General features: G+C 31.2%; 1 protein-coding gene across 1 annotated transcript; it reads right to left on the bottom strand.

Moving 5' to 3' along the window:
* Window positions 1-39,170: 39,170 nt before the first annotated feature.
* On the bottom strand, window positions 39,171-55,298 carry LOC113560108 (pheromone-processing carboxypeptidase KEX1-like). Its single transcript, XM_026965901.1, has 3 exons — window positions 55,242-55,298; window positions 40,756-40,849; window positions 39,171-39,361 (listed from the first exon to the last, which is right to left on the bottom strand). Exons 1-3 carry the CDS (start codon window positions 55,296-55,298, stop codon window positions 39,171-39,173), a joined length of 342 nt encoding a protein of 113 aa, XP_026821702.1.
* Between the last annotated feature and the right edge of the window lie 16,791 nt (window positions 55,299-72,089).

The following is a 72,089-nucleotide window of genomic DNA, read 5'->3' as shown; positions in this document are numbered from 1 at the left end:
CGTGCTAATATTTACATGTAAGGTTTGTAAATATCCGCGAGTACAATTTCGAAGTATATCAATCATCTCTCCTTTAAAAAACTGAATTTATCTGCAGCTTTTTGAACTCTGAACGTTACAAAATACTCACTAACTCATTATAGTTATTCGCATACTCCAGGGACACCTAAATCTGTGCTTAAATGTCAAAGAGCTGATCTTAACTTTGTATGCACACGATCGCGCATACAATTCGGGCTAGACAGAGTTTTCGCAGATGCGTGTGCAATTCAAACGGATAATAATATAGATAAATGTCAAATCCGTCGTTTTACGGAAGCGTCGAAAAGACAAGGAAAAAAGACATGCTCGGCAATTTCACTGAAATAAACGATTTCCGAATATATTGATTACATTTTTGATCAACTCAAACTATCTATATAAATCTACCCTTTATTGCATCAGGTAGGTGGGCTATCATAATTTTGGCGATTACGAACCAGTCAGTGAATCATTCAGTCCGGACTCCTTATTTTATATACACACCCGAGTATAATATATTTTTTATACACAGACGGTGTGCTTATATATGCTTATAATTCACGAGCGGCGCGAATGTCAGCGGGTGGCGTCGCGTCATTATCGTTAATTATATACTATATAATATACGCGCGTATATGTATAGATAAAAAATAAAAAATGACTATGATAATATGCACGGCGGCTCGTATCATCGTATTAGCTATAATATTATAATATTATTATTATTAAAAAAATATATATATATAGGAAGGTCCTCGGCCAGCCGGTACGTATAATAATATTACCGGTCGAAAAGGGGCGCCCGCGCGTGATATATTGCAAACGATATCGTCTCGTCGACACGTCGTCGTCGAGTTATTATAATATAATGTATGTATAATTTTCGAGTGCGCGCATCGCGTTCAAGTTTATAAACGCGGATCGGTGAAGGTGTAGGTGCGCGCATATATCACGAATAATATATTATTATTATTATTAATACGATTTTTATTTTATATTTTATCATTAAAATGTACACCACATGTCCGAGTGTCGCTGTTATGATGTCATACACTTGTATACAATATGGTACAGGTATACTTTATACACGATTTGCACACGTCGCTAATGGACATACTAATTTTTTTTCTCTTTACTTTTCACTGCAACGTAAATGAAATCTAAACTCACAGAGTTGAAAAAAATTGTCTCAAATACGTCGCACGCGCGCCCGCGAGACCCGTCGAAACCGGTTCGCCGCCGCTATAATATTATATTATATTATTATTAAAATAATATACCACTGCACGTGCAATGCAATATAATAATACCATATTGTGTAGGTACCTATACCTAATGGGATAATACGTACGCGATCATTGCAAAGTAAAGTCATAACTTGGCTATTTCATTAAATTATATTTTATACTGAACCTTTTACTATTTTATAATATGAACAGCATTATTAAATCGTCGTCGGTGTGTGCAAGAACTGCAAGATGACCATCGACCGATCGATGATTATTGGTTTTGTTATGTATAAATGATATAAGCACGAAGAGCAAAACCGAATTTCGCGTATGAGTAAGGTTACTACGATATATACTGTTGCTGGGTGGTTCACCAGCTACACACTACTCTTCACCAACCTTTTTATCATTTATTCCAATTTTTTAAGTAAAAATTCAATTCTTTACTGAGGGTATAACAAAAATATTTAGTCACGTGACCGACTGAAACGCCTGTATGACGTGACGTCCAAAGACGCAAAACGTATGATAACTCTGGAGATAATAATCAGATTTGTATGATTTCTGTTGTACGTGTATAAATATATTTCTTCTATGAAACTGTTTCCACGGAAAAGCGACTTTGAAAAAAAATGGATTTATCCACGGACAAACAAGATTTGGCTATGGTAAATAGTTGAATAGTTTCTAGTTGGTGTAGTAAATGTTTTAATTGCATCAAACAATTTGTTTATTTAAAAGTTCTAAAATAAATTAGTTGAGTAATTATTATAGTCATTAGTCAAACCAACTTGATTCATACTTATTTCAACTATATAAAATTATAAACTAGTAATACTCAAACAAAACTATATTATGAAATAATTAAACAGTTATAGCAACCATAACCATGGCTTGACTGTCCCGGCTGATTCAAAAGTTAGTATTTTGTACTAAATAATGTGAATTGTGAAATATCAAATGATTTAAATTTGGTTTAAATATAATTAAATACGTATAGACACATCGGATAACTTTTGTCTATAGCTAGTTCAAAGAATAGGATTATTATATAATTAAAGTACTTAATGAACTTACACTTATAGCACCTACTTATAAAGTTCCAATTAAACGATATATATATATAGGTATATTGTATAAACCTATATACAATGTCATATGTACTTTGTAGTATACTTCATATTGTATAATACGTGCACACGGATGATCGCCATACTCGTCGTCTTGTTGTATCTATTCTTAATCTTAAGCGTGTATCGCTTTCCAATGCTTTTTTTTTAGTAAAATCATTATGCAACAGCTACAGTCTATCATATTATATTATACATGGTCACTGATCAACGAATTTGACGACAAAAAAAATCGAAGAAGATAAATATCACGAAAGGTTTTTACATTTTAGAATAATCACAATTTCCGAAAATTAATGTTCACTGTCCAGATGTCAAACTACGTTTAAAATGTTTAAATTAAAAACAGTTTGTCTGGGGCCATCAAAACGCATAAATTATTTTTATTTATTCTGCAAAGCGTAGTATCGCCACTCGTTGTCTGGCTGCAGCTGTAATCAAATGGGTTCGAATTGATGTGCCTATATACGACTATGCGTATATGCATGATACTATAATGGGCATATTTCATAAAAATTACGAAACGACATGTAAAAATCACAAATCTAACGGTAAAAACTACAGGAATACAATTTAAACCGTTGCTATACTCGTGACAGTTTTTCCATAAAATAAAACTACAAATAATATCTATCCGTTTAAAACGGTTTTAGTTATCCGTGTTATGTAATGATAGTGCTGTTCGTATCTATAAACGTGCCGAGAAACAAATAATATAGAACCATTTTATTATTTTCTCGTTGAATCAAATTATATCTATATCGAACATATGACCGTACGTTTTAGGTCGTTATTGTAGAGAAGGGTGTCAGGAAATATAATTGATAAATCGTTGATAGAAGCTATCTAAACAATCCATATAATTTATTTAAAAAATAACAACTGATCGAATTATTGCGTGCGATTTAATAGAGGAAAAAATGAAATGCATAACTTGGTATTATATTGAATATAATTATTAGTACCACCCATCACGTAAAAATGTATTTAGTGACCATGATATTTATCTTAGATGGTCGTCAGATACCAATTTTATAATTCATCTAGATGAGATAATGAGACGATGATTTTATCTAGATAAGGTACCTAAATAAACGTATCTATCTAATTTAGCTATATTGTACAATACTAAAAATGAACACTTGCGTTGATGTATGTACTATGTTTCTCACGAACTCTGAACCAATTTTTCCATTATTTACATATAAATTGGATAATCAATATTTAAATGTAATTTCATATGGTAAATATAACTATTTCATGTAACTTTAAATATGTAATAACTATTTTTACTCAATATTGAAAAATAAGTGTAAGTTCGTTTAAAAATATATAATCAAAACAAATAATAAATAAATAACTTAAAATAAGATGAGCCGCACTTGATATAATACACTACAGTTATATGGAAAATTATGAAAAATTAAATACTTTAGCAATTAATAAAAATATTTTACTAACTATTATACTCCAAAAAACAAACGTATACAATCACAAGTAATATGTAATTGTATCTTAATTTCGGAGGAGTTTAAAACGATAACTATAAAATGAGAGCAATAGTAATCCCAAAATGCGTTTTTTAACTGAAATAAATATTAGATTTTTGCTTTTTAGCTAAATAAAAATGGATGATGATGTACGATGTGCTGTAGTGACGTGATAATAGTCATCTAAAATAAATGTCTTTTAGTATATTTTAGTAATTTAGTATAGGTACTAACGATAAAAAAAAAAGAAAAAATGTAAATATTCAGTATTGTATGGTAATAGTACCTAAATACAGCGGTGATTTGTAGGTGCATTATGATATTCACAATATCAATTATAGGTATAGATTATTTCTATGTGTCGGTAAAAAAGGCATTAATCAACTAGTGAATGTAACGTTATTTTATACATTAATTTAAATAACGAAATCTAGATAGTACCTAAGACTATAATAAATGATTAATACAAATTCCAATTAAATATTTTTTAGTAAATTTTGTAGTAAAATAATATTTTCATAATATTATTATTATGCTATATTTTTCAAACAATTTAATACAACGACAAAGTACGTACAATATATATTTCTGAAATAAATTGTTTTTCTTTAAAAAAAAAAGCAACGTTTTGATCAGGTAAAACCTACACCTGTGTAAAACATGAATTAATATAGATCATACAAAACAAAAGTAACAATTTACTATAGTAAAATAGACGAATGAAGAAAATTAATTATGCAAATATGGAAACGTATTAGATGGAAAACACTTAATGTAATGTTCAATGGTAAAAGCTAGATGCAAAAGATTTTTCACCGAACTAAGAGAGACATGGTAATTAAAGTAATCTATTTTTGGACAAAATTTTGAATTTAAGTCGACTGTCGCACGATTCAAACGAAATTACTATACTTGTCATATATATTTAAACTATTATTTATCCGTCTTTATTCCCTACAATAATCAATTTTTATCAACTCTATAGGTATACAGTAACCATTTTTCTACTCCCTTGCTGTATTTGTAGAATACATAGATAGATTTTACATTAATTATAAGTGCCATCAGTATAATGTCAATAACCCTGATACCTTCGTATTCAGAAAATGTGAAATCCACGCGTGCCAAATCGTCTAGTTTATTAAACTCAGATTTCCAGGTTAATTAACAACGAACCTGAAACACAGAATTAAAAAGTGCTTACTTATTAATATTTCAGGAATTATGAAAGGCAGTATTATTAGTAAATTTAAAGCGCATTATAATAGTATAATAACATACGAACTGTACATTATGGGTAATTATACGAAAATCAAGACCTTAAATATTTTCGTCGGGTCACATAAAATGATTAACCTGTACGTCATCAGAATATATATTCGGATCATCCGTCGGATAACATTTATATACAGGTACGTATAATATTATGTATACGCGCATGTCATGAATCCGGACATCGGTTACACCACTAATTACTGATTACCGTGCAGTAAAGAGAGTTTTGCCGCGTGTCTCGAAAATGATAAAAAAAAAAAAAAAAAAAATCATGACGAAATAAATATATATATAGTATGATCACAATAAATTGGATTTCATTCGGTCACGCGCATACGAAGTCGAGAGACTTACGCGTACTTTGATCGCCTTATATTTTAATACCCGTTTATAGTGTAATGATATCAATGGCGTAATCGAGAGGGATCGGTGAATATGCTAATTCCAGGGCATGGATACCATAGGGAGTCTGAAAAATGTTTTTGCTTTGAGAGGGCGTCGCGCCCGCATGTGTTGTCTCCGTCTTACAAGTACGTAACATACCGAATTTGCTCTCAGTATATAACGTTTAGCTCCGTTAGTTTAAGAATTAGAGTGAATCGACCTATTATGAAACTTTATGGTAAGAACATGTGTTTTTTTATCTGTGTTTGTGTGTTAGTTTTTTACGATAGTTTAATTTTTTAGCGAGTTATGCATGTATAATATAGCGCAAATTAAAATCATAAAAAACACAGATAATATTCTTACCATCAAGTTTCATAATAGGTCAATTCACTCTAATTTTTAAAGTAACGGAGCTAAACGTGATCTGCTGAGCGTAAACTCGCTACGTTGCACACTTGTAAGACGGTCAGGGACGTACGCAGGGGGGTGTTTCGAGTGTTCAAACACCCCCCCCAAATATTTGGGTTTTTGCATGGTATTTACTCATCCAATTTTCATAATTTTTTTTTTGGAGATTTATTAAAAAAAGTTCAACTTTTCAATAACTGATTTTCAAAAACACCCCCCAAAATCTTTTTCTGTGTACGTTCCCGAAGACATAGACCACACAGGGGAGTGTTGTGTCGTCTTAATAGTATAATACTGTTTTAAACTTATTTTAATGATGATTCAAAACACATTTGAATGTAATTAAAAAAAAAAAACCTGTAAAGTAACGAGTTCGATTAATATGTTATACAGACTCAGTTTTTATGTTTAAGAGTCAACACTGTACTTATGATTAATTACTATAGGGAATTCAAAATAGTTGTTAACAATTTGAAAGCAACTATATGCATTAACTATCAGTCAAGATACACTACACATAGCAAAGGTACTTATATTTTTAAATTGCGAGTTCTGTGACGTTTTCACTATAAACTTAAACCATGTACTACTGTGTATATTATTTATTATTATGGTACCTGCTACAGTTATAGTCTTCGTCAAACGATGTGTTTGCACATATAATAAAAACATGAGACAATATTAAAAAGTGTATAAGACAATTTCAGAAAATGGACCGACGTATTATGTAGGATCGAACTTGCGTATCGAATTGCATTTATTGCGTGATATGAGATCGTAGCACAATGTCGACCACCGATGACGATCCACGGGAAAATCTCGGCGTTTTGCTCGACATTACGCGTGTCGCCGGGTCGATGTGAACACACACACACACACAGGTATTAACCCGTATTAATGTCGCCGTGGATAATATAATGTTATCGTCCCCCGTCGTCGGCGGCCGGCCGGCCGGCGGGTTGGGGCAAACAATGTTATGGCACTATATATATATACAGTTTAATTGTTATTAAAAATATTATGCGTTGGCGTAAAACAGCATAATAATAAATATTATTTATAATTTCCTTCACGAACGCCGTACTTGTGTGATGATAACACGGGCATTATATTATTTTTACCTACGTACGTCTGGCGCGACCCCTACACGGCAGAGGTCACGACGTCGTGCATTATTGTGTATAACAACGACATCATTATTGTCAAACAATATCGCCATAACATATTAATACCGTATAATGTGCCGCACATGCATAATATAAACCGTATCGTGTGACGATATCGTGATGACGTGCGCGAGGTCGACCGCCGGTTGTTATGATATGATATGATTTTTGTTTTTTACGAAACAACGCGCGACAGCCAGGCGATGATCCGTATCACTCGACCGTTTACAGGTTTCGGCGTACACGACTTATACACGCGTTATCAAACACACACGCGCGCGCGCGCACGAATGTAATGATATCCTACGAGTGTATTGTAGTACATCATGTGTATGCCTCCGCGCGCGTGTGTGTGTAATATTATAATATTAAACGCGTGTACGAGTTGCGGCGACGCGACGGCCGGACGACTCGCGGACAGTGCTGCGGCACCGCACCCCCGTACGGTCGCGGAGCATTCCCACGGCCCGTTCACGTGCACGGGTGTACGCCGTACACACATCGCTGACGAGCCGCGAGGCTGAAACAATATTATTATTATTATTATTATTGTTATTTCGTTTTTCTCCGTCTGTCCGTCTCTCTCGGTTTTAATTAATCCCGTGCCCGCACTTTGAACCTTATGCGCGCTGCCCGCGCGGCGGCGGCGACGACGACGACGACCGCAGTGTTATTATTATTAATATTACCGATATTAGGCGCGTTATCACTACAATATTACAATATCATTAAGTCATCATATCGATATCGTAATGTCCGATTGTCGAGGTATTTTTTTGTTTTTCAGCATGCCCCTCTGTGTGATGACCATCGCGTTAATCGACGAGTTTATGGTTTATTTTTTATGTCTTGTGGGCTGTATAGAATCGTCATTCAACATTATTTCACCGACAACGACTCGCGTTAAGGTTTTTTTATCGGAATTTCTATCTTTATGGTCAAACGGAATTTGCTGTCAAATTGGACATCAGAAAAATGTAGTATAAATGTAAAATTATTATATAACTAAACTAATATTGCGATAAAAGTGCGGGGGAGCCATAATATATTATACAGCACATATCCACTGTTTCCGGATTGTCTAAAAAAACTGTATTAATAAGGTACACAAAAATAAAAAACATGTATCTGAAAATCTTTAAAGAAAACGATAGATCTTAAATATTTACTTACAAATTTGTTCCATCTACAAAAACAATACAGGAAAGGGTTTTAAACTATGACTACATCTATCTCTTAGGTACAGTTCTGACAGGCTTTATGTCTAACCAGCCATACTCAGCAGAGTAATTAAGATTTGATGTTGCAACTTGGAAAGGAGTGAACTTACATAAAAAAATGTTTTCACTACTCAAAAATATATACTACAAATACAGTATTATACATAGTACATGGAAATGATATATTATAATAAATAAATATCTAACAAGGCCGTAACTAAAAAAAAAAAATTCGGGGGAGGGGTCCAACATTTTTTTTAAATGTAAGTGCTGAACATTTTCAGTCAATAAACTATATTCATTAATCGTAAATCTATAAGTAATTTCCAATTACAGTATTTATTTGTTTATTCAAACAATCAAACACAATGTTCAAAACAATAAAAAATAAAAGTTTAAGTAAAAATATTTCAATGATATAAATAAGATATAATATTAAATTATCAATCGATTCTTTATAATCTTACTACTTTACTATTTATACTCTTTTTTAAGTTTCCTCATTAGAATGGTTTTTTTTTTCATAACAAAAATTTTAAAGTTTTTAATCTTCTAATTTTATTTTTAGAATTAATAAGTTGATTACACAAATATTTTAAGACTTACACAAGGATAAAATAAGTAATTAATGTTATATCATCAATAATTATCAATACTTATGAAACAATGATCACAGCAATACAGCATAGACAGGTTGTAACGTACATTTATCTGAGCCCCTCTTCACAGTCAAAATGTTGCAATTTTTTTTATTTGTATGATATCGTAAATATACTTAAGATTTTGTTTAATCTCTACAATAGTACGTAATTGATCGAATCGGTTTTCGAGTATCGCCTACGTGCCACATACGCGTACAAGACTTAAGGGAGTTTTTATTAATTGATAAACAGCAAAACTCTGAATGGCTAGGCATACACCAAATTCCTAATTATATATGCACATTGTAAATCATGTCAATTTTTTTCGTAGAATGTTGTATTTATCATAACTTTTATTAATACAGCAGTCGGTTATGTAAATAAATAATAGAACAGCTATAAATTATTTTACTTTTTCCATATTAAATAGTGTGCTACTCGTATAATATTAAATAAAATAGACACAAAATCACGAAATGTTACCTATGCAAAATTTCAATGTGCATTAATTTAAAATAAAAAATAAGGAAGGGTACAAAACCCATCCACTCCCTTCATTACGTTACCGCCTATTACGATAATTAATGAGTTTCCAAAGTTTCCTAAAATATACATTTTGTTTGTCTTAAATATGGCCTCACTACTACATTTTCCTCAACATCATATTTAGCATCACCTAACTTAACTCTACTTTGACAAACGAGGAAAAACAAAGGAAAAAAATATGTATATTTTATTTCTGTAATCCATACGTGACTCCGTGTAACTATATCACATGTACAATAAGTGATCATTTCGATACATTAATTTTTCCAAACAGTACTTGTATTTTTCATTATTTTGCATTGGTTTATTTAATTATAACTATAATGTTACGCATCCTTATATTATATAAAAAAAAAGAAGAGTTTTACTTATTGTATGTCAATGGTTTTTTATAAAAATAATTACCGACAATAATTTACCTATGTATTATGTATTATTTTTAATTTTTCCGTTATCAGAACAAGCATAATATAAAATTAAAAAAAAAAAACGACGTCAAGCGACGTTATTGAATATTTAATTATCGTTACACGTTTAAAGCTTAGTCTAGCAGAGCATTAGACTGTGACCGACCAACTGGAAAAACTTGGAAAATCACACGTGCGTGTATCGCATACGTAAGTGGGTATATTGCCGTTTAATGGATCACTTCGTACGCTGTACATTTTAGTTCGCGGATTTCGTTGGTACTCGGACAAACAGTAATAATATAACAACAACGATAAACCGTTTCTATTATAATAATAATAATAATATATTACACACAGGCAAATTGCGTTGCACCCATTTGTATGCGCACGTGATGTTATAAATTATAATACACATGTAGTGTGGTATAGTGTGTGTATATATTTTAATTATTGTTTTAATATACACCGTCGCTCGCGCACTCATAACATACAACAACCTACCTGCACCACGTCGACCTACCTGCAGTGTACGGGGGAGGGAGACGGATTAAAAAAAAAAAAAAAACTGTATTAATCACGTAGTTTAATTAGTGTCGGACGACGAGTGAAAAATAATAATATAACAGTAATGACGGGACCCCCTCCCCCGTCCCTCACCGCTTATTCCCTCGCGGACACACTCGAAACTTCAAACCCTCCCGCCCGGCCAGCACGCGTACACCTCCGCCCTTAGACGCGCTCGCGTACCTACACCTATATTCCAATTATATATTTTATTCGTTAATTTGCGCGCCTCGAGACGCTACCTGCGTACATGTACGTAAGTAAATTACTCAACACACACACGCAGACGGATTATTATTATTATTATTATTATTGTGTGCGGTGAAAATCGTGTGATGGTGTGGGAGTTGCAGCCGTATGTTATTATTATGCACAATCTAGGCGGCAGCGGCCGTCTTCCAGAGACGTGAATTATGAGCTCGACAAGTGTCCGACGACGGCGGCGGCGGCGGCGGCGTTTAAACGCAATGTAATATGCATTTCGGCGGTTCCGATTAAAACGCATTAACTACAAATCACATTAGTTTTAATTATCGTAGATGAGGTTTTTTTCGGCGTGACGTCCGCTATTTATACGCGCGGCGCAGCGGACCCGCCAAAACGCAGACGGTGTGTGCCACGGCCCCCCGGGCTGTCGCGGTCCGTAACAAGAGGACTGCAAATAACACTCATTGTTTTGTGCGTTTTGAATGATAATTGTGTTATATCCGTCGTGTATATCGATTCGACTAATAAAGCGATACAATTTTTGAAAACGGTTTTGAATAATTACTCACGACATAAACTCGTAAACAACTTTCCTGGTTTTTAAATGTTACCTTTGACCTTCCACCAAACAACTACATTTGATTTTCAACTTCTCAACACTTCAAAAATTTAACAATAATTTTATCATTAAGCAGTTATTATAAATCGTAATATTAATTTCGACCTAAAATCTGATTTAAAAAATCTATTATATCATCTGATAATTAGATCAATCGTCAATCGGTACGATGGACATAAAGTACTACATTTTTTTGGCGAAAAATAAACATTTTCATTCGTGACATACCTAAATCATGGTAAAATTATGATGATTATTAACTATACGCGCGCATAGCAAAATGACTCGTTTATAACGAACGGATATTCGTCGCGCGTCACACATACTGAAATGTTTAAAAACACCATTGAAAAGCGTTTATTTCAACGGCCAATTTGAGGGGTTATCTGATTTCTACGATAAAACTTGGGCAACAGACATTGATAAAAATATGAAGATATTTTGCTTGTGCGAAACTATGTATTTAAGAGCACACTTCTCGCGGTGTTCGGGTCATTTCGTCACATACGTGTAACAGCGTCGACGTACAGTGATTTAAAGGTCTACCCACGTTCGACATAATAATAATGAAAACTACATCGACGCAATAACAATATTATGATACGATTAAAAAAAAAAAATCTCCCAAAAAAATAAAAGCTTTGGATTGGATTTGGACACAATAATAATATAATATTATGAGGCGCCTCATAAAGGCGTAACTAATGACAAATTAATATAAACAAAAAGTTATTAAAGATGTTATAATAGGTGTACATTACAATATAGTCATATGAAATAATAAGTGTATACTAACTTATCTCTATAGTGCAAACAATACAAATTTAGTTTTATAAGGTTTTTTTTTTTTTATTGGCCCTCCCCTTTTAGAAATCCTTTCTACGCCACTACCCACGTCGTACGATATGATAATACCGTCTGTCTTTGTCGTCCCCGTGAACGCGCGCTAGCAGTCCGTCTCGCCCGATATAATATTATAATATTATATTTATGTAACACGTTTATCGTCGTCCGGCGCGCGATTCTCCGAATAAACCGCGTAGGTACAGCGCGTTATTATTATAATAAATAATAATATTATTAAACAACGCGCGCGCGTCGTCGTAAATTTCCCGCGTAAACGTACGTTATTTACTTATTCGTCCGATCGTTAAAAACAACAACGAAATATCCACCTCTACGCAATATATTAACATATAATAATATCATTGTCTGTATACCTATATTACAGTCGCTTGCCGAGAGGATCTGCAGCGCCGCGTGTATAATATGCGTTGTTACAGTGCGCTGCAGTGTGCTGCAGCACGTCATGATAATAATATTGTGAGTACTCATAATACAGACCGCGACGCGACCGGAGGTGAAAATAATTAAGTTCGATAAATTGAAAATATGAAGAACCGACGGCGTCCGTGGAGTGAAACAGGAAACATAAAAATCGACGGTTTTTCTGTCATATAATAATAATAATAATAATCGCGTTAATTTTATACCATTATATATTATACTTGGGTACATAAAAAAGGTAGTGTAGCGCGCTTAACGGCGCTATAACATCATAGTCGTCGATCGCACGGGCCCGGTTTTTCTCCGTCGGTTTCGAAACGCAGTCTATAGAACTGCGGGCTGTCGCATATATAGGCTGTTGTGATATTTTAGGTTACAGATGCAAACGCGCTTTGAAATGTGGTTGAGGACTAGGAATATTAATTAACACGTTTTAGGATTTCTCGACGATGACATTATGATTATTGATCTGTTTAAACTATAAATGCATTACAGTATTGTTGTATATGTACATATATTTTTTACTTCATTACAGTAATTACTCAGAATACTTCTATAATTTTGTAAATATCATTATGACATTTAATAACTATTAAATGAATATTAAGTAGAGAATACCAAAATAATGCGCATTATAAGACATCGAACATTCTTTTTTTAATTTTAAAATTACACATAATGAATTTATGAGTTATGTTTACGAGTTTCTAACTCAAAAGTTATGACTTTATTAGGTTATAATATTTATATTTATAAATTGTTGTATATGTTGTATATAGATTATTTATATGTATAAAGAAGCATCTACATTATATATTAGCCGCGGTTTTTCTTTGAATAATGATGTTTTTATGCTCTGTAATTGTAAACTAAACCATATTAACACGTCCTTTTTTTTTAAATGTTGAGCGAAGCGATAAATGTATTGATTTTACGATGTTCAAGTTGTTTTAATTTTTGATAATATTAAAAAAAAAAAAATGTTTCAATTATCAACTTTGAGTGTGGTTTCTGGTATATCAAATTGGATTTAGTCGGTAGTTTGAGGCGTTGATAACTTCTGGGTCTTAAGCTAAGTTAGCAGCAACCAGTACCCTTAAAACGTATGTATGAATATGATATAAATATATTACACTGTTATAATAATAAATAATAATATAATATAAATGTATTATTTTTAGTAAATATAATTCAACTAACCATGTAATTTACTGTAAAATAAACTTATATCAACAATTAATATACTAAATAATATCGGTTGACAGACCATACCCACTCAACATCGTTTTTATTGTGCAACTATTTGTCATTTAATTTAAATTAAACACATCCATTACATTGGCCAGGACAGTTACACGTCCTATACAACAGATTGATAACTTAATAAATTGCCTGCTTTAATTTTTTTTTTTTTAATTTAAGATTTATTGTTACTTATCATACAAAATAAATGCAATAGTTCAAGAATATTAATCTCATATCAATTAATTTCAATTGATATTACTTTAGTATGTTATATTGATATATTATACGATCCTTAAATGGCTTAAACACGTACGATTTTTGTTTAGGCCCTAATAATAAAATTACTAAAGTCTAGGTTAACCATTATTAGAGTAATGAAAAAATATTTTGATAAGTGTTAATCTCATAATTAATGAATACATTCATTTTCAAACCTTTTCATATATAGGTCGATGGTCGAACGGCAATATGTCTACAGTGGTATAGTTTTACTTTGGGAAGATTATACAATATCTCGTATGAGTGCCGATGTAAGTGTATTATGATAACTACAAATTTTAGATGTCAATAGTGCGTTATAATAGACGTGTGAATTCCAAATTTTTGTTTAACCTTAAAACTATTTCACATAGTACTGTTCAATGGTTTGGAGAAAAAAAAAGTTTACAAAAAACCCGTTCAAAAAATCTGGAGCAGTCTGAGTGCGAACGAGTGAGAATCCATTGCACAATCGACTCAGTGTTGCCATTCACGATATCACAGAATAAAATATACATTTCTGTATAAATAATATTTCTTCACAACAGAAATTGTGAAATTATATATAAAAAAAAAAAATAAATAATAAATAATAATATTATTAACATTTGGTAATGTATTTATTTTGTTAACGGGTTCGCGGTACACGGTTTTTAATGTATATATACTACACGGGTATGAACATTTAAATACACGAACGCGCCCGCGTCGTACACAAACCGTTTTCATGTCGAAACGTATAATATTAATCATATTATTATAATGTACGTAAGTGCACTGCTGCACACTATAATATTATGCACTGTACAGTATTATAAACACACGAGCGGACGCGCACAACACAATAATAATATATTACAACTTGCGACGACGACAGCCACGGAGATACGCCTCGTCTCGGAAGTATCCCGTTTTCGTGTCAGTAGGGTAAAGATTATCTCAGCTGCAGTCACACGGGTTTTACGTTCCTATAATATTGTAATGTCGCCACGACGCCTAACCTAACCTAACCTTACCGGCCCGCCGTCTGCAGCATACGATATGGGTAAAATATGTAGTCTGTAGTTGATGATAATAATAATAATAATTGTACATTATGCCTCGTCGGCAGCGCGTGATCAGCATATAGGTAGGCAAATACCGCAGCAATCACAATTTTTTTATTCTGCAACGAGATTTTTGTATTTCAACGCGAGACGTGCAACTCTTCTTCTCGACGAATAAAGCTGTTAAGTTTGTTTGATACTCATATTATACCATACAGTTTTCAACCACACCGAAAAAATCGCGTACAAATACACTTCATATTATATAAGATAATTTTTGTCATTCGACAGATTACCGATCGATTTTCAAAAAAAAAAAAAATTGCTTGCTATATTCGTTTTTAAATTTCTTTATACATTATTTGAAATTTATGTTTTACCTCAACGATAATTTAAGATTTTCTAACACCGAATCAGAATCTATTATTAACTTTATTCTCAGATACCTATAACAACTGTTTAGATATAGTGAATAATAAATTAAAATTGTTTAATTTTAACGCAATAAAAAGATCACATTGCATTTAATAAAACGATTCTTCAAAAGGCTTTGGTAATATAAATAATTACCAACTTAATTATGCATTCAGTAACACAATATCAAAAGAGCAAACATAGAAATATAATTATAATAGTTACAAAATTATAATATTATAATTTTAGCTTTTGAGTAAAAAAGCCTCGAAATCTAACTTTTTAAATTACCAGAAATTGAAAATATAATCACGCCTTCAATATATTACTGAATTAGGTAGGTATCGGTGTAAATTGTAAAACTGAAATGTTTATTAAAACTCAAATTGGTCAAAGACTACCTTTTTCTTTCACTTTCCAATAGTTACGAACATTTTCAAAAATCAATGATAACTTTTCATAAGTATTGGTTAGATAAAAAAAAATGGTAATGGATATACAACACACATGTATTAATTGTATTAACTCTTCCGGCCAAAAAACTATTCACAAACAAATTAAATAAATAAATATCACAGTTGTAATACCACTATTAGTGCTCAAGAATTTAATAGTACTAGATCGCTGTGGGCGTAACTTGCTACGTCGAAATCACATAAGAAAAATAATTGATTTAATTATTCACTAAAATTTAAAGAACTATTTTGACAAACAGACTGAATCATTTTTAAAGATCCATTGATGATTATTGATTATTATTTAGTATTTGCTATATTGATTTATCTAACTAATGATTGTTCATGAAACCTACAATATTATAACGTTATTTTAGGCTCATAAAGTAACATTATCCCTGTAATACAAACAAAAACGAAAATGCAGTCCAGCACATATGAGATAGTGTGTTACTGTGAAATAAAATAAATAAATAAAGCCTTAAAAAATCACTTCGCACCCATCAGTTTAACGTTACACGCGTATTTTTATGATGGCGGTATATCGTTTTCAGCGACGGCGCGCGTCGTAAGCAACACAACCGTCACGCGCGTCCTCCGCCCGTGACGGCCGAAGGGCGAAATTGCCATCCCCCTGCGCCGCCCGAACGAACGAATGGCTGTCGACATTTCACCCTCTTTACAGCGCACTCTGTAGTATAAAAAACAGTTTAATATTCCGGAGGGTGTCATAATATATCCGTATATTTTTGTTTCATTGTATTCACATGCATATTGTAGTTGATAAATCGTCCAATGACGTTGGAGAAAAAACACTGCGGATGTCCTAAACAAAATCGATATGGAAATAAAAAATATATAATAGCAATTATTATACCTAGAGCAAGTATTCTGTGCACGACAAAAACAATATTACTGCTAACCAATTAAAGGTATAGTCATGTTTAGAATTGTTATAATTTTAACATAGATTTTACACGCGTTCCGGACTGGACTTTGGGAAATATAATTATTCAGAGTTTTTAAAAATATAAAAACCACAAACTCGTCTAATATTATATTAATAATATATATAAATACATATAGGTGTTTTTGTGTATTATCGTTGGTTATATTTCACGGTAGTGATTGAAATTGTATAAGTCTATCTCCGATGCGTCTGTTTTTTTGCTTGCGTTTAAACCGGTATTTCGTGTCAATATTATGGTCGATATCTTTTATTGGATGATTGCTGTTTTAAATTTTAATTAAATAAAATGTAAAAAAACATACCATATGTATACATTAAAATTAAGTATTATATGCTATATCTATAAATTATATAATAAATGTATTTATTGGTGTAGAAAAAGAAGGTAAACCGAAAAATACGTTATTAGTACGCACGTCGTTTATGATATTTTACTGAAGAAAAGTAAAGGGAATAGATACAAATATCGTATTAAAAACATTGAGTTCTGACCACGGAATTTGTTTTATATATCAAAGAATTCAAAAATGAATTTTTTTAATAACATTTTAGATTTTTAAATAATTTTTAGGACAATTTTGTATATTTTATAATACAACCAATGTAATTTAAAATATTTGATCATTTTTTTCCCTATTATTTTCCCCTGATATTTGTGTAGACATGGACAACTTTAAGTTATCGTCTCAAAAATGAATAGAGTTGATCGGAAGACGTAAACAAATTGAACGAAATAATTGTTGTTGTAAGTCCCGCGAAACTTACGAAGTAACTTTGCGGTGGACACAACAGGCCACACGCATACCTATTACAAGCAGATAACGCGTTCGCAACAGTTAAAATATTATTAATATTATAGCTACATACAACTTAACCCTCTCGGCGGCGATCTAAATATTATATTAATATTATTACGCGAGCGCCCGTGCAACGACGATGTTATATTGTAACGTGTATGTATTCGATACGGTGTCAGAAGCGGAGTCAGACACGATATTATTATCATTATATTATCGTATTATTTATACCGGTTTGAGTTTTATAAAAACAACGCATAACCCGACAAACGATTTTCAAAATGTGTGTGAATTTTAGTGTCCGGTCACGATTTAGTTCGATTTCAAGGTGCCTCTATGTATCACATCATATACTTTAAATAATTAATAATAAACTCATTATATTATTATATAGGTACGTTATTATATTATACATCCACACGTAATGCAATATTGTATAATATTAATAATGTTGCGTTCGAATACCAGATCGTCGAGTTAAATAATAATAATATAATTTAATATAATAGCATTGTAACATCATAACAGGTACACATACGGACATATCCGTATAATATAAATTATATTGAGTTTTTGTCTTTTTTTTTTTTTTGGAATTCTGAGCATTGGATCATTCCGCTGACGATCCGTCCAAAAAATAAAATATACAAATAGAAATAGGTATACCGACGTTTGACAATTACCGCCGCAGACGTATTTACTATATCAAAATATTATGCCTTTCAAATCACCTCCGATGTTTCAAATAATGAAAACATTCTAAACCGCATTTATTCTAAAACATATGGTATGATCGATATGTATAATGTGTGATTTATTATTTTAATAACAATTTTCTTATCGTTCAAAATTGTACGTGGTTACATACAGAGTTGTTCTTAATTTTTATAGTTGAAAAGTTAATTTTTCTTAAACCCTATTACTTTACTGGTGAATTAATTAATTTTTATTTATTTTTTATCAGTATAGTTAGGTATTCATTGAAATTACTTAGCTTTTCTAAATTCAATTGAAAAAATCAAATTTGAAATTAAAATCACGGTTCTACGCATATCAATATGATATTGTCTATAACTGTAATATTATAACTTAAATCAATAATATTTGTATTTCATTTAGTTGATACACATACATTATAAATATTTTACAAATCAAATATTTTTTAATTTAATAATTTAGAAATTTAGTTGACATAATGTAATATTATTTTAACTATATTCTACATTTAAGTATAGATAGTGTACAAATAAAAGGGAATAGTGCATAATTAGTAAGATGTATTTAAAAAAATTGTTTAGTTATTATATTTAAAATGTTTGAAAGCTGGACAATCGCTACATGTAACTTCGTAGGTAGAAAATATATTTCTTTTTAACTGAGTTAAAATTAGAATTTTTATCTTTATTAACATTGCATTTTTAGAGTAATTATATTTTTTAGATAGTATTGTTTGTTAACATTACTAACTCGTATGATTTTTTTTCATTAGATCGTTAGAAAGTTATACTCGTATGACGCGTATACATATTTTTAATTATATGTTTATTGAACAAGTTTGAATGTTAGAGAAGTAATGAAAAACTCAACGCAGGTCATCGAGATGGATCTTTTACATAGAACATTGATTTTGGGCAGACCAAATTTCGATGCGAGCGCCCAAGTAACTTTTATTCGTGGTAAAATGCCATGCGTGGCATCCATTGTGCTAGGGCCTGCCTTTATAGTCGAAACCCACCATTCAAGGGCTGATTCCTCCTCCTCCACTAATAGTACCAACCGTTCAAGTGACTTCTAAATCGTCACCTCTGCGGCTCTGTCACCCATAACTACAACCAATAAGCCGTTGATCTCTCGTCTTACAGATAACAGATAGACGATACTTCCAATTAAAACTGAACTTCTTAAGTCGACGGTACTGAAACTTCTCGGGGAAAGAATAAAGGTCAAGAAAATAGAATGATGTCAAACAAGATTAATATGCTCTCGACTCACAGCCGCGACACAGAAATGCAAGAACGACCGATATGTACAAAAAATTAAGTTTAAAAGTTATAATAAAAATGTTATTTTAAATTCAGAACAGTAACATAATATTATAATATAATCATGTTCATCAAAAAAAAAAAAAAAAAACAAAAAATATTTTTTATTCGACTTTATTTATTCATTGTGTATAAATTAGCACTACTTATTATATTATATTGTATAAGATATTGTAATATTATTTAATATCGTGAACGTTTGTCACGATTAACTACGCACAAGCATTATAGTTGGGACATATCGATTTTTATAAATAATTACGCATTTCGCATTTGGCTAATTTTATCCGTTTTATTTCATGACAATCTATAGCAATATTGTTGATAATTCTAAATGATTTACTATTGGATAATATACTATACCTTAGGATTAGACATGCCACGTGTGGCTGTTAGGACTAATGCTTCGTATACGCTGTAACGGTATGGCAAATTATAATTAACAATTTATTGTTTTATTAGAATTTACAATGTTTGTAAATATAGTTGTCCAACCATTGTGTATAATAATGAAAAATAGTTTGAAATAGTAGCCCACTTGATTATTACTATTATTATTTATACCAAAATCAAACGTGGTATTTAGAAGTCACAAATTACAATATTCATTACTATGCATTTAATAATACATACATAGTCGCCTCTTATCGTACATGAAGCTGTGTCGTAGAGTATTTTTACAAAATATATATATACCGGCATGGTTTTCTCTCGTATGTTTATATGTATATTACATGTGCCAAACAAACTTCAATATACATAAAAAATAATGAAGCTTTTTGTACAGTACCATTGACCGGATGATTAAATTAACATCGTAATATACTGGTATACACAAATACTCGTTTAGGATTGTGTTACATGCATAATAATTGGAGTTTGAGTTTATATTTTTTTACTATTAATTTAAAATATTTTTTCCTTGCAACTCACATTTGTATTTATAATATTGTATTATACTATAATGTATACATATTATTATACTACACGAAGGAATTTTTATAATACCAAGTCTCACCGATATAACACGCGTTGTCCAGCTTCGTCGTGTGGGCATCGAGACGGTGTGCGATTATACCTACCTACGTATGTAGGTGTATATAATATTGGTTTTGTGATCAACAATGTTATTATCTAATAATATATATAAATATATTAAGTGTATATATTTTTAATCACGTTGGTTCTGATCGAAAACCATTATATTAGTCGTCAAAAAAGAAATAAAAAGTTCCGAATTTTTACAGACGATTTTTCAACACGGATATATCTATAGAGCCGCCACACCACTGATTTTACTATTTGCATTAATACTCACATGACGCGTTAGTCTACAAAGCTACAACCTTGACAGACTTGAGATAAATTGAGTTTGAAATTGTCTTAGAAATGATTGTTTTGTTACATAATTTCTAGTTAAGATAAAACACTATGTTTTAAAATTTTATAAGTAGGCGTTTAAAGTTTAAGTGTGCAGAGTGGTAAGGTACAGGGATATCTCGCAAAATGTTGATCTACATTACTCCACTCACCTAAACTTCAAATATTTAAAATACTTTAAAAAAAAACTTTAAATAACTCAGAAACTGTTTGTCCAAATTTTGATTTTTAAACATTGAAGTACTTCAAAAAATATTCTTTTTCATTATAATATAAAACTAAAAAAATATATGTTGTTATTTAGAAAAATAAAAACTTGAAAAAAAATGATTACATCAAAAAACGTTATAAGTAAAAAAAACTTTTAAATACTGTTTTATTTTGACTGGTAATTTTTTTTCAAAAATTTTAATAGATTTTTAAATGACGAGTGCAGTTTGAAAAATTATCACCCAAAGTTGTACGTGACCAGTAGTTCAGGAATCTCTACAGGTATCTAAATATATTAAATGTTGTGTTGTCTAGTTGTCTATAGTTATTATAAAATAATGGAACGCGCCCGTACGAAATCGTCTGTATCAATAATAATATAAGCTCGAAAAATATTTACGTAGGTAACTATATTAGTATACCGGAACCGGTGTTCGCCGCAATAATGGTCGCACACGACGCACCATAATACTTATATACTAATAAAATATTATGATATTTTATTGTTTATTGTTACAATGTTATGGTATTAATACGTGAACGAGACGTATAACGTCGTCGTCGTGTAATAGAAAAACCTGTAAAAAGAAAAAAAAAACACGAAGGCGAAAACTATTTCGCGTTGGTGGAGTCGCGTCCATCGCGCACCCTAATGGACTCGTAATAGCTCATTACGCGCCACATCCACGGGTCGTCATCGCCGCCGCCGCGTTCGTATAAAACGTGGTTTTATATTTTTTTTAATAATTCACTCTGCCACGCAAATATCCGTCAACATCGATACAACGCAACTACGATGTTACGATATAATATATTTCGCCTTTTTTTTTTATCGCGTTCGTAAACCTCTTCAACGGTTACTTACTCGAGGTAGGGACCGCGGTGTACCATCAAAACCTTTATGGCGTTTCACCATACGAATATATGTATTACGTTGCGAATATTACATATTATTTTTATCCTAAACTTTTATGCCTCCGTGCCAAGCGATTTGTCGACCTCGAACGGCCGGACGTTCGGATATAGGCAGACCGTATGTACTACGCATTTACGCAGTAGTAGGTACTAGGCGCGTACCAATATAATATAGTTATGCCACACATGCGGCAAGCCGTTTTTTAGTTCCATTACTCATCGCGCGGCTCTGCATAAATGTATCGTAAACCAGCGTGTTTTACTTAAAACTATAAAAAAAAAAATGAATGTTACCTGACCTACGGTGATAGCCGTTTTTAGTTCATACATTGGATAAAACATTATTTTCCGTATCATAACAACAGTAATTTATAGTGAGAGAGAAGAATTTTTTTTAATGTTTATTACGCGAGAGGCGATGTTATACATATTGTATAATATTATAGGTTATTAAAATACAAATATATTATGTACGCGCATACATATTCGAGGACGTCCTCCTCTCGAACTCGCGGTAAATACGCATGATGGGTATCTATCGTATATGACATATATATTATATTATATATATAATACGCCACCGACAGAGTTATTATATTATTATTTAGCTCAGCATTACAGCGATATACGATTATTACAGTTAAACCGCACTACAGACGTTTGGCGTTTACGCGTTTCCAGGCGAAAGGATATATCGTCGTCGTTTAAGTCTCTGAAGTAATATGGCAATGCGCGTATCGTATAATAACTTTACGCGTTGTACGTCTAAAACACACCACACACGTACACACACACACACACAAATAATTATAAATATGTATTTCTATATTATACGCGTGTAATACTCAGCCGTATATACATAACATAGTAAGGCGGCGTGGTCTATACCGGAGAACCGGTCATTATAACATAATATCGGTCCGGTCACTCTATATATATATATATAATATACACTTGCACTCGCGTATATTATATATAATATATAATAATAATAATATACGTATTCAGGGGGCCCCGTCGTCCTTTAAGTCTTAATAAACCGACGTAATTTTAATAATAAAATTAAATATCCTACGTGTATATACACGATGCTGGGCCGAACGGGTAATTATCGTTTCCAATGAACGCGGCCGGTAACGTAATTTATGTCCGGCTAATGCGTCCGACGGGACGTGTCATGACGCGCACAATAATAATAATAATATAACGTGTACGTACACATACATACTTTATGCTGTATACCTACGTAACGTGTACATAGAGGTTGGTCGTTTTTAGTCGCCCCCACCCGTTACTCTACAAAAAATCACAATTAATTTTTAGAATATATATTATGTTTATAATACGGGTATATACACACACGTGAGATTATGCGCATTGTCTTCCGACAGTGGATCCTCCCTCAGCCAGCAGTTTGCGGAGAAAAAAACAAAATGAAAACTGACTTATTACCTGCGGATGAATACGCGCGTCTATTTCAGCGTCGAATCTTCGCTGTCCCGGTCGTATCCGGTTAGATTGTCGAGTCCGTTCTAGACTCCTGTAGAGTTTAGAAACCAATATTAACTGCTGTAACACTGCCGTACGTCATAAATAACCACTTCTACGATTCAGAGTGTCATTTTTTGCAAGACTTCCGGACGGAAATTTACTATATTACTAAAGAAGACGCGTGCATAATAAAAATAATGCTTGAGAAAGAATAATATATATATCTGACATCAGTATATAACCATAGAAGCAACTACAGATCTTAAATTTCGGGGGTACTAAAATAATATAGAATTTATGATACTATAAACACTATTTCCTTATTTGCCATATTTTCAATACTTGTGATAATAATTTGAATAAAATATTAGTAATAAATAACTATAGGTATCTATCATAAATAAATCAATTTAATGATACGGCTTGCAAATGTATTGATTAAATCTTTAGTATTTAATTGATTTGTTAAATCATTTCATTATTTATCAGTGAAAAGTTTGAAAATCGTTTTCGTGTCACAGTCCATAGCTCGTTTATATGAATTAATGCATTATTGCAGTATAAGTATATATAATTAAATAAGTTATTTGAGGGTGCTAAGCAATAAGCACACCTAGTCCTACCTTTTTTACCTATGTACATTATACTATTAAATATATAATGGCTTCCGAAATAAACGAAATTATTTTGGTGCTGTACTACATACTCTGCACACATAGCGCAAGATGCAGTGTGTGACAACTGTGTGTCTACTGCTAATCCTATATTACAGAATTGACTGATATATTTATAATATAAAATGTTTATATAACGATTGATAATAACAATTATTACGTGTAGCTGCTACCTTAAATACTTAAATGTGATGCCTAAATTTACGATTTCAAACCATATATTAATGTTTGTGCAATATGCCTGCGAATCATAGTGTACGAGTATATTATACACGCATATATAAGATATAATAATACTTAGACACCTATAATAATATATAGTACATTATATGCCATCGGACGTAGATTCACGATTTTCCCACCATTATCGTACATTTTGCAGCTATCATCTATAGTCTATACATACTATGACAAACTTGATAATATTGAAACTTTACGATGTAATTTAATGAACATTTTCCACCCTCTCCCCCGTTTTCTTCGATTAATGAATTAATTTAAATTTTGATTTTTAAATATAAATATAAGGATCGTAATAATATTCTCAAACACTCGGCTTATTTGAATACAAATTAAGAATTATTGAGTGTAGTATGGCAAACTTCGTTTTTTTTTTAATATTGTACGTATTAAAAATATAATATTTAAAATAAGTAAATGAAGTATCAAGTAACTAAGGAACTAAAGACAATATAGCTAGTATTATTAGAAGATACGTGAGGGCAATGACACGGCTTGAAAATTAAACAATTTTATTACAACTGTATAATGCATACAAAATATCAGAATGTAATAATAAATAATTACATATTAGAATAAATACTAAATATTACACATATTGATATATTTTAAGTAAATTCATTATTATATGAGCTTTTTATCATTATAGTAAAGCTAATGAAGATAAATGACTCAGAGTTCTCTTTTGATTTAAATACGTCGACTTTTTCATAAAAATCATCTGATTAGGCAATTGAATCGGGATACTGTTGATGATATAAAGTGCAAGTATTCTAAAATGCATATTATGATATGTATTTTTTTAGTGAACCTACAAATAAATCCACATATCAGTATTTTAATTAATTGTTAATTAAGGATAAAATTTGTAGAATGAGCATCCTCGGTAAATCATCATTTTCCTTTATATAAACATATTAATATATAATATACATATTTTACAATTTTCTATTTTCAATCTCCTGCAGAGTTCAGATACTGACAATAAGAGTTAGTTGTTTATGTAATGATGTTTAATTGTGATTTCGATTAATTCGGGATGATAAATAAAAATATATGTGACTGTAACAGTTACGTAGCCCAGGGGAGATCTGAGGGGGCTGCGGCCCCCCGAAATATTAAAAAAATTTAAAAATTATTTAAATTTTTAATGGCCTATGAAAATCGCTTCGAAAATCTTAAATTACAGTACTTTACAAAAATTGGTCAGCCGTTCCCGAAAAAAAATACAGTCACTGTAGGTTACTAAAATGTATTTTACTGACACGTTTCTACAGGTTTGGCGTGCTGTACATATTATCTTTTTCTTCTTCGCATATGTGTATAACCATTTTTCATATATTTATATTGCAATAATATACTTGTCATAAATGACTACGATTGACCGAAACTTGCAACGTAAATATTAATATTAGCCACACCTATACGACCAGTCGATTATTGATAAACGTCATTTACCATATGTCATGCGCAAACATTATACGCGAATGGGTAGTTCGGGTGTGTAACGCTTAGAAGGGTAGGTACCTTATGGCTTATTCGCGTTCTCGCATCAATAGTAATAGGTGTCTATAATATACATATATATTATGTACTTAAAGACCGTATGGCGTATGTATATATATATTATATAAATACGAAACGAAAGAAATCATTTTGGGGACGCGTAATGTGTCTACTCCAATCTGTATAGTATATAATGTATCTTTACCGTCGGACGAAAACGAGAGGGTAAAAAATATAATACAATAATATATATATATATATATATATATATAATGGGCGGACCGGAGGTGGTAGACGAGCCACGAGCGAGTTAAAATAATATTATATTTTATGAAATCGGAGACGTCTGCAGCACACGGCGGTCGTTTCAAATTAACCGTAAATATAATACAACATATATTTATGCCAGACATATGTGTACAAATACAAATATGCGTGTATACATCATAGCCGTGTAGGATCCAATTGCGGGCCAAACGTTTTTTGCGCACGTTTATAATATGTACAATATAGAAAATGACGTATATTGTATATATATTTATTATTATTATTATTATTATTATTGTAACGTAACAATTATAAACGGAGAAAGCGGTAGGTACCTGCAGGCGGTGTAGTGTGTACAAATAATATTAAATATACGCAACGTCCCGAGACAAATACCTTTATAAATTATTATTATAATAAATCCGCGTGTCAGTATACAGGGTGTTTGAAAAATGAATGCGCAGACTTTTTTTTAGTGACCAGATTGTGTGGGCATTATGGTACATGGGTTAATGCAATAAGCATGATCAGTAACGTCGAAATGATTACGGGGTGGATATGGGGGAGATAAATCCATCCCCCACCCCACGCATGAGCTTTGTTTATGTGTTATTGTCTTATCGAAAAAATCACAAATTTAAATACAAATGCAATTATTTTGACAAAAAAAAAAAAAAAATGATTTTTTTGGTATTCTTCCCACTCCTCCCGTAGTTCCAATTACGTCGCTGAGCATATTGTAAGCGTCAAGCTAATAAATTCTCTGTAGATGAAACTTCAACTGTTTCATTACATTTTACCTCGGTGTACACGGTGTCCAGGACACCTTTTCGGTTAGTTTCATACTCTAAGAGTATCGACACGAAAATATGATAGATTTTCAGAAAGTACCTATTGAGTCATATTGTATTAGTATATTTTTATATTAACTATTTGCATTATTGAGCCAATTTATTATTTAAAAATCGTAATTATTTTGAATTTAGTAAAACGTATGTTATATTTTGATGAGTTCCTATGTATAATTAATGACGGGTTACGATTTTTTTACTCAAAACACGCATTAATTCATAATTAATAAATCAATTTATTATGATATATCGACTGTTGACATATTATATTATAATATACTAAACAATTAAATTAAAAATAATACCTGTCACTTGAAAATAGTTTATAATACAAAAATCATAACCACATAAAAAGTAACAAGCAATATACATTTTGCTTATGAAAATGAATGGTTTTCAAAATACCTAAATACATTACGAGTCAAAAAAATATTATATAATTACGTTTTATCGTTGAAAAACATAACATCTCCGTCAAAACGTTACAGATTCGCCACATGGGTGTATTACAGGTAGACATAGATTTTATGGGTGTAAACCGTGATAACTCGTCCATTCCGACTAAAATCGTGCCCTTCTCTTTTCGGTCTAACAAAAACTTTGATATTTACTTTATACTAAACACATTGGTAGAAAATTATTAAAATTATAAATTGTATAACAATTATGTAATATAAAAATACATAACATCTATTATATAATTTTCGTAATTAATTATTTTATCGGTGGTCATCGAGCTTGATTATGATGATAACTACCATATACCTAGGTATATTTACGAAAATCGATCATTGAGCGTATCGTTAACTGATCATTATCGTTTACAGCCAAGTCAGGAAATAATACCAAGAAATACATTTTTAATACTTTTCTTTATGTATAATCATAAAGTATAAATATTAATCTTGTTTTGTTGAGCCCACAAGTGAAGGGTACGATTTTTCCCGAAAAACGGTTATGTCCCAGTAAACGATGATTATTGAGATAGTTTCCATACTGCCACAACCCTCGAGGTCCGAGTCTGCTGCAGACGCACGACAGGTGCACAACTACACAATGCTTATACGATAATTATTTGTTTGTTATCAATACTGTGTATCGGTAAAATGTATGGTCCGCAATACACTGTGCACAGTACGATGTACAATATTCATATCATTATTACAATAATACCACCGAGATAGCCGACGAAAAAAATCCATCGCGTTATGCGTATATTGTACATAATATGTGATACGCATATCATAATATACATTGTATGGTACATATAATAACGACGGGCCGTGTAGCCGAAAAATAAGCTACCGGACCAGAGAACGCGATACGGAGCATTATCGTAGAATAATATACACGGTCATTAGAGGCGGCGTGCTACCGATCGTAGGCGGAGCGATGATAAATCTATAATATAATATGGTGTATTATTATTGTACACGCTTATGCCCGCGCCCGCGCGCGCGCGTGTGTGTGCAACCACACATTGTATATTTATATATAATATAGGTTTAGGCTACTGTCGTGTACATTCGTATAATAATACGTGTGCGTAAGCGTATAGGTACGCGTGTGCGTATAAGTCGCTCAGTGTATTGTAATATCGTACGAGCGTACTGTAATATATTAATAGCATAATCACCGAGCGGACGGCGGCCGCATGATTGGTTTTCAACGAGAAATATTATTATGCGATCATACCCGTGACCGGGTATACGGTGTAAATAATGATATACGATATATATATATATATATATCGGTAACTCGTCTTCGGTCGCGCGGCGGTTAATCATCGATATGTCGTGTATATATATATAATACGCACCGTATCGCGGATATACATAATATATACTATACAATATAATATGCATATAGAGATCGATATATTAAAATGCATACGCTCGCGTTCGTGAGACCGAGTGCGTTATTTTCGTATGTTTTTCCGCTCAACGGCAACAATTGTGGGTGAAAAAACTAGTAATTTATACACACACATACACGCGCACGACGATGTATACGAATATCGTCGAGTTCACATGCGGAACACATTTATTTATGTGGTAACCTATACGGTTAGCGCGCGATGCTCGTCTAAGTATTATAATACGTATAATATACACATTGATACGCGACGGCCGACCGTCATGGGAAAAATACCAATCGGCCCGCGCGCGTTTAAAGTATAATAATAATAATATATTGGTTTAATATTATTGTATGTATTATAACGTGCGCGCTCTGGATGTCGTAATGTGTTATTGCTGGTAAAATTTATTATCGCGCCGACAACTGTACGCGCCGATCGCAGTGTTTTCGAGACGCGTGGGTGCCATACGAGAACGTACAATATTATAATAATAAAATGATATTAGAATATAAATAGGTATTATAGCGCGAGTGGCTGATGTGAACGAATTCGACGGTTCGCGGTGTACAAGAGGAGAAAAGTTGATCACGTATTTTTTATTTTATTTTTTTTTTTAATAATTTAAAGTGGTACGAAAACGAATTACGAATATAATATAATGTGATATACGCTTCAAGTCGATCGACTTGTTTTGTAAACGCGTTCGGATGTTTTTTCTTCCGCTAGATGAACAACTACACACAAAAACTAGCGATTGTCGGCAGCCAAATATCTCGTTATGAAAAACGCTCTTGAAATTAAAATATTTTTTATACATTATTTTCACATTGGACATAATATATATTATATAAATAAATTATCGACATACTTATATCTAAATAACTACAAAGTTCTTCACTATTTTTATATCATGTATAAACTAATTTATTAGAAAATAATGTTCTGATAAATGTACTTTACTGGTTGAATAACCCAGCTTCACTCGTGTGTTAAATAATCGGTTCGTATATAAATTGGTTTTTTTTATTAAAATTAAACTATTTAAAGCCTAACCATGTATTATATACCTAATATGTTTTATAATTTAACTTAATTTATGATATTTATGACTTAAATGACAAATAAAATGAAATTGGAAAAAATAAGAGTGATTTACTCATAGGATCATTTGGTACGACCATGTGAAAAAAATCGTTTAATTATTTAAATAACACGCCAAAATCCGTAATCATTAAATACAAATCTCTCTCTCCATCCCTTCAGACAAAAAAACAAATTAAAAATCGGGTGACGTGATGACACTCCGAAGAGTATTTGGAACAACTCTGTAAAAAAAAGAATGGATAAAAGTTAAATAATGTCATCACAAAATTGGAACATAAAAAAGTCCTGTTCCTCTATATATATATATATATATATATATATATATATATACATACATACATAAAAAGATATGAATACATTACTTGAACTAATTTTATAAACATTATTACATTATTTGCACGTAATATCGTTTACCTAACGATATGATTCATTTGATGTTTAATGTGAGATGCTCTCATTATAAAGTACCTATAGGTATCTATATATCAATAATATAATTATATGTATGTGACTATATATAATTGTCATTGTAACCAAATAGTGAGTGTTTTAAGCTAAACAAATCACCATAATAATATTACAAGTAATATATAATATACTAATATATACCATCTAGTATACAGGGTGAAATAGCAAGATAGAACTGACTTTTTGAATAACTTTTGTTCTAATTAATATTTAAACATTTTTTTTTTATTTATCATTAAGAGACCCTAGCGCTTTATGTATAATTTAATTTTTTTTTAGTACTGAAAATAAAAAAATTTATCTAGGTCAACCAGTTTATATTTTTAATATATCAATATTTTTTGGTTAAATTGATTTGGAACGTAATAACTTTTTTAAAAATACGATTTTTGAGAATTTGCTGACGTCATGAGTATATTTCTTAAATTATTTACTCATCATATAACATTTACAATTTTTGTCATGTTAGCAAACATGAATTATATTTTTGGTTCATACATAAAGTAGAAATGTAGTTTCGGTTTTATGGACGATGTATACTTACTTTTTACGGGTTTTCGTTCAATGATTTTGCACTTGGGACACTAAATCATTAGATTAAACTCCGTTACTAATTTTTCCTAATTCAAGCTAGATACACGTAACCCACTTACCTAAGCCTTGTTGTTAACTTTTTCACGATATTGCGGTGTTGGTGGCATCCCATAATATTGTTATCAGCCGATTTTTCGAGTCCTAAATCCCAAGACATTGTAAAAAGAGAAAAAAAAACAATTATATTATTTCACGTGATATGTATAATATAATATAATATATTATATTTTTATTAAGTCTTAAACATATTTTATCTTTTATATTACCAGGATTATATATTTATTGAATTTGAATTTTGACGTGACTGAATTGTCTCCAATATTCATTAGTTATAATGCATATACATGCAGAGTGGATTTTTGTTTACATAAATCGATTTTAATAAAATATCTTCTTTTACGGTATTGTTGAAGATGTATCACTAATAAATTATTTTACGTCATAATACAATATTAAGAGTAGTTTTGTAAGCTTAATTAGTGACTTAAGAATATTATGTAAAATTTTTTCGATACGAAAATGCTAATAACATACTCAGAAATTTAAATACCGTAAAAAATATACGTACAATCACGGATAATGTTCTTTCCTTAAAGTTGCTTATAGAATAATATACGTAGATCGCACCAATATTAGGCTTATACAATAAAACCGATTCTACTGGACGTAAATTTGCTATGCTGTAAACATGTAAGATTGAAAGACTGAAACGAATCATTCGCTAAGGATATCGGATTGAAAAAAAATATCCTTTACGTTATTATTTAAGTTAACCAAAAATGTTAGTATATTGATCGTTTTAATAAGACTATCTTGTATGCGCTGATTAGCTAAAAGTCAAACACCCACATTTACCTAAATGTTAAATTTGTTACTTATAAGTATACATCTCATAATGATATTTTTACAGCATCATACTTACTATAATACATATGCATATTCGAAATCTCAGCACTTTTTAAAACGATATAAAGATGATACAGGAAATCGAATAAACGCAGTTTAGTTGCCTACATCACAGCTGCATCTCGCGTGTACATGAATTTGAATTTTTTCTGTAAATTATTCCCTCTATAAACACTCATCAACAATTTTGGATTAAATCGATAAAATGGAATAGGAGGTTAAACCGACTGAAAAAAAAAATAATAACAGTATAAATAAACGAACGGAAACCGAATATCATGCATAATATACATAAATATAAACTGCAAAATACATTCAAACGGCGTGTCTTAATGCGCGTTGTTGCTGCAGCTGCGGAGGTGTGATAATCGCGAGCTCATACAATGGGATTATAATATTATTATGTATATGCGTGTATACACACATATTATCGTAATCTATCCAATTACGTTTTTCGCGTTCGTGCAGAAGTGCTGCATAATTTCTTCCCGGAAAATCGATAAATTACGCGTGTATCTATATTATGCATCTCGGATCGAACGCGCGCGACAGGAGATCATAACCCACATCTTTGGATAAGTTCGCGTCTCCGCGACCGCCGTCACCGCGGAGTCCCGTACTTATAATGGCTGCAGCCGCAACCGCTGCGCGTCCGTCGGTTGCAGCAGAATAATTGACCCACGAAATTAACATAACATCCGCACCGTGTGTTTTTCCTCGGCCCGGAACACGCTAAGACGGGGAAAACGTTTATTTGTTTATTATTATTATTATTTATTTTTTTTTTTTAAAAAACAGCGTCGAGTCCAATAAGAAATCGCGGTGGTGCCTACTCACGTGGACAGGCTGTGTACCATTATAATAGACACGAATATATAAAGCGTAGGCGAACGAATATAATAATAATAATAATAATATAATGTCGTCATCGCGCATATCATTATAGATACGCGAGTATAATATACGGTTAGATGGACGCAGATAGGCAGTAGCGATCCGGGTGGACGTCCGATCACACATAGTATTACTAGCTAAACGATATATTATAATATTATAATAATATTATCATAATAAGTATACTGCGGTTTAACACGCAGTACTAATAACATAATTTATATTCTTATTATCTATATTATCTATTCTAATTTATATTCTCCGAAAAGAAAAATCCGAAAACCAGTGTTTGTGTAGTAATTATGGCTATATACGTACAGCACGGTGTATAATAATCATATAGGCGTGTGCAGTGTGCACGGGTTGTGTTTAGTGTGCTGCTGCTTCTGCTTCTGCTGTACAAATTTTACATAGTGTACTCTTTTGATTAATATGTATAACAAATATTATTAATATATTTTTCAATTACAGGTATAATGTATAACAAAGTAGGTAACCGCTTCAATGCGCTGCATGTAAGTGTCGAGTATACGAAAAATGTCTATACACAACAATTACAGAAAAATTATGTATAGGTACATTTTAAACAAAAAAATAGCTAAGGAAAACTATTTCATAACAAGTTTAAAAACAGTTATCCTTACTAAAAATATGTATTATTTTAAACATACCACGGAAATATCTCTAACGTGTCTATATATGGGTAAAGATATTGATATATTTTATATTTTTACTTTATTTATTAACTTCATACTACTTACGGGTCTTCAAAAAACCAACAGATATATAGATCTTATTTTTTTACAACTATAACACAAATATTGTTATACATTTTTTTTAAGTGGAACGATATTTCAAACGTCTTGTAATAGATAGGTATTTATCCTGTCGAATAATAAGAGCGATCATTTATCACAAACAAATAGTATAGGTACCTATTGATTGTCTTAAGCCATTCACGTATGTTATGTGAACACAGATATTGTTTAAGAACATTAATTTTCAACCAACTTTCTAGTGGTTATTAGCTTACAGTTTCTCAACACAACTTGTGTATAATACAAAATAATTACTTTAATTGTAAACACTCATGATCTCGAAAAATGTGTAAGTCTTTAAAAATATTTTCTTCTAGGTACATAACTTGAAGTCAGTACAGAACAATTGTTTTTATAATGATATTTATATGTTCACGCTTTTTATAAATATATTATTATATATTATAAATTAATAAATCTGAAAATGCATAAACATGAAAATATAATTTTGAATGTATGGTTTTAAGTATTGAAAGTGTTGATAAGCGAAATTAACTAATGCAGAGTCAGTAAGTTGTGGAAGGTCCACTACTCCAATCATCAAAACTTTAAATTCTTATATTACTATATTATATAATTAATTATATTCTTTACATTTGGATGTAAGTATGTATAAGAAGTCTTAGAAAAATATTCTGATTAAAAACATAAAATAAATGTTTTATAATGTAGTTAAGTTTCTACTTTAAAATATGAAAACAAAAGTTTCTAAAAAATAATATATTTCGAGGTGATGAATATTTATTGTTCAAAAAATCTCACTGAATATTATTATATCAGCCATTATACAATAGTATATTCTCATTCAATATGAAGTTGTATTTATGTAGTCAATTTTATATTATAGTCATATATTTAACGATTTTTATTTTTATATTTAAGAGATTAAAATATATTGTTACAGTTTTTAAATGCAACATTTTTTGGAGACTTTGATTAACACCGAAACACTAAATCAGGATTAGCACAATATTCTACACAATAACATGCCGCACGTATATTAAATAGCTGGTGTAGACAAATAACCGTAAAGTGATTTTATGTTTTAACTATCCTGCGTAAAAAAAATTTATGAAAACCGAATGGGTATTTTTGAATATAACACGCCCATGAAATATATTTTATTATAGGCGTACGTCATATGATAATATAAAATACTATTACACGATCCGTCCTACTCGCGGATGGGACAGAAGACGTGGAAGATGACGTGTGTCTAATTATCGCACGTCGACCGTATATCAGTATACACATAGTATAATAATATGTTGATACGCGTATAGAGGTTAGTACATGTTATATATATATATATATATGGTGGGAAACCGGGAAACGTTTCGTTAAATAATTAGTCAAACAAAATAATAACTCAGTTTTGTTTTTAACACAATGGACAGACACTAAATTATATTAAACGATATTATATTATAATAGCTAAATATAGCCTCGTGTTCGTGGCCACACGCGCGAGTGTGCCACAAAGCTATTATATAGCTGCAGATCAAACTCGGACGTCCGTGAAGGGCTTCCCACTCCGATTTTTTTGATATTCTTTTAATAATCGGTTGACTTTATACTGATTTGTGCCAATCGATTTTAACTAATTTCCAACTCCTTTTTACCGCAAGGGTATATTTTTAGGATGGCCAATTTCACGTAGCTATCAATACTTCGAGACTAATTTTCCACAGTTTATGACGTCGATAAAAATCTAAGATTTAAAAATATTATTCATGGTCCCTAATAAGTTAACATTAAAGCATTTGAAAATTTTAAAGATGCTAAGTTACGATTTTATTTTATATGTATAAGTATTTGAAGTACAAATGTTGACAAAATTTGTAAGACTAACGCAAATTTGAATATCACTTTGTAATTTAAAATTTATCAAATGTTCAATTTTACGGCTAATGTTCGATAACCAAAGTTTCCCATAAATATTTAGTCATGGACCCGAGAACCCCCCTTGATAACCTCAAGTTGAATGTATATATACTATACACTATACGTCCATACAATATGTTTAGTTTTTCATTGAAAATATTCTGTATTTATGGTCCTGACTAATTCTTAACTTATACACAAGATTAATTTTATTTATACTATATTCTACAAGAGTCGTTAATTTTATTCAAAAAATTTCACCATTTTAAAGGTTTTTAAACTGTACTCATACATTTATATTGTGGATTCAAAGACAGCATTTAAAATTCCCAACACAGGCTGTATATAACACAAACTTTAAAATGTATAATGAAATAAATTGTTATCTCTAAAACATGACTTGCAAAGTGAATTTTTAACGGCCAAGGTTTAGCTCAGAATCGTTTTCGAATGATTTATCACGATTCTTGAACGCTCATGCCAAGTCGCATAAGAATGTATTAATTTAATGGTACACTAAAATTTAATGGACTAATTATGAGCAACTAAACTATGTAAAAAGGACTAATTAGCTTACTATTAATTTCTCAAAATAATGTAAAATGTTATGTGATTGTGTATGCCATCATACCTAAGACTAATTAGGTCCAAACTTAATAATGATGTTATAACGCACATTTTAAGAAATAAATAATCAACCAATGGATATATTTCACTATTAATTAGATTTGTAACAATTTAGATGTATATAGGTGCTGACCGTCTAATAGTAAGGTAATGCTACAAATGCCAAAAATATGTAAATACTATGAAAGAGTATCCAGGTTCTAAACACGGAACCTGTAAATGCCCAAAGTGAATAGAATGGCACAACAAGTGAGTGATATAGCCCATATTGCTTGATATTAGCAACCCTAGGTGCCTATAATTTCTTAGTGAGAGACTTCGTTTCTTCTTTACAAGTCCGTCCATACAATCAATTGCAGGCGATTCACAGCGATCAAGCGTGAAGGGGTAAGTTCCCGCTACAATTTATTTTTCCCCGACTGTAACTTGAAAAAATTGAATTTCAATGTCAAAGTCACCGGAAGATCTCTTCACTCACATATTTAAATATTATTATTTATTTAATTTATTAAGCTTGTCTTGTCCAGGTTATGAAACAAATGACCAAAATAAAAAATATTTATTCCTGATTTCGAAAATCGATTTCTCTCGAATATTAAAATATAGTTATGTAAGTTTTAACGTATAAGATGTAGGTGGGTAGAAATCTATGTATGTGTGTGCGTGCGAAACATTTAAAAATTGATAAAAAGCTTTTGTGGATTGTACAGGTATCGTACTATTCGTACTATAAGGCGAGTAACCGAATATATAACGCGGTAGGTAAAAAGGTATTGTTTACAGATGCATGCACGTACGTATATAGCGTGAGTGGACCATTACCGTAGTCGATTTAATAACGTTACGGCCAATATACGTGTACACTATAATATTATATAGGCCAACCCCACCGCGACACGCGGTGAATCGTAAAAGTCGAATTTGTTTTATTTCTATTCTATCAATATAATATAATATATATATATATATAGATATTTTTTAATGTGCAGCAAAAAAATCGCCATCTATTTTATAATCGTATAAAATATTATTTACATAATCATAGTAACCGTACCTATACGCATATATATAATTTGCAGTGTATTATTAGTCTCCACCAAAGTTATATGGCTTTATTTTTTATTTTTTTAATGCGACCCGGTATCATTAACGGGCTTATGCTAATAGCAGCTGTTATTATACGACTGTGAACGGTATCGAATGTACAAGTTTATATTACATATTTACATATAATTATTATTTGTTATTAGTGTCATTGTCGCTATTACATAATGTTTGATTACCTGATGGAATTGTAAAATAATATTTTTAAAAATATCACACTCTATTTATAAGTATAATAATAAGTACCTACAGGGCTACATTTATTATACAAAGATTAAAATTGGTTTTTGGTTATCAAACTTTGTTATTATACGGGACTTAAACAGATATGATATACCGTTGCGAAATTGGGTTTCGCGTTATTACGTTGTATATTTAATAATTATAGAAATCGCGGAAATTCATTTAAATTATAATAAAATTGTATTTCTGAAGCTAAAACCAATCAGGGCGTTTGTTGCATACAAATCAAAGACCTGCACAATCAATATATGCCAATTTTTAGTTACGGCAATTGATTTTAAATTATAATATTATAATTTTTATTACTAGTCATACGCATAATAATATTCAATAAGTTTTGGTTAAATCATATCATATTATAGATATTATGATGTGCTGTATATCTGATCTCTAGTCTATAATAATATTGAAACCGTTTTTGAGTTGAAACGTGCAGTATACGATTTATAGGCGTTAACAAGGGTGGTATATGGTATAAACACAATGCACATGCACCGCTCGAGGACTTGTTGGTACCTATCAATAACTTTACCTCGGAAAATAACTGAAATTAATGAATTGAATGTTTTTTAATAATTATGAATAATGGAAATCCTTCTAATTATTTATTGATGTTCTATTATAAAAAAAAAAAAACATAAATTTGTTCAAAGCATTGTCGATTTGTCAGAGGATTACCAGAAAAAAAATATGAATAAAGTGCGTCGCCTAAATGAACGATATCTGCGCGCGTTCCCATCTGTTATAGGTTATCTGCGGTAACACCATATATACCTAATTAATAATATTATATATACGAGTGTTATGCTGATGATGATTGTAGTTCATCGTTTTACCATTGTTTTTTTTTTTTTTTTATTATTCCGTCAAAAGTCGCCCACGTAACGCGTATACTATACTTATATAGTATTACCATAGGTATTATATTTGTTTTTATCGAATCGGGATACGCTACACTGTTGTCGGGTTATGTAATAGGTTTTTCTGTGGAAAAAACAGTTCCCATAGTCTTAGTCGCGGTGGCAAGACGAAGACGCGTCGTGGACCACATCACATGCGTTACTATATATATATATATATATATATATATATATGTACATTATAACGGGTAGTAACGGCTTCGTACTGATTACCTACAATAATTCAAAAGTAAATTCGTGTGTTTTTGACACATGCTCGTGCATCTGTCAAAACAGCCACTTGACCGGATGATTTATACTTTCACTGCGCACTGTACGCGCCGTCGTTCCACAATTGTTTCCGAATTAAAAAATAATAATAATAACAATAATAGTAATATTCGTGATTAAAAGAGTGAGAGAGGAAGAAACAACACTCTGCCGTGATTGAAGTCTTCATCATCGGTGTCGTCGTCGCGGTCGTCGTCATCAACGCCACCACCACCATCGTCATAATCATCATCATCATCATCATCGTCGTCGTCGTCGTCATCGGTACCGCCGTTGCGTCTGGTCACGAAAACGTTCGTGTCTGTACCTACGTATATATATATATACATGTATAGTAGTAGGTAGGTTGTTCACGTTGTTTGTGCGGTTGCTGCCGTTGTTGTGATAATATTATTATTATTGAAGCACAAGTCGCTGGCGATTTGTGTGAAAACCGTCATCGAGTAATTGTATTTATTTTCAACGAAAATATTATTATTCGTCCGCGTGCATATCGTCATAACATTACAAAGTATAAAATATTAATAATATAACGCACAACACAATACGAAACGAAACGTGCGGCGCGCCGAGTCAAACCGAGTGGTGTCTCTGGGCTGCTGCGCGGTATTGCACGGCGATTATTCGAGTGTTTTCTTATGGAATTCTCGCTGCCATTGTGTCCGGGACGCGACCACCCGCGGACACCCCGACGGAGTGTATAAACCGGACTACTTAAGCACCTGATCCTATTAAATTCGAAAACTCTATTTTTTTTCTCCCCCTCGGCTGTTTGTTCTTAAGTGACGTGGAATGCGAAAATCGAGAGCGCCGCACCCTCGCGCTGCAGACGCGGTCTCCGCACCACCACCGCCGCGCACATCTGCAAGGTCGAGACGACGCGCAGTTACGATAGTCGTGTGTGTACATTATGTTATTATTATTATTATTATTATTATTGTATGCGTATATATATAAAAATACGGTCAAAGGGTGTCGCGAGAACATAATAGTATAATCCGAATATTATAATGTTGACATGTGGAGGTTTATGTCTTTGATTTCGTCACGTACACATCACACACACACACAACAAACAAAGTCAACCAAAGTCAACCAAAGAAAAAAAACACTCGTAACACAATATTAAATTGTCGAATATACCACTAAATCGTTTAAATCATTTTGTACTTGATAATATATAGTTGTTATAACACGACATAATCTACGCGTCTAATAAAAAATATACATTAAGTACAGGACGTTGACGTAACACTGCAACATAACGTATAATCACTAGACCTAGTTTGCCGGTTCGACAAGTGATGCCTACTGAAGTTCGCTGCAGTCTTTATTAATCGTATATATCTTTTCAATGACCGTCAATCACGAGAATTGAATCAACTCTGTGAAATTATCATTAAAATATTAATTAATCGCTCTTCTAAATGTGTAAAACCAAAAAAAAAAAAAAAATTTAATATAAGAGTATTTGTAAATTTTTTTTTTTTTTTAATAACAGCATCCAATATGGCGATTTATTGTGATCTACGAAAAAACAAAATTGTATTGCAAAGTACAATTAATAATATATGTGATCTATATAAATTTACTAATTGTTTTGATAGTTACCTCTATCACAAACGCATAAAACAATTAGCTAACTAACATAATATTATAATATTCCGCCCACGCAAAGTAATAATATTGTAAATAATATACTTGGTTGGGCCTCTGCGTTCTGCACATTTCGTTCGTAATCCCTCTTTAATCTGTTTTTCGCAAACTGGAAGAGTTTAACTCTAATACGAATAATCTGAACGAATATCATAAATTATTAACATTTTAAATAAAATATAACGGACACTTCATACTGTAATGCCTTATCAAATACAATATTTTCAATTGATTTCTCTTCAAATTTGCATTCCATTATATGATTCCTTCGCGACTTTTACATCGTGAATATTCAACGTACAATTTACGTGTTACAAATAAATCAACTTTCTAAAAGCTTTATTAACTTATTGACAAATGCAAGACTATCACTAGAAATTGTTATCTTTTATCTGGTGATAATCTTTGAGTTTTCGTTTATTCTTTTCTCTGGGTTTTTCTTTATTTTTTTGATACTGTCCATTTTTCGTAGCATGCGCTACGATAACTGATATATGTGCCTGTGCAACACTATCAACTTTGATTCTAACGATCAACCATTATTTGTCTATTAGTTGAAGTTATATTTTTTATCACTTATCAAATTATTTATAATTGTTATGCAGCATATTATGATAAATATAAATGCATATTATTATTATTATTAATATATAAGTACTAATGGTCTAACAGAATACATTTAAAATTTACAAATATCGGCTTTTGAGTATTTCCTCTAATGTTTGATTTACACGTTTTACATTTAAAACACATTGAGTGTAAATATGTAGTTAGTAAGTAATATTATGATGTTACATTTCTATTAAATATAATCTATAAAGTGAACTATTATAAACCTTTAGAATTGTTAACAAAACGTGTCCATAAAGGCATAAAATATATTGACCATACGTCTATGATCTATGTAATTTACTATTTAATAAATTATAACAAATAGCATTTGATTAGTAGACAGTACTAAACACAGACATTTTGTTACTTTGATAGTTGGATTATTCGTGTTTTATTATCTAGAGCAGGGGTCACCAACTGACATACCACGAACACTTTTTTACGGATCCTTATCAATGGAGTGGATATTACAATTTTTATAATATATAAATTAATAAAAACTATAAATGTGTCATATAAAATTTATATTACGACAAAAAAATTATTTAAGTAATAAAAAATAATCTGTATTTCTATAATCACTAACTGTTAGGCACCGTGGACAGTTGGGTAATTTTCAAAAGAACCTCCATAGACATTAGTTTGTGACCTCTGCTCTAGAGTATAGATATTTTTCTTATAAATTGTACGATTGAAATAAATTTGTTTTGTTGTCATAACATTTTTTAAATATAATTTAAAATAATGGGCACTATATTTGTAATATACGTACACATAAATTCGCGATTTTTCAAATAAGATTAATGAATTATTTTATATTTTGTGCATAATATTATATTTATATTGAACAAAATATGTTTTTGTAGATCATCACGTCACATTGGATTGCCAATATTTTTTTGTTTTTACGTAAGTGATGTAGATAAGATTATATAAAATATCTGACTTAACAGATCGAGTGTGTCCCGTTTGAAGAATAATCGTCTGGTCATTATCCGTAATTGTAAATAATTTCGTGCGACATAATAAAGGTAAGAGCATACAATAACAACAATATTATGAAAATATGTATCTATATAAATGAACGATGATAATATACCCCGCCGGCCACATGAGCTTGTATAAAAATAGGTCCCATACGCCGCCGCGGGTATAAGTTATACGATGACCAGAGCGAGCGCCCGAAGAGAAAGCTCATTATTATTATTATTATTATTTAGTCCGTACGGTCTGGTAATCGATGCGGTTCTAATTTACAGCCTTTTACAAGACGTTTTATTACCGTCGTAACGCGCCGGTGTGTTTAATAATAATAATATAATCGTCGTAAAGTCGACGGCTGTTTTACGACAAAACCTTATTAGCAGCTCGTCTTACGGGTCGGAGAAAAAAAAATCTAACAAAGTCGTATGCGCGGTATAATTAAAATAGTATACCAGCAGCACCATACAGGTACCGCTACTACCTATTATTATTATTATTATTAAATAATACAGTGGTTGCAAGTACAGTAGTGATGGCGTAGTCGCGTAAACGCGCGGTCTATAATAATATATTATATTCTCAGGAGCTCGTACTTATACTCTTACGTGTTATTAGTATGAGGAACGATTTGCGGGTATTGTGTACTGATAGTATAGTTCACGCCAAATAGATCGCCGCCGTCAAAGAAGTGTCCTGCTGCAACGTAGATCGTAACTCAGGTAGGTATAGAAGCTGGCTGAGTATTCTACATAGTACATACAACATACTTATTACACCTCAGCGTAACGTTTCAAATACAATAAACTTATACGGTAAAATTGTTTGTACCCCCCCTCCCCCCGCCATAACAATTTTTGCCAAGATCACCTTTACCTATTTGTGGTTAAAATAATAAAATAAATAAATAATAGTGCAAAAATATTGTCCAGAGATAGGATCAAGGACGTTTATGTTTACCCGTTGGTTGAAATCGATTAATTTCACATAGAACGGAAATGAAACAGGCATTAACGCACTGATAACAATTTGAAAAAGAGCCGTTGTCATGTAATCTAACTATCCAGTGGCACTTACCCTTCTTACTACAGTTGGATTTAGAAGGATTATCTTTTGGATGTCATATTTAGTGAGCACGCCAGACGCCCACAGACAGACGTACAAATGTTTATATTAGCTATTTAATACGGTTTGTTTGTTATTAGGGTGTTGAATTAAATCGACTATACATATATGTCATCTATTCGCGATTATTCACTATGATATCAAAAACACAATAATATGTTAAATAAATAATATTATTATTATTGTATATACATTATATATCCGGTTGATACAATTGGGAGGTAAACAATTTTCTGACAAATCATCTCCGCTCAGAATCGTTTTTCGTACGCGGTGATGATTTATTATTAAATTAAAATTAACATATGCGCTTCAATTATCGATTAAATAAAAAAGTATACACTGTACAGTAAAACGGTTACCAACTCTTTCCCTTTTTTTTATTATTGTCTACTATTAAAACATAATTGATTTTTAGTTTGTAATTGTTTAGAAAAAGTCAATGCTATTAAAATTGTACTCATCTAACATACGCTAACAGTTAATTTTACATATCCTATAAAGTGTTAATATTATAAATAATAATAAACTCTTGGACGTTAAAGTTGGACTTTTCTCGAGGCTCTGACGTTTAGTCACGATTATCGATGAAGGATAGTTTCCTATTTTCCAATCTCCTAAGTGAAAGTTTCTTTTTTCCATAACGTATGTGACACGTTCCAATTCTCAATTGTTACTCATTGATCATAATATAAGCGGCGTATAGATGGCAGGTAATAAGTAATTATTAACGAAAGTATAATATTGAGTGGGTGGACCATATGTTGCATAATATAATTATTATTAAAATGTTAATGACGACGGCGACTGGGAGAACGCGGATAACGACTCAATCCCGGACGTGGGGTGTGTGTGAACGAAATTCATCAGCATCCACCGCCGAACTTGGACCGAATACACACACACACACACACCCATCATAATAATATATACCATCACGTGATATGATATATATATATATATCACGTCCATTGGTGTGCTCTGCGTTTAAGTCTCCCGGAGCTATATAATATATATTATAACATATATTATTATGTTCCTGAATTCTGGATGTACTACACTTGCTGTAATTACCGTCGTCGCGCGCCCGTGTGCATATTATGCGTACGCCGTATGAACAATGAAGCCGAGTTAATATATTATTATATAGACACGCGCAGTTACACTACATAATATTATAGGTATAAACGTTTTAAAATATGATCGTGACGTGGAACATTATATTATATTATTATGCTTTGGTTGGGTATTTATATATTGTAATGTATCGTAAAATGTAAAGGGCGTAAAGCGAGTAGTCACTTCAAAAACGGAGATGCGATTCTGTTTCCTCCTCGTCGTATTCCGAAGTGCATTATAACACACGCCTCATGTATACAATATATCGTAATATTTATAATATATTATGATGGTCGGCCGCCTCGATAACGCACCGCGCTTCCGTCGTGTGTAATGGAAAATATTTATGTGGCCCATAAACTATATTCTGTTATTAAAATTCATAATTACATAATTATTTAAGTTATATTTTATTATAGTTTATACGGTAATATAGTTTTTTTTTAATTTTATGTCTTTAAAACGATGTAAATTTTACATATTTATTACTATAATAAATAGAGTGAAAATAGGCGCATACTAGTTAAAATTCCAAAAAACTTATTAAGTATGATTTCATAAAGTAAAAGTGGTTTCTGTTAATAAATTTGTTGTTACATAATTATAAAAATGTATAATCACAACCCCCTCTCACCCCCTCCCCCAAAAAATATCTGTATGACAATTATTGTAACATGGGCAGTATTTAAAACGAACTATAATATAATATGTCTTAGATATAGTCGTATTTAATGTCGATTTATTGCGATCGGTCTTTGTAATGCGTGTGTGTGTGTATGTGTGTGGTCTATGTACAGAATCGTTGTGAATGTGTTTAGATGTGGTGGCCTTGCAACTTAATATTAATTTTTTCAAATAACTATTCATATTTAGCAAGTTATTTGAAAATGATCGCAAGCCACCTTATGCAATTCGAGTTGTGCAATAAAATAATCCACTACTCCTAATAATAAATCTTTAAATTTTTTTAATTAAACATTTGTATTCATCATTTTATTAAACAAAAAAAATAGATACAGGTGTATATTTTAGAATATCTTACGCATTAAAATAAAATATCTATTTTATCTACCTATTCGATATAGCTCAAGTCTTTGTATTAAAACCCTTTGACCAAATAAATCGTTCTTTCCCTTTCGATCTCTCCTTGACTATTAGGTTGGGTTGGTCGGGACGTACACACTACAACTGCACAATATTCAATGACAACAACAACAACAAAAAAAATCGACGACACCCCTATAAGACATATAATATAATGTACAGCCATAAAGGTAACTATTATCTTATCTCCTACGCGTATATAATATTATTCCGCACCAGACGTATTATGTGTCCGTCTGTTAGTTTTGGACGTCTGACGCGTCGACGTTTTAAGACCTAACAGGCACGGTACAATGTGTGTATATGTGTATACGAATAATAATATTATATCATATAGTGTTACGGAACGTTTCGTGCGTGTATTTCGATTTATAGCGATCTCGGTCGGCCCGAGGGATTGAATGTCAGTTAAAAAAAAAGAGTAATAATAATATAACATTTCTTCGCTGGCGACGCATTATCCTTGTGAAAAACACCGTAAAAATGATAATAATATATATACACGGTGATTCATCAAGCATGCTCACCCCCTTTTATCCGTTATAATAATGCATTAATCCGAATTTTGATTTTTGGATTTATTTATTCTACTTCGAGACTTCAATCTCAGATACTCAGATTCGTTATGGAATTTACAGATTATCGTACATTGGATAATTATCGACATTTAGACGAATATAGTATCCGATCTATCAAACGACATCTGGGAATTAAGGATTTTTCTCGTATGAAATAAATAGATATAATATATATACCGCAAGGAATATCACAGGACACTATTTAAATAAGAAAACAAATTAAGCATATCATAAATACAAGATTCTTAGGTATGATAAAAAATTCCAAAAATCAAAATTTAAATAATTGTATTATCAAGGTTAATAATAGTGGTCCACTCTGTATATATTAGATGCACGATTATAAGAGTAGTGGCACTATATATTTTGTGTGTTTATTGCGTAGGTCCGAACCCAAATGTTGTAGTCAACGTATTATATACCCGTTCAAGCGACCGTAAATTACCAAATACCAGGTATAAAACAGTAGGGCACGTTTGCACCGCATGTGGAACACAATACAGCATGAGATTTATGTATTATATACGCGAATAAAACTCTTTTGTGTGCTTATGGTACGTCTTAAATTATGACAGAATTATTATTATCGTCTCATCGTTATAACAGTTGAACACAAGTGTTCGTATTTGGATCGATAGAGCTTCACCCACCGTTACCACGCCGAACAGTGTTAGTTAAATTTATATATATTATTTAAGTACTGACGTTTATACCAATTATTTGAACACAAATTAATAAATCTAAAAATATACAATTATATATTTTGCATGCACTTAATTTATACCACGGTCAATAATTAATCAAGCGATCACCGTGAAAGAACACCCTTTCTGTCTTCTCTCATTATATTTTATCGTATAACTTAACTTAGATTTTTATGTTGATATTTTTAGTTGTTATTAGTCTACTAATTTTGAATATAAAAATACATTTTAACGACTAAAGCCTTAATTATAAATTTGGTTATATAGGTATTAAATAATTTTTTCTTAACTTATTTTCGCACTCTAATAATTGTGTATATATTGCAATTGCTGCAATAACAAAATAACACCTGTTTCCTAATTTCCAAACTTAATGTATGTAACTATAATATTTAATACTTCATATACCAAAAATCTAGCAGATGAAATATGTATAGGTATATTCTTTTTTATAAATACAGTTTTATGTAATGTAACAGTTCAATAATTAGTGTCAGATTTTATTATAAAATATGTAAAACAAACACGAATAATCAAAATGTAATTTTTAAATATCAAAATAGAAATAATGTTGTCAAAAAAATTGTTGACGATTTTCATAAAAAAGTTTCCAGCCAGTTTTAATAAGCATTTAATGTTTAGATTTAAGTCAGAGAAATAAAGAGCACACGCAAAGTAATCCTGTCAAATAATTATATGAGGTACCCCACATAATTATTCAATTTGTCAAACTTTTAATACTCGTTTATATAAAACAAAAAAAAAATACTTGAAAAAATTATTTACTAACATGCTAACTGAACTGAACTTAATGTAATATCGATATTTATTCATCATCTATTCAGGTGTCATTAAAAAAATAATAAAACTGCAAGTAGTTTGTTTTTATACATAATAGAGTGTCAATACATTTTCAACAAACCAAATATTGAACAAAATAATGCGAATGTTATTGTTACAATGACCAACCTGTATAATATAATTTTAAATAACCGGGTGTGTTTTTTATAATAACGATAAAAAATTGCACAACAAATTTTGGAGGTAGGCAGAAAAAATACAGCGATAGCCCCGGTAGTTAAAACAAGTTTATGATACCACCTATGACCTATGACGTACTTAGAATATAAATTATTAATATATATCACATTTATAATAATAATACGCGAGAAAAGACCAACACATGAGAACAAAGTGCCAAAATAACAAGAATCATTATTTTTTTTTTTTAACACATTACATCGATATATCACAATATCAGTAAAAAAGATTAAGTATAATAATAAATGATTCTGTACATCGTGTTAATGGATTAATGCATAACGAATCTATAAACGATGAGATTATAATTTTTATCCGCAAACATACACATTAATTAGTATTTATATATATATATATATTTGGCCTTAAATCAAAACGCGTGAGCCGTTAAATTATGGTATACATTTTGGGCTTGCAGATATCAAGGTAGTAAATAAAACAGAATAAAAACTAAATACAATATTGTACAAAATATCCTAAAATTATATTTTAAATTTTATAGATTAATAACAATTTAATTTATCAGTTATTATAATATAATATACTTTAATTTTTCAGAAATTTCGTTTTATTTATTAATTCTCAAATTTTAATCTAAGGTTTAAAAAAAAATAAAAGTGTTAATAAAATTACAGTTTAAATACTTACTACATGATACAGAAATAAACATTACTTAAATTATGCCATTTATATTACATTTTATTGTACGATTTAAAAAAAAACTGATTTCTTTTTTTACAAAACATGATATTTTTTTCGAACGGTAATAACAGTAATAAATAATAACTAATAACAGAAAAGTCTTGATTTTCTGAATTTTTATAAAAATGATGTGAAAGTCAAAAATGCATGATGTGACAGAATCACACAACATATAATAGTAGGTTACCATCAAACACCTACAGGTTACGGGGAAAAAAGTTGTAGGTCACTTATAAATAGTTACATAGATTACTAGTATACTTTTATCCTAAATACACTAATCGAAAAGTCATTTTCTGATAAAAAAAAAAAAAAAACGATATTATAAGCGTTTCGAAAATATTGTATGTTGGTTCTCCTTTGGATTTAGTAGGTATGACTTAAAAAATCATACTCTGACACTATATATAGACATATACATATACGCAATAGAAAAGGTAATTACTCAATACTTACAAGTTACAAGTTACTATTTGCATTATATGAACCAATTAAAGTTTGAATTACAATTATTTTTTTTTGTGTTGATATAGTTTTAATATTTTATCGTACTTAAAACACTTTTTGTTTGTATACAACTAAAACACGTCCTTACTTAAATTTTTTTTTTTTTTGGTTTCATATATTATACACAATACGTCACACGCACAAAACGCGATAAATCAAAAATTCGTCATAATTATAATATATAAATACAATTATTTTCATGACGCAATAGTTGTTCGCGAATTAAATTGTTCATATGAATTCGCTCATGCATTCTTCATTCTATTTTTGCCGTGTCCAAACATCCCGGACTCAAGTATAATATATTTTATAATGTTTTCGAATAGCTCCGCGACCAATTTCGGTTCGTTTATTACGTGCACAATCCGACGTTTCGAAATAATAATAATTTTTTACTGTGCGATGACCACCGATAACGATTATATGACCCGTGGTCGAGCGTATTATCGTTGCGCTTCGTGTTATTCCAATCGAATTCATCGTATATATTATAATAATGATAATTATCACGACGTGTATTATATCAAATGGTAGGGTACCTACTTACCAAATAATCGTCGAATAAAATAATTTACGATATATTTTATGCGCATTGCGCATGAACATGGTTGAAACAAACGACATTGGTCCGAGCTTACTAGACACGCCACGATGAAAGCAAATAAAGTGAGATTTGAGAAGTTTAATTCCCCTCTTCTACCGCCTTAATATCCCGATATGGTTTATGATTTATATGGACTCTCCTACGGCTGTGCGTGCACTATTAACAAAAAAATTATAAAAACATGTCCATATTATAATATATACTATAATGATTATATTATCAATTGCAACACAAACTAAACTGTATTATGATATTGCATGAATGTTAATTTTTGGCCATGCATAGATTAAATATAAAGATTAGGTAAACAGTGCTGTATGTGTGATTATATTCGTATTAATATAACTATAAAGATATTCTAATAATATAAAATGGTTTTTGCAATATTTCTAAGTTATAAAAAGAGAATTAATTGTATACTTTAATATTAGTAGTATATTGTTTGCCTTTATTTTAATAAATTATAGATTTATAGATCAAACGATATACTGTCATCGCTATTCACTCGATTAAGATTCTTCCAAATCGCACGGACGAGTCTGTTGCTCCTAGAAACTAACCAGCGATAAGAATCCATTCCAAGCGTTCACCGTTCCTGCTCAGTTATTTTTATCCTACGCCAACGGTGTCTGGTTTTATGTCCTATAGCCGGCGGCCACAATAAGGAGTACTTCGCCAAACTGGAAGTACCTATATGACAATAATTTATAATTATTATAATATTTTATAAGTCAAAAATAATTACATGCTATTATATAATTAACTTTTTAAAACGTCTAATAACTCATAATATAACATTATAAAAATGAAAAATTACATTGTAATAATATTCAATACTGGTATTTAAAAAAAAAACCAAATAGAATATTATTCAGTAGATATATTAATATTATATTAGTATAGATTTTAATTTCAGTTGTGATAAAAAAAAAATACAATATTTAAAATATCCTGATGCTATTGTGTTTTTCTGGTTGTGTGTTTTCGTTTGCTTCTATGCGTGTAGGGATAACTGATTTTGGTTCATCTAAATCTAAAAGAACGAACCCAATACTACTCAAAACAAAATTTTATAATCTTAAATTTAACGTTAATGATATTGCATACTGCAGAGAGACCATTTATCAAATTTCACCGCAATTCTAAAATATTATTCAAAAAATCCCTGCGCATTGGCACACACAACACCTGCAGTACTTTAAAATAGTATTAATAAGTACATACCAGATTATCAATGATTTTACTGAAGTCATCTTAAATTTCTTTATTGGTCACAACCATACATTAGTTTAATTGATATCTATGCACATAGGTAAGTCTCTCACCCAATGATAGGTCTAAGACGAGTTAGATATGAGGAGTTCTTCTTATTATTATTATTTAAATTCTTTAATAATACGGCGTATATATAAATAAAAATTAGTATAATCTCCCCCTTCTCCACGAGAAAATTCTAAATCTATATTGGACTTCTACCTAAATTACGTTAGCTTTTTACACTTTGATTACGGACATGATAATATTGCAACATATTATATCTTCATCGAGGTTATAATACTAATATATATCTCACAGTAAAACTTACTCGTAACGTATATTATACTTTATCATTCATAAGCTAAAAATAATTATTATTCTAACGTACCTATAAAATTTAATTGGTTATTAATTTATTATTAATCACGAATATCTTCTCCGTATAAGAACGTTTTTATGCGAGTATAGCTTAAGTGTTGTACCTATACAATAATATAATTTTATTATTATAAAACAAAATCATTAAACTGTTCACCTTGAGTGCATACGGTTTAAGTACATGTGATTAAAAATTTTATAAACCGTTTTTATTCGGACAATGTATGGCAAGCCCGTGCAAGTTTAGTTTTGATATTAGTAAGAAAATAATCAACAACAGTCTCTCCAGACTCCAATAGAATACCTAAAAATAACTTTTTCATGTATTTTTACAAGCATAATATGTACGCCATTCTTATGAACTTGTATGCTTAGTTTTGACATTCAAACAATACTCCTTATCAGTGGTCTCACAAAGTTGCTTATCATATACATAATACCACAGTTAAAAATTCGACTTAACGTAGGTATACAATATGTATACCAAAATAATCCAAAAATATTTTCCCAGGAATATAAAATTTAATATGTATGCTGCCATTCCGAAATGTTGAAAACTTAAAAAAAAAATTTCATGATAAGTAGTAAAAATATAATTTGTATTCATAAATGTTGTGTTTTATTTGATATCAAGTTATATAAAAATAATAATTTCAAAAATATTTAAACTTTTTGAAACAATATGTATTGATACTTATGTATAAACGGATCACTTTGTTCATAAAATGTCCAATACAAAGATCAAGACGTTTTGATGGAACTGAAATAAAAATATAAAATATAATATATATATATATATATATATATATCAGTCGTTAGATGTTTTGCAATTCTTTCATTGCACATTAATATTTGACGACTTCGATGAAAGCATATCAAAAGAATGAACAATAGAATAACGTAATGATGATAATAATAATAATAATAATATAAAATTTTTATTAATATAAAATCATTATTATTATAGTATTATTAATAACGGCCTATAATAGTTATGACAGTGACACCTCAAAACTTGACCTCCTCACCCACCTGCTGTCCAATCACTACTGAATTACACAGTCACGTGCAAGGATTGCATGAAAAATTGTTTTACGATCGTTTAGTATTAAAATCCACGACCCCGTACAATAAAATCCGTCCGTAAAACCGAACATAAACGCTACAAAACAAAACATATTTGGTATCATACAGGTAGGTAATTAAATTGATTTTTGACGGAAGACGAATGTCGTATATCGAATTGTGTCTTGTACCTATAGCTATAAGTAATATACAAATGTCGATTTACGTTCGATTTCGATCAGTGACATTAAATTGATCATTACTGTTCTATAATCCATTTTAGCATCTGTATATTAATATACCTATATAAACGATGCTAAAATTATATTTTAATCTTATCGTGATCCAAGATTATCGTTGATCATACTTTTATTTTAATTTTAAAACACATGATATTCTATAAATTAATCATTAACTCAAGGAGATTTTCTTATTTCCGTCTCTGTGATATATTATTTTGTTTGACGTTATGTTATCGCACTTAGCACACATTCACTCTTTGGCTTAGATTATTTATTCGACAATATTTGAAAGACATGCAGATTATTTAGAGGCCACTATAAGTGATGTCCAATCACGGCACTTATACTCACACATCTGGTAGTTGATGGAAGGGAGGGGGATTAATTTTTTTTAATAAGTCACGTTCAAGCTCATCCGATAAATCTATATGTGATAGTTCATGAATAATTTGTGTAGGATTCATTTTGCATAAAGTCAATGTGGGTGCTATATGATATTTAGTCACATGGGAAGTATATACCTAGTTATTAGTTATTTATTGAATCGAAACATGATGACTTTGATCGTGTGCTACTTGACGTTACAACTGGTTCATTGTAGAGATCAATATTTTACTTTAAAAAGAGCCCTTTAATAACTCTGGTCTTAAAAATGTTTATTACTTATAAAGTAGATCACCAACGAACTCCCTAATTTTGAATACACGGTAACTCAAGGTATTGAATACAAACCATTTTGCTTTGTTGCTTAAACGATTAACATATGTTCCGGTCTAAATTTTTTCCCGGGCCATCTGTGGCTGGTACAATTCAACAATATTATGTATCGATTGCGGTGTTTTCAAACCACTCGATACATTTTAATATTTATTCAGTTAATTATTTATCATTCGTATCACATCTAAGGACATTAATAAAATAATTTAATTTCTGTAAAAGACGACAACGTACTATCTTAGGAACATAATAATATGTTCTATAATATATGAGTATTTCACACCGATCACATTTCTACACTAATGTGACTTGCGTACACTATACACGTTCTGTCTGCGAACCGTTTAAACTAAAAGCGAGAACGATCATCCGAAATGAAGACGAAACTATATCGGTATTATAATAATGTATTATGGGTGCCTACGTCATAAGTAATCGCATACGAATATCGCATCGATACATCAGAAACGTGCACGAGCAATATATCATAAAGGTATACCTCGCGTAGTTTTTTTTCTCTCCGTTTTATAATATTATTATATTATATTATATATCCATAGTACTGATCGTTATCAGAACAATATTCTAAAACAATTACGACCACAAGTCCACAATTCATAATAGTTTATAATCGCACGCATCCTACAAAGTCCGAACCCACAGCGTACGATATATTTAACAATAATAATATAATGATTATGTAAGTCGTCTCGATATTTATATTCCTTATAATAATATACGACTTCACGATCGTCGAATATACATATAATATCATAATATTCGAAGACGCGCGCAATGGGTATAACGTTAAGTACCCGTTTACTAAATATAATATATGCTCGTATGTATATATATAAGACATCTGAAACCTATTATTTGTTTTATCGAATCTAATATTACAATCATATCGTTATGGAATCATGAAACTAATTATTTTCGAAACGTCGATTTCGCCCCCCCCCCGCCCCCGCATCGTTCCCACCACACCGGATAAATTCGACGATTCCGCTCCCTATGCATATGGACATTGCGTGGTCCAAGACGTAGGTAGTATTATTATATATGCACTGTGATATGTATATGTATATATCATGTACGCGTCCCAACACAATACGCACCGTATAATAATATCAACTGCAGCGGTTACCGCGGTATACGTTTGCAGCCGCCCGACGGTATTTAAAATCGAATAAATGAGCTGATATAATACGTTATGATAATAAGCATATACCGTATACTTAACGTGTACGGGGCACAATGGACGCGTAGTCGAGAGTAATCGTGTGTCGGCAGAGCGTCGTTTGAAATCAAATCGACCGGGATGATCTTGAGCGCGCCGTCACCGCCGCCGTCGTCATTTTCGACGAAATTTTCATTGCCCGCGAAATTCGCGCACAATCGTTTTTAAACAGGTCCACTCGGCCGGCCGCCTGGTACGATTGCTTTTAAACAAACCGCGTTCACCGAGTTCCTCTATATTACAATATATTTAAGCGGCATCATAACAGTGTACGTATTATTATAGTAATAATATTAATAATATATATATGATGTTATGCGCGCGCACTCGTAACGCGGAATCGTTTGTAAAACACGTGTCGCGTATTGTACGATGCATGTCGTACGTGATTTATGTTGTACGAGACGTAAAAAAATCGGGTCGCACAATGGACGCGACATGTGAAACCGTATAATAATAATAATATCGCGAAGAAGAAATCTCTCTCGCGTAGATATGTATATGAACGTGAAAAGTCGCGTCCCTCGACAGACAAAAAAAAAAAAAAAAGATTACTTTCTTCCTCTTCTTCTTCTTCTTCTTCTTCTTCTTCTTCTCTTCTTTTCTTCTCATTCTGATCGATTGATTTCGAACAACATTTTTTTTCTCTTAGTTTTCACGATTATTATTTATATAGTAATGTATATTTTACGGCTGCAATCGTTTGTCCTGCGGCTTGTCGTCGTTCGCACACCCTCCCCCTGGCCGCCGAGCGCACACCGCACCACAATATAATAATAAATACATTATACTATTATTGTGCGTGTGTGTGCGAGTGCGTATGTGCGGACGACGGCCGATGTGTGAAAGAACTGGGACGGCCGACGACGAGAAGACGACCGAATAAATATTATTCGTGCGGGTGGAACACGCTATTATTATTATTATTATTATTATTATTATTATTATAAACCCGGCATCACAATGGCACTCGCGAGTCGCGATGCACATGTAGAAAAATCGGTCATTGTCAGACTTGACGTTAATAAATACAAATTGCGCGACGCCACTGTCCGCCGGTCCACCTCCGCCCGCGCAATAGTCGACGGCGGTAGTCGTCATCGTCGTTTGTTACATTATTTTCGACAACACACGATTTTCCCACAGTGAGCGCGCGTATACGCCTTATATATATATATATATATATATATATTGGCATTTACAGTGTGTGTATCTGTATCTATATACAATATAATGTAGGTATATTGTATATTATATATATAGGTATTTCACTCGAAGACAGTGGCCGATTTATGTTGTGTTTAACTATATATAAAGGTATGTGTATTTCTTCTGCAGTAGAACCACCTGTTTTCATCCCCTTGCAGTCAACCCATATGCATATTACGTGCGTACCTATTTCTAAGTCACATCATTGATCAATAAGATGTATTATTAATACGATTTGCAAAATCCATGTAGTATGGGAATTGTTTTTACTTACGTTTCGTATAGCTATCGCCACTCGCCACTCACACTCAGTATCATCATTGCGCGTCGTACTCTATATAAAATGCGTATATAATATAATATATAATACACATATAAATTGCGATTTAAACAACTAGACCATGCCGATAGTTTGGACAATTTACATTAGTTTATTGTATAATATGTATCTCCGTTTTAAAGTTAAGTTTTTTATTTCACACTATTTTACTTAACACTAAATATATTAATTTATTTTAAAGATTATTGCTCAATCTGATATAGCCTACTTCTGAGTTCGGAGTACATGAGTATAGGTAGGTAGGTAGGCAATTTTGTCAATAATTCAAATTTTTCCGTATATTCTAATTATTGTATATAAACAATATTTATAGACATAAAAAAAATCAAAAAAATAATTAATTAACTAATAAGTAAGTACAATAACATATCGTATTAAATGGAAATAATATCAATAAATTTAACGTATATTAATATGAAAATGAGTAACAAGTTAAACTTTATCACGTAAATTTGATACACCATTCAAATAATATTAATTATTGTTTAACCAGAGACACCGTTTGAGGGTTTACTACAGGGTGTACTTGGGCACCCTATTTATTATTTGCATCTCATTGGTATGCCATAAAATATACATACACGCTCCAACGGTCAATCCATAAAAGTTAAAATATATTATAAAAACCATTATTTAGAGCAAAAGCTTGTTTAAAACATCATTGAAAACGGTTTATCTAATTGCCCGTAATTTAAAATGTATTAATTTAAGAAAAGTGATTGTAATAATTTAGACTTTAAGTAAACGTATATAATGTTTGTGTTAATACACGAGAGACGTTGTCAAGGGTAGGTATTTAACTCAATAACACAGGACAGTAATTCTAGGGAATAAGTGACTTGTACTGTCAAAACACACCAATTAAACGTTGTTTTATTTGCATGTGGTTCAACATCAATATAGGTTAGTAGTTTTACCTATTTTGTTTGTATTATATGCAAACATCACCTATCTGTAAAAACCTAACTATACGGAGTAAATACACGGAGAGCTTTATTATACATCGTATACCGCAAAAAAAAAAAAAAATTTTTTTCGATAGCACTTTTTGTTTTTTGGTCAAAAAGTTTGAGAATATAAAATAAGGTTTCTCCTGAGATTTTTATAGCGATTAAAAAAAAAATATCTAAAATATACGTAGTATAGCCACTGCAAATTTCACAAGCAATATAGATTAATTTGACATCATAATCATGTTGGAGAATTTATTAATAATATAATAACATCAAATAAAATCTAATTAATAAGATATTATTAACGGTTGATTTATAAAAATCAATAAGATTTTCTGTAGCCTGTAACAATGATGTTCAATAACGTATATGAAAATACAATTTTCAAAAAATTTAAAACTTTTTGTAATATTGACTGCCTATCGATAATGTAGACACTTAAATGGATCACCTTGTACAACATATAAATCATCGTTTACGCGCATAGAGTTCAGAGACCTCACACACCACTGCACGCGCGCACACATATACGAATAGATAGGTACGCAAGTACGCTCGCGGGACGAGTTCAGATCGTTTCCGATACGACGCGGCAGAGGAGTCGGTCGACGACGCCGTTAATGGACGCTCGCGATAACAGCCGCACCCGCGCCCGCGATCCAATAAAATACATCTCGTACAGCCGTTTTCCTTTTCGCGTTTTTTTTATTTTTTTTCATTCTCCGTTTGTCTAATGAGCCTCGCGATGGCCGAGCATCCTCTTATATACCACTATTACAGGCATATCTATATCTATATATATATATATAATATATTATGTGTGTACGCAGCCAGTGCGTGTGACGGGGGCGACCCATAACACTATCGAAAAGGTCGGATTACGCGGTGGTGTAAATTTTTACGGAAAATAATATATTATATTATTATCGATCCGCACACTAGGGGTCACGGAGCACACGATTCTCGCACGGAAAGAATGCGTTCTGCGATCGCGATTCCGTCGATAGATTCTGCTCGTATCGCAGAGCGGATTGCGCACTAGGTATATACCTACATAATACACTGCTGCAATTTATTTATCTCATAACAGTAATAATAATAATGTAGGTATGCGACGCGTTGTTTTTCAAGTCGAATCAGCGAGCGTGGTGAAGTGTGCACCATAAGTGCGTTTTTTACGGTATAAGAAGCACGCGTCGTGCATTTCGTATTGTTATTAAATTAATAATATTATAATATTGAAATATGGATTTATTGAAGCGTGAAGTAGACATTAGTTTTGTCGATTCGACTAGAGTGAATACACACACGCGCAACGGGATGATATTATATACGACGGCTCGAAGAGGGTGTTACTTGTAGAATCACGTGAATCGTATAAAAAAAATTAATAAATTCGTGCGTGTCTCGTCTGAGTATAGGGCTTATATAAGCGATAAACCCGATTATCCATTTTAATATTTGCACAGTAAAATAATAACTATTACCTGTTGATTCATTCGAGTATGGAAATTAACTGATGCACGGTTATAGATAACTGTATGCTATACGTTAAATATAAATAATAATAATATACGGGTGAAAAAAATTATGTATATACTTAGAACTCATTATCTTGACAAAAATATGTTTTAAAATACAAAATCTCATTTCAATAGCCAATTATGTACTTATACATCTTATTTAGTATTTACTATATTATATTTTCAAATGTACAAAACAAGCAAGATCAAAATAATCTCTGAATAATAAATATTTTTTAATTACATAGGTTTAATGTTTATATTTCTCGCAGTAAATAGTTTACTAATAAATAGTCATACATAGTCTGATGGGATTAATTTCAAACAATAAAACTGCCTTACCTAAAATAGTTATAGTTATTAAGAATATCTTAAAATGAATTATATTGATATGGAATGGTAACTAGCTATAATATTATGTTTGTTCATAAAATATCACTAAATATGATAAACATTGAACAATTTTATCGTAGTTCTTATAACTTATATACTTGGCAATTAATCTCCGATAATTTTCTCACAAAAAACACATGCAAATTAAACAACTTTTTGAGTTCTATTAATCACTGATACGAGAAGCCGCGTGCATAATTGATCACTAATTGTTGGATGCAAATGTGCTTCGTGGGTGAAACTTGCAGCGTTCAAATTAACGGCGCGCAAACTACCTGCAAACAAATATATTCAAACGAAATTTGTCATCCGGAAGAACGGCGATTTGTCTCCCGCGCAGCAAGGCCGTAAAAATCGAGTTCGAAACTTTTAGCACGCTGCAGGAAACCGAATTCGGACCCCATGCAGCTTTCTACATAATATTTCGAATATTATAATATATTTATTACGTGGCAGTATACATATATGTATATATATATATATAATATGTACGCACAAGCGATCATAATATACTTTATACATACCGCGTGCAGCGTGTACGTGGCAAACCAGTATGATATTACGGCGTGGCGGGAAAGGGGACTGGGAAAAACGCTCTCCGTCATAATATACGACGGAGGATTCGTGTCGGGCTTTCGATGGCAGTCCGGCGTACCTATATACATATCATTATACACACGCGAAACAAGTACGATACCATTCCACGTCTATACGGTCGCGCGCGTTCGACGGAGGTCGCATCATCGTAAAATCGACGAAATATAATATTATGGCGCTGGCGCTCGAGTAGACACGCGTTTTCGAAAGACGCCTGTTGCACAAACACGCACACGCGTGTATATATTTGTATTTATAATATTGTAATATCGTGCGATGACGGCGGCGGCGGGTGTAGTTGTCTCACAATAATATAATATCGTCGTCGCTGCCCGCGCACAGCCGACGACGATTAAAATATATATTACACAATATCGGTTCGCGCGTACATACCATAGACTTATAATATACTTGTATTATAAGTCTATGGTATATACACAGTAACTATATATATATATATGACCGCACTCATAATATATGTTATCATTGCTGTGCATAATAATAATAATATATATACATATTATACGCGTGTGCTATAACATTATGGTTTGTGCAGCGCGTTATGCATCGGATTGAGTTGTAATTCACGCACAGCGGTCGTCGTCGACGACGGGGCAGCGCGCTTGTCCGAGAGGATAGTAATATACAAAAAACACGACGATAATAATATTGTTACAATAATATTATATTGTTATTATTATTATTATTATGTACGTACGCGCGACGTGGTGTACGATGTGCGACTGCGGTGTCGTGTGTTATAATATAATACTATGTGCGTACACGGGCAGTGGGCACGAGCCGGAGGAGACGAGCACGCGTAGTTGTCGTCGTCGAGCGGGTAATACGATACCCGTGACGCACTCGACGCCGGTGGACATCATAAAACGATCGAGTTTATATGAGCGCGGACGACGCGTGTCTGCGCCGCGTCCGTTTTGGCGGACTGCGAAAAATATTATGTCTCGCGTTTAATAATAACATATTATTTTTATTATTATTACGAACATCGCCGTCCGTATAACATTAAATATTATTATTATTCTGAACTCGACTTGTTCGTCTCTCTCGCTCTCTTCCTGTACCGGACCTGAACGTCTACGACAACGAAAATCGTCAATTGTAAAGGTCGCCGCCGCCGCCGCCGATTATTATAATTAACAAACCATAATGCGTTTAAAACGATGCCAGTAAAGTTCCCTCTCCTCGTGATCGATTCAAAAAATATCTCAATGTTTTGCAAACAATTGCAAATTGAATTTGTAGATTATACACATAAGTAATTTAAATGTTATAACCTAAAAACCATTGCACAGAAGGTAATCTTCACTCGAAGCCACCCGTCTTTCACTCGAAAAAATGTTGATTTGAAAATCCTTAAAACTAATTCACAATTAATTTTCAAAATATTGACATAGTTTTTATAGATTAGATCATATATAGTCGATATAGCAACTTTACGACATAATAAAACAATTCAATAGAAAATAAATTAGAAATGGTTCAATTTTTTATTGTGTTATACAAATATAAAATAATTCGTTAAATGTGTTTATATTTTACGACCGTTCAATTGACTAGGTCTACTGTTCGAAACGAACGTATATTAATTCTTACGATTAACTTATTTCATCCTGTTTACGTCGTTTTTCCAGGTCAGCGAGGGAAACGGCTCTGCTGTCTTATACACCTTTACAATGGTAGGTACCTACTCGTGAATTTTAGTTAAATCTCTTAATCTGATATGAAACTAAAAAACGAGAAATAACATATAAATATAAGTATATATGTATAAATACATTGTAAAACTCGTTTTGGAAAATAAAAATTAGACAAGGTTTAATCATCCGAGTATTCTTCATTTTGAGATCTCGTGTAACGATTACATTACTAAAAATAAAATAATAAACAATAAATTGCTTGTTCAAGAACTAATAATTACAAAACACTAAAATGTCTTAATTGAACCAAGTTGAAAAAATATAAGGATTATATTATGTATAATAATAAAAAAACAATTACTGCGTACCTACCTAACTTTACATAAAATAATTTGTGTTTAATCATTATGCAAAATCACTGAAAACCTAAATGCAAATGAACCAAACGTAGAAAAATTATAATTTTTAGTTAGGAAGCAAAACAAATCGTTTTAAAATAATAATCATATATCTATACAATAATATTGTAAATGGTTTTTCTCGCTCGCATAATATAACATACATCTCGTTTACAGTGACTGTACAAAACACGTCACTAAAGTAATTAATGCATTTAATACCTAAGTCATAAACGGTTTATTAATAATTTTAAGTACAAAAAAAAAAAAATCATAAAATATCGCCCAACGTCTTATAATACGCTACATCGGTATAACACAATATTAATACGATAAAATCATAACTGATCACACTATATCATGTATTTTATTTACCTGAAAACGGTACCTATATTGAAATCAAGCGATTTATAGATGCATAAATTTTAATTGAAATCGCTAGGATTCAAGAATTTTTATAGTTTCGCATATACTTACACAATATTTTATTATAATATTATTTATTATTATTTAAAAAAGAATTATTTTATATTGATTTGACGGGAAGCCATAAGTCAACATTAAATACGACGTCATCAGAATAAATAATGTTGCATTACATAAATTTGAAGCTTTTGTACAATATTTGTTGAAAAAAAATAGTCTGCTATACAATGGTAGAAGACTTAATAAAAAATTATTATAAATTTATAACTATACGAAATACAAAATATATGAAAAATACATACTTTTCTATTACAAATACCTGTGTTTTATTATTCAAACTATTGGCAATGACTTATCAATTATCCATATAAAATTATCAAAATTATAACATGTTTTTTTTTTATTCTAAAGCTCTTAAAATATTTTTATATCTTAATGATTTTACTATGCTTCAGTACTTTTGTTATATTATTATATAAACCGAGATAAATTTATTGTTTATCGAAGATTAATTATATTTAATAAAATAAGTGTTTTAAGTTTATAATAATAAACAATTCAAACACATTAAAAATTATTAAAAATCCATTAGCATAAATTATCAATGAAAAATAAATAGCACGTATGTATCTCTTTATTACACACATGGAGTGTAGGTACATTATTACGTATACATTAAGTATGGCATAAATTTTAACACCTTCAGATACACTTGTCTAGAAAAAATTAATTGAATGCAACGCTACATTAGAACATTTGAATTATAGCGCTGTTAAAACGCAACGAATAATTATTATCAGAGTTGCGAATTTGTTGCAAATTTTTTTTTTTTTTAACTAGTGTAATGTAAAAAATTTAACATATTTTTTTAATATAAATTTGCATTCAATTTTAAAACTTTTATTTTATTGTTTTTATTTATTTTTACATTGAAAAATATTTTACTTCTCTCTTGATCTTTGGTAATTTTGATTCTGAACTTGTCTTTTTATTTTTGTGTCCAAAGACATTGCTAGTAGACAATTAAGTTAAAATCTGAAATTGATAAAGATTTTCGATAGTAAATTAGATCTAGTAGGTACTTTTAAAAGGTCTACATATTTTAAAATCCTCAGTACTTTTTAAAATAAAAATATAAACATTTATTATAGTTGTAATATTTCATCATTGAAATAATTGTTTGTTGATCTTGGTTTTATAAGTTAACAGAATCCGTCCTCGCTCAGAATCGTTTTTTATAAACAATGATTTTTTATTTTTATTTTTATTTTTACTTTAAAGTTTTTAATGTGTAACAACAAAACTTTGCAAATAGCCACCTACTGACCTCCCTACCTATAATTTAAATAATTATTTAAAAAATATAAACGGGAAAATATGGTTTTTCTTCTTTTCAATAAGACATGATTTTGCTTATATTTTATAAAATTATGACAAATTTTGACGTCTTTTAAACATTTTAAATGCATTTTTTAGTACGTTTATTGAAATTTTAAGCTGGAGTTATAGAATTTCAAATGCTTATTTTAAGATTTTATTGTGCTTAAAATGCATAGCTCTGTCTCCTGCTATAATTATTATTATTAATTGTCTATATAGGCACATATTAGATAACAATAATATAATCTTTATAATTGTACATTTTCAATGCAGAGTTAATAAAAAATTATTAAATCTTCATATAATTATTGAATTAGCATCATTGCACGATAAGATGTAGAATAAAAAAAATCAGTTCATAGTATATGAACGATAGGAAACTGCAGCAAATTATGTCTTTATAACAATATGATTCACGTGGATATTATATACATATATATTATAGTTGTACCTATTATATACGTAGCTATGATTAGGCCATGTATAGGCGTTTCGATTACACGGCGATAACGAGATCGGAGAATCAGACAGCGCTGCGGAAGATTATCTCATATAATATTATGTTGGGATGAACCTTCCGATCGGATCTCGGTTTCCGGTCACAGCGATATTTTTTCCTCTGATCGTCAAACTCGTCCCACCCGAGATCGCCAGCGCCATTGCCCGCAAGAACGACGTACACCGTACACGGACGTATATAATATTATATAGTTGTAGGTAAAAGTACAGTGTATGTTATATGTTTCTCTTTATCAACGACTTCAAAACTACGACGCATAAAACAATAATTATCGTGGCGGCGGCGGCGTCGTTGAGTAACGCAGTCACGTTTTTCCATTGACGGGAAATCGAGACTGGCGCGCGATGACCGTCGGCAAGACTAAAAAAAAAAAAAAAATTAACGTCTCTGGCGCAGACGATCGCTGCAGACAATAATAATAATATTTCTCTTCGTCTTTTCGAGAAAAGGGCTTCAAACCCGTTGTCTGGCGCTTGATAAAACGAAATGAAAAAAAAATAAAAAAAATACCGCCGAAAAGGTGATTTCCGGTGTATACGGCGTGCAGAGAATGGCCGATCAGAGAGATAGCAATATATCACACGCGGAAGATACGCATAACGTAAACATAATACGAGTGTACGCATATATTATTATAGTATTATATAGGTACACATGTAGACGGCGACGTGTACGGGGTTGTTGTACACGGCAGTTGTGCCGCCGCCGCCGCCGATACCGCCGAAAAGGGTGACAACGATATTGTTTAAATCGAACGTCTTCCTGCTCATACATTAGTCATATTATGTGCGTGCGTGTGTATTTTTTCCACCAACACACTCAAAACATTCGTTCCGCACTCGATAACATTATCTACGGTTTCGTTCGGTCTCTAGTAGTCTTCCGCGGTGCGTAATTATGCGAACGGCGCGGGTATTTGATTTATTGTGAGACATTATTCCGAAAATTAAAATTCACCGGCACCCGGATCGCGGACCCGGACCGACTGACGAAAAAATAAATAAAAAAAGCGACGTGTTCCCGAAATGTTACGTTCGTTAAGGCCGGATTCGAAAAATAAACGACGGCGACGATTTGTTTTCTCGTTATATGACGCTGCACGTCGCTGGGACGTATGGCTTATACCGCCTGGCTATATTATTATAATACCTACATGTCGCGATTTACCTGTTGTAGCGATGAACGGGTTCAAGGACAGCGTACACGACGAAAAACGGATTAGGCGATTCACGTATTTAATAAAACTGTATGTTAGTGGTCGTGTGTCATTCGCATTTCCGGTCGGAAAAAACTAAACGTTTTTACGCCTGTTCAATTTGACATTTACGATGCGAGCTATAGCACCTAATTGTACGTGTGATTCTTTGTTAGACCGTTCAACTTTGACGAAAACAAATTTAGGATTTTACTTGATATATAATATTATATTTTAAAACGACGACGACACAGTTCGCGTGACGAATTTAGTCTAATGAGATTAATGATTTAAAAAATACTAACGTTTATTGGAATTAAAAAAGATAAACCAAATAGCATACTAAATCATCATAAATACATGTGATTTATGTTAAATTAACCCTCCAGTGTGTTTTAGATATTTATAAAATATATTTTATAGACTCTTCTTTCGATATAATAATTTGTCTAACAAATGTTCATTCAAAAGTTTCCAGGTAATCCTTAAACAACAGATTATTACCATTATTTAATTTTATTTTAAGACGAAATTGATGACTTATTCATTATTGTGCATATTATATTATGTATTTGAAATTTATTTTATTATAAAAAAAATAGAATACCCAATGTTTGAATGAAATCAACTATACAATTTTATTGTTATTCAGACTTATTATTTTGTTTTTCTGTCACGTGAATAATGTACTTTATTCTCATCAAATTCATAAATATAACAATAGGTACAGGTAAATTATTTAAAAAAAATCTTTATTGAATAAATATATTATTATATGACCTGCATCAATGTGATGATATTGGACTGAATTCATTGTATAATTCACTAATTCACTCACAACTCACAAGAATTTAGGACTTAGACGCATATCTGTAAACACGTTTATACTACGTCGTCTGCTCTTTCGGAGAAGAAATTGCTTATATTATTATAATAATAAATTCGTATAGTACATAATGCTATACCAGTTGTCTCTTGCATTTTTTGTGGGTTTAATTATAATATATAATAATATATTATGCTCGTAAGTTATAAATATTTGTTTCGGATTTTATCATACAGACAGAGCACAAAATAGTCCAACAATCTCGTAAATACCATTTTGTACACTAGGTACTTTATTTGAATGTCAAAATTTACTATCGTTTCACACGCGTAGTTCGTTAAGTTATTATTTACTAAATGTGCGTTTATCAGATCGTCCGGATTAGAAATTAATAAAATAGTAACAAAATATTATAAAATTACGTAAACTCACCCGGTAACTTTTCGTCGGACATAAAATAGATAATTTATCGTACTCATTAATAATATATATTATAATTTTGTTGATCATACACATTCATCGTCGTAAATCTGTCATTTATACTTTCCCAAAATATCTCTCGATGACACCTGCAATGTGTGAATAGAATTTATATTTAATCTACCAAAATCGGTTTGGTGGCATTTTTCACTTTTCTTTTTAGCGCTTCTATGAATAATAGGTACTTGTGTCAGTACACATCAACAGCTTTGTAGTAACCACGGCCAAATCTTGTTTCCTCCTTCAAAATTAATAATCGTATTAATGTACTTAGGTAAATCGAGTGCAAAAATAAGTTCTTATACCTACATCAAATAATGTCTTTTTATCAATTCTTATTTTTTTTTTTAAATGTCACCTATCCCATTAAATAGTATTATAGGTCACTCCATAATGTCATAATTTCGTCACATTTTTATTCTTTTGGCTAAATTCCGTTTTGATCTGAAGAACAAGAAGCTCTCAAAAACACTGAAATAAATCCTTTGACTACTAGGTACAGTTCTATTGTAGCTCGAGTAAAACAGGATAGCATTTTTATAAAAAAATACTTGTATATTTAACTATTTTCTGTTGTTGACACAAATAATTGTAAACGTACAAATTTGTTCTCTGTTCACTCAAAACGTGATTGGTCAATTTTCTTTTTTTTTTACAGAATCGCGTATTTGATACATTTATAAATATAATATTCATGCAGAAAAAAACACATAATAATAAAATATAAAAACTCATATGTGCTACCTTATGCTTTAAATCGTTTATTAATTACACTATTATTAAAACAAAGTCTTCTATGTGCAAAATTTTCAGAGAAACATTTAAAACCTCCAGTGTGGCAATACATATAACATATTATATAACTTTAAAATTGTACAAATGAATGTCTCGTGTCGTTATTGTTGTTGATACTATTTGATGTCCACACATTTCACTAAACCTATAATAAAATTTAAACAGCAGATAAAAGGTGTATAAAATAAATTGTACTGTCTATCCACAATATTTATGATTTATTAAATATTATTTAAAAATTATAACACACAGGTAGAATGTATTTTATAATTTAACGTTTACTAAATATAAAGATTCTTAGCTTGCCTTTTTTTATAAAGACCATATATTTTAACACATCGGAGGTTCTTTTAAATTATAGATATATTTTTTTATTTTATTTTTTTTTTGAAAATAGTGACACCGAATATAATATATTATGTTTTCCAGTACAATGATGCGATACCTACCTATATATATATATATTATTATATCGCAACATTCGCAATATCGTAAAATATCAAAATCTATAGGCACAAGAATTAAGAAGCGGAATGGTTTTCGTGATTGGCTGTACCTGTATAATATACCAACACTTAATGTACAACAAGCAAACGGCGTGTGGCGGTGGCTTACCGTCTGTCGTCTTGTATATAACGTTAACATTACTATGCCAAGAAAAACCCACCGCCGCCGACACCTGGCCCTCGCGAAAAACCTCGAGACGGCGATATTATTACAACGAATACGGTCCCCCTCGATCGAATCCGGCGGATTTTCCACGGCTGTCGGCGCAATAACTCTTTGGCCTTTTTCCGTTTTAATAGGTTTAACTCGCCGTGTATATAAATTACATCGTTACGCGTACAGCTAGCGTACGCATGTACAATATATTATTATAATATACCGCCGTATACGATTTTGGTTTTTATTCGTTTTGCAGTTAAGACGTCACCCGGTACACGACGCGTATATAAAAAATGTAAGCAAAAACGTTTCTAATAATCCGCAAGCGTGTATGTGTATATATGCATTACTTTTATTATTATCATCATTATTATTATTGTCATTTAAATTAATCGGACGGTTTTGTGTTTCGGGTAGCTCATAATTCATCATTACACGTCCTTTATGCCGACCCGTCGGCGTGGATAATGAGCGTGGCCCGGCATGCATGTGATATGTACTACGGGCGAATAAATTGCACCGATCCTCTCGCCGTATATAATATTAATATGTTTTAACCGCGGAGAGCGTATTTATTATTGTTATTATTACTATTATCATCGTCGTCGTCGTCGTCGTCGTCGTCGAAATCATCGTGTGCGCCGCGAATATCGCACACCGCAAGTCCACCAGCAACAATAATTATTATAATAATAATAATAACAATAATTGCACAATATAATATAATACCCGCAATTTAAATCGGCATTGTTCGACGCGGCCGCGGTTATATTCCATACACCGCCTACCTATCTCCGCCTAAATCACCGACAGGGTGGTTTTCGTGATTTTATTTATTATTATTTTTTTTTTTCATTATTCGTTTTTGGACGTGCGCTGCCGATTAACGTCGCACATGCAAAATCGCGGCCATGATAGTCAACACACTGCTGCTGCTGCTGCTGCTGCACGATGACTGCGCATACGCGAATTTTTATTATAAAACGTCAATGATTATTATGACCTCGTGTACAATACGCGCTGGCAATAATAATTCTCGACCGTAATACATCTCACTCGCATATATATATAGGATTTGCGTGCTTATAATTATTTTCTGGATTTTCCTACGGACGACGTTATTGTGGCGTTGTGGTGTCTACGTAGTTAAAATGCCGTTATATACGTAATATACACATACTCATTTGAATTTTACGTTAAAAGTCTAAAGTCTAATACAATCATAACTTATAGCGTTTGCATATTTTTTTTTTTTTTTTTAGGGGTTCTAGAGATACCTAAGCGAGCTATACAGTTGTTTCAGATAACCAAGAATGCTTTGACATTATTTATTTTTTTTATTTCAATTCCGTAGCCTTAAAACAATTTTTCTTGATAATAAAAAGTAATTATAGTGGTATTAACTATTATCATAATAATAATTAATTCACGTTAATTATTTTTTCTTCTTATAATATTAAAAAAAGAAACTATACATAATAATTAATAACTATACGAGTTTAGGCGACGCACAACGTAGGGAGAGTGTACTTCCGAAACTGGTAATCCCGTCGATAAGAAAACAATTTTTTTTTTTTTTTTTTGATAACCAAAGCTTGACAATTTTTTTTTATACAAATATTATGCATGTTTTAGTATTTTTAGTGCATATTAATTAAGCGCTTATAGCAGCCTATTTTAGAGCTATAAGTTATGAGGCCTGGTGATACAGTATATATGTAACAAAACTACTAGATAATAAGGATAACTGTATAATATAGCCTATTAGCCTAAAACTAGTAGTAGCAATAGTACAAGTTTTTGTTTAGGTGAACAACGTGAACATATTGAAATCCTAAATACTATAGGTATAATAAGTAACATTCACCCAACAACAATTCGTCAGCTTATCAGTATTGATGCATGAATCGATTATCAATAATTCATCATATAGAGATTGGTAACAATAATAAAAGAAATCTGTATAAGAAAACCAGATAATGGAAACAATTAATTATACATACACGAATTACACACGTTTTTTTACTTTCAATTGTTTTATTTTTTTAGTTAAAATTTCAATAACCATCTGTGTTACAAGTATTTTTATAAGTCCCATCAATCCAGTACAATACTACTAGTTTTAAACTTACTTAATAACTGATATTTTATATAGTAGTATTATATATATTATATGTACTACGCCAAGTCGAGTCTTGCACAATTGAGTGCTCCAGGAGCTTAACCCACCATAAATTTCAATATTACTTCTGAATAATATCGTATATACTAATAAATATTAAAATATACCAGGGAAGGGTAACTCAAAATTACTATAAAAATATCTAATGAACCAAAGAGTGGAACAAAAAAAGATAAATTTAAAACAAAATTAATAATTAAATTTACAATTTACATTTACTTTTTAGATTTACAACATGTTATAATGTTTACCTAAAAAACATAATAAATAAAATATTGATTAACAGTAAAATTCTATAAAGTAATTTAAATATGTAGCACTACAGATCAGATAAAAAAGGTACGTGGACCGCCGTGCCATTTACCCATTCCTGATACATATCTCTCTAACGTCTATTGATAATAATTAATACTTTAATTTGAATAATACTGGCACGCAACCCCCTCCAAAAAAACCAGAAAATGTCCACATATATGCTTTAATCAAGTTTTAAAAACTAATATAGCTAGTCGATTGCGAAACTTTATCAAGAAATTATAAATTATATGCATAATATTTTTTTCCAAATGAAATAAATTACTGACGGTTAGTTTAAAAAACACACATTTTCTAGGTCAAATTGTTTGTCCGTTGAAATTAATGTTGTTTTTTATGAGTAGAAAAATGTAAAATTTATAGTTGTAATACAACCTATTATTTATACCAAATTGATATAATTTTACAACAAAAAAGCAGTAAAGTTATTCATATTTTTTTTTTTTTTTTTTTTGATATAGAATATCATTACTTTTTTTATTTATTTATTTTTTTTTTTAATAACTATAGGTATGCAATTAAATTTAAACATCAACCATTAAACTGAAAATATTGGTAATTTAGAGGAATTTCTATAGTAGCGGTCAACAGTAGTACATAAAATAATATGTAAACCCATTTCATTTTTCATAAACAAAAAATCGATAAAGCTAAAATACTTATTCCGCAATCCATGTAATTTGCCTATTTATTACCGGAAACATTATGTAAAGCCTCTACACTTTTTTATCAACATTATACTACATCATTGTATAAATATATATTATATTATTATTTTTAAATAAAAAATAAAACTAAATATATACCATTAGTGTGTATTGTTTGCACAAAGGTAACACTGCAGTTGATTCACTACACTAATTTCATATAAATACTTATAAGTTATATCTATAGTCATTGAAAATTAAATTTTTATACGTTAAAATATCCGAAAGCTAAAATGGTAAGCAATTTAAAACATGTATGCTGTCTTTAAAATAGGTCAATTACTTAAAAAGTTATAACGATTAAAATATATAATAAAAAAATACATATTTTTCAGAAAATGTTGTTTATTCTACTTCGGTATATTGACTTCAAAGTTTTTCAAACAAACATTTTCCTATAACGTTAGAATGTATGATGAAAACGATTGATGCTTACCTCTAAAGGAACCATCCTGTAAATAACGTAATAATATGTCGAAGCGACGTGAACGTGACGCCATTTTTTACCATTATCTGTACGTTAGGGGGACACACATTTCAGAGAGACCACGCGCGTAATGATTATGAATAATATAATAATATTATAATCAATAGATAGATTTCCCTTCGTTATCTCTCGTGATGTGGGTAATTTATTATTTTTTTTTCCTATATGTATGCAAACCTCCCGATGCGTTCGATCCAACGAAATTACCATATTCGTTAACACATTACCTATATACGTACACAATTTCTAATCGTTTTTGCACTTTAACGTATATATATATATGTGTGTGTGTGTGTTTGTGTTAAAAACGTAAAATCACGTTTATGGGGAAATTTAATAAAATACCTAGT

This window comes from Rhopalosiphum maidis, chromosome 1, assembly GCF_003676215.2.
Source record: "Rhopalosiphum maidis isolate BTI-1 chromosome 1, ASM367621v3, whole genome shotgun sequence".
Taxonomy (NCBI): Eukaryota; Metazoa; Arthropoda; class Insecta; order Hemiptera; family Aphididae; genus Rhopalosiphum; species Rhopalosiphum maidis.
This window is presented reverse-complemented; position numbering and strand designations above follow the sequence as displayed.

Coding starts and splice junctions, on each gene's coding strand:
- LOC113560108 (XM_026965901.1), bottom strand. CDS start 55,298: ATGAGAAGAAAAGAAGAGAAGAAGAAGAAGAAGAAGAAGAAGAAGAAG. Junction 40,850..55,241: donor AGAAGAAGAAGAGGAAGAAA/GTAATCTTTTTT, acceptor ATATTCGTTCAG/ATTATTCGTATTAGAGTTAA. Junction 39,362..40,755: donor GAACGCAGAGGCCCAACCAA/GTATATTATTTA, acceptor ATATATACGTAG/GTACAGACACGAACGTTTTC.